Source organism: Benincasa hispida, chromosome 9, assembly GCF_027475165.1.
Source record: "Benincasa hispida cultivar pf3 chromosome 9, pf3_genome.v1.1, whole genome shotgun sequence".
Taxonomy (NCBI): Eukaryota; Viridiplantae; Streptophyta; class Magnoliopsida; order Cucurbitales; family Cucurbitaceae; genus Benincasa; species Benincasa hispida.
In genome coordinates, this window is record NC_143486.1 from 66,322,375 (window position 1) to 66,394,463 (window position 72,089).

General features: G+C 34.4%; 3 protein-coding genes and 1 pseudogene across 4 annotated transcripts in view; 1 reads left to right on the forward strand and 3 right to left on the reverse strand.

The window, feature by feature from the left end:
* Positions 1 to 20,459: 20,459 nt before the first annotated feature.
* Positions 20,460 to 22,447, reverse strand: LOC120084832 (uncharacterized). Its single transcript, XM_090317184.1, has 5 exons — positions 22,395 to 22,447; positions 21,944 to 22,248; positions 21,617 to 21,783; positions 21,237 to 21,528; positions 20,460 to 21,010 (listed from the first exon to the last, which is right to left on the reverse strand). Exons 1-5 carry the CDS (start codon positions 22,445 to 22,447, stop codon positions 20,460 to 20,462), a joined length of 1,368 nt encoding a protein of 455 aa, XP_090173310.1.
* A 3,229-nt stretch (positions 22,448 to 25,676) lies between these two features.
* On the reverse strand, positions 25,677 to 29,865 carry LOC120086196 (jacalin-related lectin 3-like; annotated as a pseudogene). Its single transcript, XR_005484160.2, has 8 exons — positions 29,728 to 29,865; positions 28,498 to 28,604; positions 28,210 to 28,425; positions 27,877 to 28,133; positions 27,559 to 27,755; positions 27,215 to 27,468; positions 26,188 to 26,427; positions 25,677 to 26,047 (listed from the first exon to the last, which is right to left on the reverse strand). The product of XR_005484160.2 is annotated as a jacalin-related lectin 3-like (transcript).
* A 9,862-nt stretch (positions 29,866 to 39,727) lies between these two features.
* Positions 39,728 to 41,241, forward strand: LOC150034014 (uncharacterized). Its single transcript, XM_090317185.1, has 3 exons — positions 39,728 to 40,652; positions 40,694 to 40,792; positions 40,856 to 41,241. The coding sequence occupies exons 1-3, from the start codon at positions 39,728 to 39,730 to the stop codon at positions 41,239 to 41,241; spliced, it is 1,410 nt and encodes a 469-aa protein (XP_090173311.1).
* A 30,559-nt stretch (positions 41,242 to 71,800) lies between these two features.
* The window catches only part of LOC120086191 (mannose/glucose-specific lectin-like), a 3,319-nt gene continuing 3,030 nt past the window's right edge, over positions 71,801 to 72,089 (reverse strand). The window contains exon 9 of the mRNA XM_039042718.2: positions 71,801 to 72,089. This exon is cut by the window's right edge and continues 94 nt beyond it. Within this exon, the coding sequence (XP_038898646.1) occupies positions 71,926 to 72,089 (164 nt within the window). The 3' untranslated portion in view covers positions 71,801 to 71,925.

A 72,089-nucleotide genomic window follows, 5' to 3' on the forward strand; every position in this document is an offset into this window, starting at 1 on the left:
ATGCGATGCAGGTTGACAAACAGAGCTTATCTCTAAGTCTCTATCTCTTGTTTATGCAGTTCTAATCTTGCTCTCTCGAGTCCAGATTCTAACCTAGCTCTCTCGAGTCATTAGGTTCTTTCTTTAGACTCTCTCTTGAGTATCTCTAAAGGGTATTTTGCACATCATAAAACAAGACAATCACAAGCAATGAACTTCCTAGGTCATGTTAGCTTAGTTCTTCTCAACCCATTCGACTAGTTTAGCTACTCATGCGTGCTAAGAGAGTGAACAGATGTAGAAATAGAACTTCCATTGTATAAATATAAAGATGAAGTACAAAATAACAATGCAAGTATAGAATAAAGGCCTGGTAGCAATCTCTTGCTGCACAGGATTTTACACTGATTTTCTACTCATGTTCAAAAGATAATCTCGCTCTCTGCTTCTACGCCTCAAGGTTCTCTCTCGAGTTGCCCTGAGAGATGTCCGGCATCACCACTATTCTCTTGCTCCGCCTTAAAATAAAAAGGAAAACTATGGACAAAAGCGTGCGATCCGAACGTATAAATTTTTCAAACCCCTTTTCTGAAGGTTGCACTTGGTATTTATAGAGCATTCAGGGTGAACGACGGCTTCTCTCTCATGATTGCACAGATGGGACGACTTTAATTCCCGACTGATGCGCCGAATTATTGTCACCGAAAAGCTGAATGTATTTGTGATCGTTATCGGCTGTCAACTTAATTCGGATGTGACTGTCATTAGCTTTCTGTCCCATCACGATTAATTAGCCTTTCACCCAGATGCACCCACCATGTTGCACTGACCAAGTTGCAACAATCCTTCTCGAGCAAATGTTTTTTAGCACAATCATCACAAAGCCTTGCGGTGAAGTTGAGCTCGACTGATGATTTCCTATGATCGCAATTTCCGCCTTGCGTTCACGCATAATTTGCATAAAAAAACAAAAATCAATTGTTCCTATGCGATGAACGCATGCGACCGCAATATTATGAAGTTGATGCTTAATGGACGCAATTTAACTTATTTTATCAACGCAAGGCAACATTGTTTAAGAACTTTGCACTATGATAACGTGCATTTCTACCCGTTATCATATAACATCCTCCGGCGCTAGACGATTACACTATACGATAAAAGGCGAACACTATACGATCGTGTAGCTTTGTTAAACGACAGGCATTGGTTGCTAAATGATAAAGCAAACACTAAACAATCAAGCTAATTGCATGACGATGGTCGCCAATGCTAAACGATTTGATTTAGCGAGATTTTGAGCGATCGCAAGAGAAACCGGTTCGACCGGTTCTCTTGAGGTTTGGTCTGGTTTAGCTTCAAATGGTTTGTGGTTGGTTTGGTTCAGTCTCTACTAGTCTAGTTTCGATGGTTCGGGTCCAGTTCAAGCTGTTTTGGAGCAATTCGAGCGGTGTTGAAGCTGTTTTTGTAATAGTTAGGCTTTTGTTTGCTTGTTTTTGCCAAAACTAAAACCATATCAATGTGTTTAATTATTTATGCATTGGATGTATGTTATAATTAAATAAATCTTGTATGTGCATATAGTATGCCATTTAGATTTAAAATCCCACCATAGGAAGCATGCAACATGCATTAAAAGTATGTTATAATTTATTATAATATATAGTATGCATCTTAGAGTTTCTTATATTTAATATAAGTGTTATATTAGATATTGAATGCCTGTATGTTGTGGATGTTTAGCATGTCTAAAGTTTTATAAGCTATTATAAAATTGGGTTAGACATTTAAAATCCATAACGAAGAACAGCTGTATGCTCATATAGGTTAACCACTTGATTTAATTAGTTAAAATAGGCCATTAAACTTGTAAAACTAGGGTTACAAACTCAACCAGTATATAATCTTGTCGAAGGTTGGGGGTATTTAAGTTGATGGTCTACGGAACACCTCCTACCTGGGGATTATGGCCAAAGAATTGAGCGTTGGTAATTAGTTTTATGAGTATTCGTGACCGATATGATGTAATAAAAGCATTTATCACCTAGACATCGTAGGTTTAAGTCCATTTATAAGAGTTATACATGGATAAACCACATAGACTTAGGGTTACTTTAATTTAGCCGAAAAGAGCCTAAGTACAAGGTTATCCAAACATTAGAACACTTCAGTGGCAGTGAATAACTTCTATATGATAAAGTTATTAGAAAACTTCAACGGGAGATTAATAACATACGGGGTATGTTATTCTTAGCTCTCGCGTCCTTAAGAGTTCACAGTCTTGATTTAAATGGTACTTCGTGTCACCCTGGGAGTGACCTCCCTTCGTAAAGTATTTTTTAGCTTAAATTTAGATTCGGGTAAATAAGGGGAAGTTGTTTGATCAGAGATCAAGTGTATGATTTCAACTGCCACATCTCCATATAGTTCACACCGTGAGATTCATATGATGCTTCGTGTCACCCTGGGAGTGACCTCCCTTCGAGCGGATGTATGCGTCAATACCAAGGTGGACGGAGGAAGTAGTTCATATTAAGTGGGTGAAGGAAATGTGTCAACATATCCTGCAGTCTCTTCCATTAGTCTGAACCGTGAGATTCTTATGTTTCGCCTGCTGGTTAGCTTTAAGTGGCCCTTTGCTAGTCGTTTAACGATGGCTATCGCCTCGGAGGGTTGTAACATAGGATTCAGAATAACCCAGGCTTCAGTAAAATGAATAGGGTTTTATAGTTCCGTCTTGGGTATTGTTTTCTATTTTCAGAGTAATACTCATCCGTTCTATAAGATCCGAAAATGGCGGGTCTACACTTATAGAATTATTAAGTGTTAATAATGTCTGACCAAAAGCGGTACCTAAATGACTATCGAAATATGAGTTATTCTGGAGGTAGTATTTAGTCAAGAATGTGTTGATGTAATATTGTTGCAAAAGAATAATCTTGGGTAAATTATTAAAATTGCTAAAACTTGATTGGATATTTAATTTCAGAATGAAAAGTTCATTAATATAAGTGTTGGCAACAGATAAATTCATTGGGGATAATTATATGAATTGGAAATCAAATTTGAACACGATACTTGTGATGGACAATTTGCAGTTTGTCTTAACTGAGGACTGTCCTCCCATTCCTTGCTCTAACACAAACTGAAATGTTCTGGATGTATATGATAGATGGGTCAAGGCTAATGATATAGCCTGTGCTTATATCCTCGCCAGCTTATCTGATGTGTTGACAAGAGAAGCATGAAGATATGAGTACTGCCAAAGAGATTATGGAATCTCTATAAGGGATGCCATTAAGTATATTTACAATAGTTGCATCAAAGTGGGGATCAATATTTGTGAACATGTCCTAGACATGATGGTCCACTTTAATATGGCAGAAGTAAACAGTACTGTCATGAACGAGAGAAGTCAAGTTGGTTTTATTCTAGAATCTCGTCTGAAGAGTTTTCTACAATTCTGAATGCATTAATGAATAAAATTTGACTATTCTGTTGAATGAGCTACAGGCTTACAAGATAATGTTGAGAACAAAAGGGTCTGGTGCCAGAAGTAAAAGTTACTACTGCCGAGAAGTGAGGAATATCCTCCAAGCCTGAAGTTGCTTCCTCTTTAAAGAGTAAGAGTATTCTTGTGAAGAAAGGCAAAGGGAAAGGGAAGAAAAAACCCGACTGGATTGAAATGCAAGGATAGCGTTGCAAAGGGAAATGTTTCCATTGCAACGATGAAGGGCACTAGAGGAGACACTGCCCTCAATTTCTTGTCGAGAAGAGAGCAGAGAAAAGGTAACCAGGAAAACTTAACCGTGGGACCATTTGCTCAGCTCAATCAGTGGGAGAAGTTGCTACTTGGTTTTAATTGTTAAAACTTGTGAAGAAAAAATTGTATATATTTTTGTGATAAATGAAATGTTCATTTTCAAAAATTATATTTGTTCTAGCAACCTTTGTTGAGAATAAAATTGTTAAAATCCACTTGTAGATATTCAGATATCTAAATGGCTAGATCAAAGTATAGAAAGTTTAAAGATTTCTAGATTTGACTGTTAACAAAGAGTTGTTGAGACAGGTCAGATGCATTTTGCTCAAAGAGTTGAGAGGATCTCAATGTAGTGGGAGGAAAGTGTGCTTTCTAGCCATTATTGAGATTAAGATGCAATTCCCTTATAGTTTTATCTAAAGCCTATTGTATACTAAAATGTTTACAATAATTCTCTTGGTTAAAGTGTTTGAGAATTACCTAGTAGGACTAGGAATACCAGATAACCTAGAGCAAGTGGGAGAAATATCAGGTATAGAGATACTGAATGATAAAAGATGGGTATGAGATGACCTAATTTAATGTATTTCTCTATAAAACTCAGAAACCCAGTCTTATATATCGGATGTATAAGTTACCACTGGAGTTTTAGTCCAAGTGGGAGTTTGTTGGGTTTTATGTCCTAAAACTCGTGGTATGTAAACAATGGAACTTATTCTAAAAATTCAATAAAGGTGTTATTGAATAGATTTATTGCTTGAATAGAAATCCAATAAACCTAAAAGTCCCTTGACTATTGGATGAGTACTTGAACTTTATGTGGAGACATAAAGGTAGATCACGTTCGAGTAAATAGTCAAAATGATCTATAGTACATGGATAAGGTTGGGTACCTTATTCTGGTAACACTATTGGATACGGCCTACTCTATAGTTGTTAAAAGGAGTTGTAAAGTGCTACAAACGAAGTGATCCTAATTCGTTCATGTTGGACATGAGGAGTGGGGGTGTCCTTGTGCAAAAGAGTTCGGACCACGAAATGAGTCACTCTTACTTTATAACACTATTTACTATTTAAGACTGACTATTTCAAAGCGATGACCTAGGTAACTTGACCTTAATCCTGAGCTAACTATGAACTCCTATTTATCTGGGATTGCTCTTAGATTTGCATAGGTGAGGGTTGGCTCAACAGCGCCGGCCCAATATGACTGCCATTTCAAGGGTAAGACTGGATAGATAGTTGGGGACATAGGGTTAGCTCTTCAGACCAGTCTCTCTCTTAGATCAGTATATACACGTTTCTATGTATTCCAATATTCAAGTATCAATCTCCCATATCAAGTATATCTTTCGATGGAACTGCAGAAGCTATTTATAGGTGAAGCTTTGACTCTTTGTAGTGTGGACCCCACTTTATTGTTAAGGCAGTTCCTGAAATGGTGGAGTGAATATTCCTTTTATTACACAATCAATCCCGTCAGAAATGCACAACTGACAGCTGTACACGCGTCTGAATCCTCCGCAATTGTGTTGCTCTTTACATCTTCGATCGTTTGCTCGCATGCGGTGTTGTTTTTTATTACTGCATATGGTTGAAGTTAAGCTCTTGATCGATTGTCGCATGCGCCGTCATTGCGTTGATCGTCTCTTCATTCTTGATTGACGGGCGTAATGCGACGGAGATGCGTTGTTCATTTTATCTTTGAGCCATGAATGCATGCGTTGACTTGATTTCCTGCAAAACAAAACTGAAACATTCTTTTCTACCATCGTAATGGTGTTAGTGGGTGTATTGACGACAATTTATAATTCTCGCATTTCTTAGCCAATTTTCATACTATCGACGCAACTTTTCTTCCTTTTAGCCGCAATATCTAAATAAAACTGTATAAATAACTTGTATTTCTATAAGTTATCAAGTTACCCATTAGTTAGGGGTTAGATCGGTCTAATGAGTTTAGTTGATTAATCTTAGATCGTAGGAGCCCATGATCTGTAGGTCCATGAGGTCCCCCTACTAGCTCAGAAATGGATAGCTCTAGAGTAGCGTGATAAGTTAATTTGAACATTCAAATTAGAATCAAACGGAATTGGAGAAAATATAATTAAATGTGATTTAAATATATGAAGATGAATTTGTGTAAAAATTAATTTAATATTAGATATTAAATTAATTATAATTATTTAAATTATTTAAATAATTATTTATTAATTTTTTTAGAAAATTAAAATTTGAAATTAATTTGTAAAATTAATAAATGTTGATTTTAGAAATAAAATATTATTTTAAAATCAATTTTGGATTTTTGAAAAATGGAAAAATTACACAAATTTGAAAAAATGGGTTTTTCATCTTCAACTAGCTTACTTGGAACCCACCTTTTCCTTTGGTTTACTCCAAGCATGAGCTGCATCCCATACAACACATCTCTTTGTATGATAGTCTGCAATATATTGAAGATATTGGAGTGAAGAAAGGCATGGGAATCGACTGAATTTTTGCTGAAAAATTCGAATGAAGAAGGTGTTCTTCAATGGGATCTTTTCAGTGAGTTTTCTTCATATTCCCTTTGATTCTAGCTTATTTTGAGTCCAAAAACTCAATCTAGAGAACCAAGAGGATAGTAGATAAGATCTTGTGGTGGTCTACACAAGGATTCAAAGGATTTTTGCAGCTCGAAATGGAGATTTCATTGGTTCGCCCAAGGTATGTTCATAAAACCCATTATACTCTGTTTTTAGCATGTTTCTTTTCAACCAAATTAATGAATTAGAATGCTTATGGATCCTAATTTCTTCCAGATGGTGTCAATCCAACATATTGTATATTGTATATTGTACAAGTTTTTATTGTATTGTACATTATTCTCTCGAGTCATTAGGACAAATGGAGATTGTTGGGATTGGTGTCCTAATTCTCCTGGAGTCTTACTGTTTGTAATGATACACATTGTTTTATGAATAAAATAATTGTTATTTTATTCTGGCATTTACTCATATCTAATAAACAAAGCTCCATGGTTGTCTTATGTGAACTTAAGCATGTATATATGATATACAAGTGGATCATGCCTTAAGTGATAACCTAAATAGGTCTGTAATATAAGGATTAAGGTGGAATACCTGATGCTGGTGACACTACGAATACGGCCCGCTTTGAAGAGGTTTTCAAGTGTCATAAATTACTACAGATGGTAGATCACGACCATTCATGTGGAGACGTGCGAGAGGGGTGTCCTATACAAAGAGTTTATATAAGACTAGACCACGAGATGACTAGACTTTGTATATAATGTTGTTGACACTAGAGACTTACCTAAACGACCATAGGTGACACGACCTCAATCTTGAGTGTTTTGGAAATTATTATGGGTGAGAATGGTTAGATTTCCAACTCAACATGCCTACCTTTTTGGAGACTTGTCTGATCTGGGAGCTGGGAACTCAATCCACAAGATGGAATTCACTCCTTTCCCGAAGCAGGGATAAGTAGAGAGATTGCTTCCTTAAGGGCTGATTCTAAGGCTTAAACATAGTGGACAACTTTTCTTTGGAAGAGAGGACTCAATTATAGTAGAACTATGACTTATGTTCATTAGAGAGATCTGTGGTACTTAAGAAATTAGATGTAACTACAAGGGCATAATGGTTAATGGTCGAGCTGTTCATACGAGTGATCTGTGAAGGGTTGTTGCACTGCTGATTGGAACATAATATATCTGTGGTAAGGAAAGTTTATCTGTTGATCTTTTGTGGAGTTGCTGGCAGTTAACGGATGGTGGATCTCGTGACTAAAGAGTTTAGTTAGTTTTCACATACCTTGGAGCTTCGAGCTATAGGTTCATAAGGTCCCCTTGGTAGTTCAATGGATTCAGTTGAGGATCAGTTCTTTTTGTTGATTTGAAATGTTCAAATTGACAAGAGGTAATTTGATCATATATGATATGATCGGTATGATGTATGAGATACATCTAGTGGAGGATTAATGTAAATGAGATTTACATTAAGTACTATGGAATAGAAAAAGAAATATGGTTTGTATGTTTCATGAGATGAAATATTAAAACTATAGGTTATAAATATAGTATGATAAGTTGGTTATCTTTTATATTTATAATAATATTAATTATTGGATAATTAAATATTTTCCTCTAATAACCAACTGAGTGGGAGGTTATTGGTGGTTTCATGGTAATCGTGAGATAAAAGAAAAATTGTTTCCTAATTTTAGTAAGTTTTTGAAAAGGAAAAGATTTTGTGAAATTTAGATGCCCTCTCAGGAAAATAATCTTATGGAATGGAAGTTGTCAAGTAAATGGGATTTACTAAGCGACAACTTAGACCAAGGTAAACGATGTGTAGTGTTTGTAGGCAACAGACATGCAGCTAAATGATGAGATAAACGATCGCTTAGCTTTCACTAAACGATTAGGCATCGACCTATATGATAGGTTCAACCTTCTCCCACTTGCTCAATCGTTTACACGATTGTTGTTTCCTCCGTCTTCTGCCTCAAACGAAGTCCACATAGAGCCCTCCCTTTGGATTCTCACACTGAGAATACCAAGGTAGCCTTCTTGGTGGTGTCATACTCAACTCGACACCGTCGAGGTTTTGTGGAGGTTGTTCGTGCTCTTGGGGTGTTCGTAACCGAGGTGATCACTATGTTCGAGTGCTCGGTGTTCGTTCTGTGTAGTGGTCGTATTGGATGAACATTCAAGGTATTGTGTTCAAGTGTCCGTGATCCAGAAGAGTGGAGATGAGTCTACAAATGTGTATAGATTTCTCCTTGTTATTTGTATTATCAGGCTACAAGTTCTCTAATGAATGCATAACCGTATGTATGTGTTTATAATTTTAATTGTATTGTTCATACATGATTGTAATTTGGAATGATCTTTCCGTTGCTCATGGAAATTCTAATGCTCAGTTTCCTTCATGTTGATTTGAAATATAATGAAGAGTTTGGAGTGAAATTCGGGCATCTAATCAAGAGAAAATTTTAGAGAAAATTTGGGTTGAAGAAAGAGTTCTTCACCAAGATTGCTGCAGTGAGCATTTCTCCTTCATCCCTTGATTCAAGCTTGTTTTGAGTCCCACAACTCAATCTAGAGCACCAAGAGAATAGTGGGGAAGATCTTGGAGAAGATTGCAGGTGGAGATCGAGCTTTGAAGAAGTTCTACAAAAGGTATGTCTTGAAACTCACTTGTTTTCTACAAGAGCATGCTTTATATTTTGCCAAAATTAGTGAATTAGAGTACTTAGATGATCCTCTTGCTTCCGCTGTTACTGATACAATCCTACAATTGGTATGAGAGCATCATATAAGCATTCAATTCAGTTTTTGGTTTGGTGGGTGTTTTATATGAGAAATATGAAACTGATGCACTGATATGGTTTTCTAAGTTTTTGCATTTTAATTCTCTTTAATTTCTCATTTAAATTTGTAATTGGCTCTTGTTTGATGAGATTTTATGTGTTAGTAAGAGTCTTAATTTATTTTGAGTCATTAGAGTTCAAATTAAGATGTAATTGAAGAAACAAGTGAAGGAGTTCGAGCCTCTGTTCCAGTTTTCAGCTTCTGCTCAAAATCGTTATTGAGGTTCAGTTGCTAAGCGATCATCAAGTTCCAGGCATTACACGATGTGAAGAAAGCCTAGACGATCGTATAGCAATGGACGTTGGTCGTTGTGATGTTGAACACTAGACGATCGTGTACCTGCGGGAGCTAAACGATGCGTTCAATTTGTTAGCTGATAGAACTAAGCGATTATTTAGCTTTGGTCTGGGAACTAAACGCGTTGAATTTGCTATACGATGCCACTACATAATTGTGTAGCTGTTACGCGCGCTAAGCAATGCGATGAAGTGTTACGCGATAGCTTTGAGCAATCGTGTAGATGAAGAGGTAAGCAACGCGATGATGTTCTATACGATAGAGCTAAGCGGTCGTTTAGCTACAGGCGGATACTAAACGATGACATGAAGCGCTAGGCGATGGTGTTAAGCGATCGTGTAGTTCTATACAATAAAGCTAAGTGATAGCTAAGTGACGGAGTTAAGTGATCATGTAGTTCTATACGATAGAGCTAAGCGATCATGTACCTTCGGCAGACACTAAGCGATCGTGTAGTTTCTTATAGTAAAACGAAGCGATCGTTTCGTTGTGGAAAACACTAAGCGATCGTGTACCCCTTTACAACACAAGGCGGTGGAGCTAGACGATTGCCTTCAGTGCTACACGATCGACCTTAGCAAGGCTTTGAGGTTAGATCGAGAGCAGCCGGTTCGACCGATTTTCTCAAGGTCGAATTCGGATCATCCTCAAATTGTTTTTGGCCGGTCCGATTCAGACTTTGTTGGTCCGGTTTAGACTCATCCAGTCCGGTTCAAGATGCTTGGGTTCGGTTTGGAGCAGTTCGAGTGGTTCAAAGACGGTTTTGAAACTGTTTGTAATAGTTAAGCTTCTGTTTGCTTGTTTTTACCAAAATAAAACCATATCAGTCTGTTTTTAATTATTTATGCATTTGATGTATGTTATAATTAAATAAATCTTGGATGTGCATATAGTATGCCATTTAATTTAAAATCTCACCATAAGAAGCATGTTACATGCATTGAAAGTATGTTATAATCTATTATAATATATAGTACGCATGTTAGGGTTTCTTGTATTTAATATTAGTGTTATATTAAATATTGAATGCCTTTATGTATGTTATGGATGTTTAGCATGTCTAAAGTTTTATAAGTTGTTATAAAATTGGGTTAGACATTTAAAATCCATAAACAACAGTTGCATGCTCACGTAGGTTGACCACCAGTTTTAATAGTTAAAACTTATAAAACCTAGGTTACAAACTCAATCAGTATATAATCCTGTCTAAGGCTGGGGGTACTTAAGTTAACGGTTTACGGAACACCTCCTACCTAGGGATTATAGCCGAATTATTGAGTGGGAGATTAATAACATATACGATACGTTAGTTTTAGCTCTCACGTCTCTAAGAGTTCACAATCTAGATTTAAGCGGTACTTTGTGTCATCTTGGGAGTGACCTCCCTAAGGAAAGTATTTTTTAGCTTAAATCTAGATTTCGGTGAGTAAGAGGAAGTTGTTCAAACATAAGTCTATTATACGATAAATAGATTTCAACTGCCACGTCTCCACATAGTTTACACCGTGAGATTCATATGACGCTTCGTATCACCCTGGGAGTGACCTCCCTACGGAAAGTGTTTTGTATGAGTCAATATCAAGGTAAATGGAGGAAGTAGTTCATAGTAAGTGGGTGAAGGATATGTGTTAGTATATCCTACGATCTCCTCCATTAGTCTAAACCGTGAGATTCCTATGTTGTGCCTGCTAGTTAGCTTTAAGCGGCCATTTGCTAGTCGTTTAGTGACGGCTATCCCTACGGAGGGTTGTAACATAGGATTCGAAACAACCCAGGCTTCAGTAAAACGAATAGGGTTTTATAGTTCCGTCGTGGATATTGTCTTCTATTTCAGAGGTAAGTTCATACCATCCTATAAGATCTGAAAATGGTGGGTCACACTTACAAGAATTACTAACTTGATAGTAAAGATCTTGAATGAAAATGATAATTAAACGACTATAGAAGTAAGATTTATTCTGAAGACAATGGGAATAAGAGTTATTCCGGGGATAGTGTTTGGTCAAAATTGTTTGCTTTAGTGAAGGGGTATGTGACTGCCCCACAATAGCACATATTCTGACTCACTAAAGTATCGTTGCAAATAAATAATGATTATGGGTACATTATTATTTTTTGCTAAAACTTGATTTTGGATTTAGTTACAATTTGCTAATTAGAATTTGTTTGAATTTTATCAGCATGTCGAATTCTTCTAGAATACCCACTTCCGATATTATTAACAGTAAAATCAAATCAACAACAAATTACTAGCGGTTGATTACACCAAAAATGTTTTAACAGAGGATTGTCCTCTATCTCCCAACTCATCTGAAATTATGAATTATGTAGATGAGAATGCAGAATTCGAACAACAAGATAAATATGATTTACTTGTTATCGAAGCATGTTTAGTGGAAAACATTAAAATCTAGATAATTGGTTCAGGTGCCGCAAATCATGTTTGTACTATCTCACAGGAAACAAGTTCCTGGAGACAGTTGACAGAAGGTGAAACAATCTTTAAGGTAGGGACCGGGGAGATTGTTTCAGCCAAAGTAGTGGGAGATATAAAATTATTTATAGGAGATAAGTACATTTATTTGAAAAATGTATATTATATTCCTTCTATGAAAAGGAATCTAATATCTGTTTCTTTCGAAAATGATTAAGTGTTCATCAATATAGGAAATAAACAGATTTGCGCTGCAAAATTAGAAAATAACTTGTACATGTTAAAACCAACTAAGGTCAAAGTCGTATTGAACATAGAGATGTTTAAAACTGTTGGGACTCATAAGAAAAGGAAGATTTCTCCAAATTCCTATCTTTGGCACTTGAGACTGGGTCACATAAATCTCAATAGGATTGAGAGATTGGTTAAGAATGGTCATCAAAATAAGTTGGAAGACAGTTCATTACCACAATGTGAGTCCTATCTCGAGGGTAAAATGACAAAATATTTTTCTAGAAAAGGTCTTAGAGCCAAAGAACCCCTAGAACTGATTCACTCAGACCTGTGTGGGCCTCTAAATGTTAGAGCGAGAGGAGGGTATGAATATTTCAACATTTTTATAGATGATTAGTCCAAGTATGGGCATGTTTACCTAATGCACTAAAACTCTAAAACTTTTGAAAAGTTCAAAGAGTATAAGGTCAAGGTTGAAAACCAATTAGGTAAAAAATTAAAACACTTTGATTGGATCGAGGTGGTGAGTGTATGGACTTGGAATTCCATAACTATTTGATATAACATGGAGTTCTGTCTCAACTCACAGCCCCTGGCACACAACAGCAGAACGGTGTGGCAGAAAGAAGAAACAGAACCTTGTTGGACATGGTTCGTTCCATGATGAGTTAGGCTCAGTTACCAAATTCTTTTTGGGGACACACATTTGAGACTGCGATTTATATTTTGAACATAGTTCCCTCGAAAAGTGTTTCTAAAATGCCTTATGAGCTCTAGATAGAACGTAAAAGAAATTTATGTCATTTCAGGATTTGGGGTTGTCTAGCACATGTGCTGGTACAAAATCCTAAAAAGTTGGAACATCGTTCAAAAGTATGCCTATTTGTAGGCTACCCAAAAGAAACAAAAGGTGGTTTCTTTTATGATCCTCACGAAGATAAGGTTTTTTGTTTGACAAATGCAATTTTCCTAGAGGAAGACTATGTAATGTATCATCAATCTCGTAGTAAGCTAGTAATAGAATAAATGTTTAGAGAAACGACAAATATATCAATAAGAGTTATTGATAGACCAGGTCTGTCAACAAGAGTTATTGATGAAACTGAGACTTCACATCCTTCTCAAAAGTTGAGAATGCCTCGTCGTAGGGGGAGGGTTGTGGAACAGCCTGACTGATGCATGGGTTTGACTAAAACTCAAGTCATCATACCAGATGACGGTTTAGAGGATCCATTATCTTTTAACCAAGCAATGAATGATGTGGACAAAGACCAATGGATTAAAGCCATGGACCTTGAAATGGAATCTATGTATTTCAATTCTGTCTGGGATCTTGTAGATCTACCTAAAGGGTTTTACCCATCAGTTGCAAATGAATCTACAAAAGGAAACGAGACCAAGTTGGTAAGGTACAGACCTACAAAGCTAGACTTGTGGTAAAAGGGTTTACCCAAAGAGAGGGGGTAGATTTTGAAGAAACCTTCTCTCCAGTTGCCATGATAAAGTCTATTAGAATACTCTTGTTCATAGCCACAATTTATGATTATGAAATATGGCAAATGGATCAAGAAAAATTTTCTGAATGGCTATCTTGAAAAGAGTATCTATATGTCTCAACCAAAGGGTTTATACAGCAGGGTTAAGAGCAAAAGGTTTACAAGCTTAATTAATCCCTTTATGGATTAAAACAAGCTTCTAGATCCTAGAATATGAGATTTGATGTTGCGATCAAATCTTATGGCTTTGAATAAAATGTTGACGAACCCTGTGTATACAAGAAAATCGTCGACAAAACTGTCGCTTTTCTGGTGTTGTATGTTGATGATATTCGACTCATTGGGAATGAGGTAGAATATCTAGCTGACGTTAAAAGATGTCTGGCTTTGCAATTCCAAATGAAATATTTGGGAGAAGCACAGTATGTTCTTGGAATCCAAATAGTTCGAAATCATAAGAAAAGTACATTAGCACTATCTCAAGCATCTTATATAGACAATATGTTGTCTAAGTATAAAATGCAAAATTCCGAGAAAGGATTTTTACCTTTCAGGCATGGAATTCACCTGTCTAAGGAACAGAGTCCTAAGACACCTTAAGAGGTTGAAGAGATGAATTGAATTCCATATGCATCTGCAGTTTGGAGTTTAATGTATGCAATGTTGTGTACTCATCCCGATATAGGCTATGCCGTAGGAATTGTCAGCAGATTTCAGTCCAATCCTTGTCATGATCATTAGAATGTTGTTAAAAACATTCTCAAGTATCTTCGGAGATACTTGTCAACAGAGATTATATGCTCGTGTATGGTGTTAAGGATCTAATCCTTACTGGATACACTGATTCTGACTTTTAGACGAATATTGATTCGAGGAAATCAACTTCGAGGTCAGTATTCACTCTAAACAGAGGAGCAGTTGTATGGAGAAGCATCAAGCAAAGTTATATTGCTAACTCTACAATGAAAGCTAAGTATGTAGTTGCAAGTGAAGCAGCAAAAGAAGCAGTATGACTCGGAAAGTTCCTGAAAGATCTGGAAGTAGTTCCTAATATGCATCTGTCTATCACTCTCTATTGTGACAACAGTGGAGTAGTTGCAAATTCAAAGGAACCACGAAGCCATAAAAGGGGAAAGCATATCGAGCGGAAGTACCATCTCATCAGGGAGATTGTACACAGAGGAGACGTAGTTGTCACCCAGATTGCTTCCCAAGACAACTTAGCCGATCCATTTACGAAGGCCCTTTTGGCTAAAGTGTTTGAGGGTCACCTAAGGACTAGGTCTACGAGTTTTGTATCATTAGGACAAGTGAGAGAATTTATGGGTATTGTAATGCCCTAGTTTATTGTATTTGTACATTTTATTTCTCTGTGTGTAAACTCAACATTGTATATATTTGTATATGTTGATCCACTAGAGTTTTATTCCAAGTGGGAGTGTTGTTGGGTTTTATGTCCTTAAACTCGCAGTTTGTAAAATGATAAACATTTTCTAATATCAATATACTTATTATTGATTTCATAAATTGTATGAAAGTCTAAATCCAATATATTAAGACCCATGACTATTGTATGAGTACTTGAACTTTATGTGGAGACATAAGAGTGGATCAGGTTGAAGGAAGAGTTCTTCACCAAGATTGCTGTAGTGAGCATTTCTCCTTCATCCCTTGACTCAAGCTTGTTTTGAGCCCCACAACTCAATCTAGAGCACCAAGAGAATAGTGGGGAAGATCTTGAGGTGGTCTGCAATAAGCTTTGGAGAAGATTGCAGGTGGAGATCGAGCTTTGAAGAAGTTCTACAAGAGGTATGTCTCTAAACTCACTTGTTTTCTGCAAGAGCATGCTTTATATTTTGCCAAAATTAGTAAATTAGAGTGCTTAGATGATCCTTGTGCTTCCGCTGTTACTGATAGAATCCTACAGATAGACACCGATAGACTTCTATCAGTATCTAAATGTCTATCAATACCACTGATAGACACTGATAGAAGTCTATCAGTGTCTATCATTGATATGTCTAAAATGCTATATTTTGTAAATATTTTAATTAATTTTTCTATATTTAAAAATAACCCCAAAGCACCTTAATTGGTTCTAATAACAAGTTTTATTAAATGTAAGACATATCAATCAAAATAAATACGAGAAATTAATTTCAAGCAATAAAATATAGTAATAAATTAACTGCAATCTTAAATTGGAGAGAGATACAAAAATTGACAACAAACGGTTATGCACAAACGACCTACTCCATTTGTACAACTCCTCTGGAGTATTTTACTATACGCTTTGAGTCTTTCCATGACTTAAAGTCAAATTGCTAGAATGTTCTTTTTTTTTATCCTAAGAAAAAAAAAATCTGATCATTTGTACTGATGAGGATCAAACTGAAGAATACATGAGGTCTGTAAGCAGAAATGGATCATCCCAATTTTGTTTTCACAAAATTAAAATTACAGAATATAGAAATTATGCATCAACACAAAAATTATAACATGCTTAAACAGAGGAAATTAAGGAAGAAAAGCAACTTACCCTTGAAGAATCCAAAGTCTTCACGTATTCCCTCGATTCGATCATAAGCTTTCCTCAAAACTCGATCTTCTAAAATTATAGCAAAAAAACAAAAGGACACTACCAAAAGGTGAACCTCTGTATTCTCTATAGGGGATGAGAATCACGGGAGGTGTGGGCTCTGTGTTCTTTTGGGAAGAGGGAGATAGTTTTTTTAGAGGGAGATTTCCTTCTATGTGTTCTTTTTTAAATCTAGAGAGAATAATCGTAAAGCTTTTAGAAGACGGGGGAAGAAGATGAATGATATGTAACCTCCTCTACCACGACTTATTGAGAGATAACTAACGGGAATGAGTTATAACTCTCTCCCTTTAATTTTAAAATTTTAGACTAAGATTAAAATAAATTTGATTTTAATAATTATTCGTTACAACTGGGTCAAAATTACCATTTTGCCCGTGTAGTTACATCTAATTTCTTATGTACCATCAATCCCTCTAATGAATAATAAGTCATAGTCCAGTTATGACCAAACCCCTCTCGAGCCACGAGAGGGTGTGGCGCCACATTGTTCAAACCTCAGAATCAGCCCTTAAGGGAGTAGTTTATCTACTTACCACGATGTTAGAGAAGAAGTGAATGTCGTCTTGTGTAGCTATGTTCCCAACTCCCAAATCAGACAAATCCCCAAAATGGTAGGTTTATTGAGTCAGGGATCTGGCCACTCTCACCCCTACCAATCAAATGACTGCCTTCATAGGCAGGAGTTCACAACTTGCTCAGGATTTAGGTCATGTCACCTATGGTCATTCTGGTGAAATGTAAGTCTCTATTATGAATGGTGTCATATGATGAGACTAGTCATTTCGTGGTGCGGTCTTATACAAACCCCTTTGTATAGAACAATCATGCACATGCCTCCACTTGAATGATCACAATCAGACCATTTGTAGCACTTTACAACAATTGTAACATCTACAAAGCGGACTGTGTTTGTAGTTTCACTAGGATAAGGTATCCAACTTTATCAATCTACTACAGACCATTTAGGTTATCACTTAAACATGATCCACCTGTATGTCTTTACATACATGTTTATTGGTTTTGTGGGTTAATGCTACTAAATGATTAAACAAAAATATCTCATACCATGATTTGAGGTGCAGTGACTATGCTCTCAAACCTTTTGGCTAAAGCATCAAGTATGCTTGCCAAGATGTAAAGTCGGGCATTTTCATTAGCCTTCGTCCACATTTCATATGCATCAAGAACATTTCGTTTTGCATCAAAAGTTAGGACTTGAGGACAATCCTCAATCAAGGTGATGTTAAGGTCGTTAACCACAATAAATGTTTGAACTGAATTTTTTCAAGTTGTATAATTAAAACCAGTCAAATTAGTAGAGGCAAATAATGGAAAATTATAGTTTGACATTTTTTGCTAAAAAGAAACAAATTGATCTACATTAAATTTTAGCATAACTTTAAAACATCCAATCAATTTTAGCAAAAACTACATAAACCCCATTTAACATCTAATTTTTGTAATGATGCTTCAGTGATTTAGGACAAAAGCCACCAAAGGGCAGTCAATTGTCCTTTCACTGAATTAAGACACTCTCAACCAATTATTATATCAAAATAACTCTTATTCCTATAACAATCAGTCATCGTTGATTTGATCAAGAAATCATTAACTAGTTTAACAATTTCTCATAAGTGTTACCCTTCATTTTAGATCCTAGGGTTCTGCCCCAATGAGCCAACCGAAGGGAAAAACCGATTGGGGCAAAAACTAAAACGTTCCTATCTATTTCTGGAGTTTGTCTTGATATTGACCTAATGTACAAACCAGCAAAAGAGAGACGCTCCTAGGGCGCCTCGAGGCCGTGCAAGAAGATCTCACGGTGCAAATCAATGAAGGAGACCAAAGATATGTTGACACACATCCGTCTCCCATTTACTATAAATACTCTCTTCACTCACCTTGCTATTGACCCATGCAAACACCATCTGAAGGGGGGCGATCCAGGGTGCCTCAAGGCCAAACATGAGTATCACGGTGTGAACATTAAGGGAGAAAAGTGAGTGAAAATTGACATATGATATACATCTTTTTTCTCCCACTGAGTCTTTTTTTTTAAAAAAAAAAAACTAGCGTTTATTTAACTGAGAAAAATATAGCTAATTATTTTTACTAAGTGGTTGTTCAAGTGTGCCCAAAAGTAATACTTACTTTGGATAGTTAAACAATTTTGATTAATGATCGTTAAACACTTTAACAAACTTTAATCAACAATTGCATGCTTGTAGCAAATCTATCTAATTCACCTTTGCAAGTCAGTTTCCAGGTAGGGGTGTTTCATTTTCGTCAGCTTAAATATCCCAGTCTAGACAGAACTAGCCTTAGACACAAGATCCCTTATAATTACGTTTATTACAAATTTAATCTTTTATTAAAATCAATTTAATCCCATTAAACTAATTAAAAAGATTAAACTAGTTTCTAATATCATTAGAAATTTGTGTTCTTAGGTATATTTGAATCATATTATAAAATTATTTTAAAAATGATTTTACCTAAGTTTGCATGCAATTCTGAATTATTGATTTTAATTTCTAATTTCATTTAATGACAACTATTACAAAATAAATAAAATCAATTAAAATCATATATTGCATCAAATTACATACTTAATAAAATTATAACATTTATAAAATTATCTAAAGTAGTGTCATGCCTCATGCAATTTCCATTTCATAACTAAACATACATAACACTTATATATTCAAGTAATGAAATAATTAATAACATACATTGCATCCATACATCCAAACTATATATTATAACTCTTATAATATAAATGATACATTGCTATGTTATTAGTGCAAGCATATAGTATGTCTTATATTATATGATGCATGAGCATGCTATAAAATAAAATCATGTAACTATATATTATAACATTTATAATATAAATAATGCATGAATAAAATGCATAATCTATAGTGAGATTTTTACTATATGGCATACATTATGACATATAATAATAAACATCAATCATAAATCAAATGCATAATTAAAAACAATTATTAGACCGAGATTGGACACCTAAAAAATTAATTAAATTAATATAACACTTATGTTAATTTAGGTCATAAAAAAACTAACTATTACAAATCAAAGAGTCAACCGGTTCGAAACAAATGAACTTGGCCTTGAACCGCTTGAATCGAACTGAACCGCAAGTGAACCAATCGACCAACAATCCGATCTTCCATCTCTCCTAGCAACAATTGCCCAACAATGATCGCTCGCTGCTATCGCATAGCAATGATCGTCCAGTTTCAATGACAGTGCCATCGCCTAACAACGATCACCAACTGCTATCGCATAGCAACGATCGCCCATTACTATCGCATAGCCATGATCGCCTACTGCTATCGCATAGCAACGGTCGTCCACCACCATCGTCTAGAACCTAGTCACATCGCCTAGCAAGCACCCAACGATCACCCAGTAAATGCTGAGTGATCGCCCAAAAACTGTACAGCGATGAAAACTTTCATTTTTCCTCCGATTTGGGCCTCATTTTCTTCAGAAGCTCAACGGAAACAGCACGAACGACTCAAAACTTTAAAATACAAACTCGATCATGAACAATATGCCCAAAACAAGAGCCCTTACAAACCAATTTTGTAAATTGAAAGCGATAAATCTAAATAGCCAATCTAAAAAAATTAAAAAATTGCAAACATTCACCAAAACATTCATCACATGAACATATACAGAATGCTACCCACCAATTTTGTAGAATTAATTCTGGAAAATAAGAAAAATTGGGATCAAAACTTGACTCTGATACCAATTAAAGGAATCGGTGAAGGTTCGCAGCAGAAAGGGACCGTTCCCAATTTTTCATTTCACAGAATCCCAATCTACCGAATAAAAATTATGCATTTAAAACAAAATTATCCAATCCATCGAATATAGCATATTTCATCTTCATATATTTGTTTCCTCAATATGATAAGACAAAATACAAGATACTATAATAGCAAAATAGAGGATTTATTGACTTATAATAGTTTTTTCAACCGTATATCTTGTCTGGAAATAGACATGAGAGTTTAAGAATAATGTCGTCATGACTTTATATTATTTATATTCACCCACCTCATCTTATGATCTATTATTTTACTTAACAAATATCATATGATCTATTGTGACACTTCATTTTTGTTCCTTTATATTTATAATCATTAAACTAATAAATTTTTTATATTGGACTTCAAAATTTTATAAATATAATTTAAGTATAACTTGAATACATCTGAAAGTTCCACATTTAACCTTCAAAAACTGTGCATCATGGGTATTTTTACTTTTGAATTGTGTGTTGGGGGAGTCCAACTCCACGAGAGTAAAAGCAACGGTTGGTGAAAGCCAATGGCGTGCACCTTGAACTTGTAATTGGAAATGTATTCATAGGCCAAATCCTCGGCACATGATTTACCACAAGCCACACAGTGCTCTTCCTTATCTTTCACTCCCAATTTCATCCTGTTCTTATGAGCTTCGTGCTTCTTTAACTTCACGTAAGGAAACATCCCAACAGCACAGTCCAAATGTGCGGCAAAACTGCACTTTTGGCAGCACGGGCCCGGCTCTCTTTCTTCCTCACAGATATCGCAACAATACTCTTCTTTTTCGTCCTCTATAAATGTCAAGTCTAGAGGATGTGGGTCAAATATGTATCTTACTCTAAGTGGCAGTGTCGCATATGGTGCGTCCAAATAGAAGTTGCAGTCGACACATCGAAACGCTATCTTATGCTTCACCCCCTCCACACAACCCTCACATATATGGTCTTCATTTGTGCAGTCGAGATAAAGGGTGTTGGTGAGCAGGGTGTTTAAATAGGATTTTGATTAAGGTGCATTGGGTGTCAAATGTGGAGAGACATGTTTTGCAATGGTAGGCAAAGCCATTGAAATAATTGAGACATGTTTTGCATTGGAAGACGAAATTCGAGATTGATATGAGATTAAGCCTATATTGATGAAGGAAGTTCCTTTTCTTTCTAGGCAATTCAAGAAATTCTTTGTGGACAAAGAAATCGCACTCCTCACAGCCGTAAGATGGACCTGAAAGGCGCTTCATACAGCCATCACAAACTTTGTCCGGTCTAAACTCCTCCTCAAAGGAAAATAAATTCAAGCTATGGTGATGAATGAAATGTTGAATCTTAGAGCCGGAAATCTCAATCTTGATGTCTTCATCATTGGCAGAATCAAGAGCATTCATTGACAAGTTAAAGTCGAGGCGTTGGTTTCGACCACAACCCAAATGGACAAAGTAGTCGCATTTGTACTTGTACTTGTAGTTGTAGCAACCATATGCAGCATATTTGGTCCTTATATCCTCAAAGTTAACGGCAATTCAGCACATTCTTTATGAATCGAAGGATGACAAATGATGCAATACCAAGAGAATCCATAGCCTTGCTCACCACATGCTCGACAAACAAACTGTGTCCTATTCCTATATTTGGCGAATGTGTATTTGTGTTTGAAGGATTGTAAGCAAGCGATATGAAGGTTGAATTCACACAAGGAACAGTTATAGAGAAACTCTCCACGGTCATTTTTGCAACTATTACATATGGTTTGGGGAGAGCTATAAGGAAGAAGAAATAATGGGTGCTCATGAAATTCAGTGTTTAACATCTCGCGTGGTAGCTCAGCACATTGTTGATGAAAATGGGAATCACAACAAGAATAGAATGATAAGAAGAATCTGATTTTATAAGCATTCCACAGACAACACAAACAATTTCATTGGTTCCTCTGCTTTGCTCTAGTTGAAGGGTTATGAGGATGGCTGAAATGTCGAAACTCGTTACCGGTCGTCCACCGTAGACCACTGGCTTTTGTGTTGGCGATGGCGCATTTGATGTCAATTTGAAAATCGCATCGATGACACCGATAAACTTCACCTGACGGCATTTGCCAATAGGGAATACATAAGTAGTTGTTAGTGGTCCAAGAGAGAGGATTTTGGGGGTGGAAGCGGTTGTGGATTTGAAGAGGAAGGTCGATACAAGATTGATGGATATGGAAGTTGCAGCCGGAGTCGGAGCAGCTGAACGCCGGTGGACACAACAGTTAACGACATCTACTGCAGAAAACCACTTCATGATTCTTCCCTTCTACAATGAAGAACAATGGGTGTTGATGGGGGTTCTTTAGAAGGTCAAAATCCATCATCATCTATCTCTTACCACACACAAATTCAACAAAAGCAAGATCAAAGCTACAAAGAAACTATGTCTTCTTGCCATTAAAGGTATTAATTGAAGAAATTAATAGATTGAGTTACCACAAAAGTCTATGGAACATTGGGGGATTGAGGATGAAGATTTTTTAACATTGAATTATGTTCAATTTTCTTTATCATATTAAATGTCTATAACTTGTGTTTGACTTTTGAACATTTTATTTTCGAGCTTGAGTACTCTTTTAAATTTATAGTTGGATTATGGTATGTGATTTATTATTATTATTATTATTATTGGTTTTTATGTTTATAATTCATTGATTATATTGTGGGTTTTTTTCTAGATTTTTTTTTTTTTTTTTTTGGATATTTTCTAGATTTTTTTTTTTTGAAGCATTCTAGTTCTTTTAATGATGTAATTGTTATTTGAAAACTAATAAAAGATACTTTTTTAGCTTCGACCGACACTATTTATTACATTGAGGACATAGATAGATAATTCAGGTAGGCCACTTAACATAGCATCTAATACCATTAAATATATGACCTACTTTTTCTATGTTTATAAATCCGACCAATGACAAAAACTACACTAAACAATCATGGTTGTAACATTTGCGTCTATTGAACCCCTGAACTTTGAAATATAAAAATTAGATTAAAAAAAATGTAGGTATTGCCGGCACTTATCTTAGTGCAATCCAATAGTTGTCCAATAAAAAACTACCAAGTGACTATTATTTTTTAAAAAATAATTATTTTTGGTGTAAAAGAAAGTGGTTGCCGCTAAGCATTGGTCTAAAAATTAAAACTTCAAATTATGAGAAAGCTAAAAATCAAACCCTCAAACCCTCTAACATGAACATGCAACTAAGTAAAGATTGAGGAGTTGGGTGCTTTCCAAGAACTAAGTTACTTGGTAGTGATGGTTTGATGTGTTTTGAGGAACTAGTTCCTCATATGAGGATTATCAAGATTTAGAGCATGAATCTTTGGGGACGTCTGGATTAAAGAAATTGCGATAGAAATAAGGATGAAAATGAGTAAGGAATACACGTTCTCTTGTTTGGTGTAAGTTTTAAAGCTTTAGGCATGAGAATAAACTCCTTATTTCCAAGTATGATACCATCTAAAAGTGTGTCTGGATGTCCACTTTCTCCCTTTTTAATATATGAATTTATTCTTTTATTTTATATTATTGAATTAATTAATATAGATTTTTTTAAAATAATATTTTTTTAATAAATAATAACAAAAATAGGATTGGAGGGAAAGTATTCCCAAAAGTAGATTTTTAAATCGTATATCGGGTATACAATTACACCTTAATCGTGTACCGGGTACACGATTAGCTCTAAATCGTGTATTGGGTGCACGAGTCCCTGTCCATCTGGCACGCGCAGTCTATCGTGACAGTCATGCAGGGTTGACTGAGGAAATCGTGTACCCGGTACACGACTTCCTCACCATTAAATCGCCGCCCGCCCCTTCTTCTAATATTTGAATTTAACTCCTCAAGATTCATAAGTTAATTAATTAATTATATAATAAACGGTAAAGAATTGAAGCATTATTACTATTAATTCATTAATAAATTATATGCATAGTTAATTAATTCTCATTATGATCCATATTTTATAAGATTATTTTTTAATAATTATAATTATTTTATCATTGATTAATTATAATTCATTATTATTAATCACAAAATGTTATATTTATTTTTTAAACTGATTTTAATTATTTTATTAATTAATACATCATATTTATATAACTTTATCAAATTGATACATCAAATTATGGAATCAAGATGTTTTAATTATTAATTGCTCATTTTACAAATATTTGTAGATAATAATTTAATTAATATTATTATTTGATAATTAAATAATTAATTTTGTTCCAAATTTTGAATTGAACTTATTGTTTATCCATTAATCTATCAAAATTTTATAGAGGTATATATGATTAATTTTATAAATAAAGTATAAAGCTAATTTGTTATCACAAAATTCTGATAATCTTCCCACATACAACCTCATCCTTGATTCCCACCAATCTTATTTCCAGATATACTTAAGGCCTAAAAAATGATTATGAATAATCTTTAGGTTAATTTAGCAATTAATTGTCAAATGAAAAAATGACATGATATGTTGGTGTGGCAAAATTTAAAAGAGGTGTAGAATTTTATTGATTTTATATTATGTTTTTAGAATACACGAATTTTCCATTTTCCTTTTTATTTTACCTATTCCATTCTAAGAATATAATTTAAAATTAATAAAATTTTCACCCAAAAATAATAGATGGCCTACCTTCATGTTGATTGTTTTTTTTACATATAAAAAGTAGGTCATTAAATATTTAGTTTTGGTCGAAGTCATAAACTACCTTTTATTGCAAATAATTTTCAAATAACAAATACATGCTTAGATGAGATGGTCTCCCCTCCTATGTACTACCTAAGCACAGGTGTAGCTTTCTCTATGGGATACTCTCCCACCTTAAACTTTCTTTGTTTTGTTAATCTTACATTTAAGAAAAATGCTTCGATATTAACCTTAAAACTAGGGGGAAAATTCACCCTAAAAGTTTTATGTTAGGTTGTAACATATCCTTTTCCTTGTTATTTAAAAAATTGATTAGTTGAAAATAATTGATATTTTGTAACTGAGAAAAATAAATAAATAAAAAATTAAGTTGAAAATAATTGATATTTTGTAGCTGAGAAAATTTAAATAATTTTTTTAAACACTCTTTTCTCTAGTCAATCCAAAAGGGTCATTAACACAATATCAGATCCATGGTGTTATTCAAACTGTGTGAAGGAGATCCTTAATGATTTTGAATAAAAATTAGTCAATCTTATAGATGTACCTCTAGATCAAACAAAAACTCCTTGAGATGCTGCAAGAAAATATAACTCTATCAAATCGGATGGATTTGGATGGAGTGTAAACCTATCAAGTTTGGTAAAGTGGCAGAAGGAGCACATAGTTTGATGAAAGAAGATTCAAGGTGCGATAAGTAGTTGACATCAAGCACATTCTACGATATGATTTGTAATTGTGCACTATCTAGCCTTGATAGAAAAAGCTTTTGCAGATGTTTGAGAGTAGATGAAATCAAGGGAGATTCAAGGTGGTACTTTATTCGAAGAGACAATTGTTAGGTATAAACAAAGTCCAATATTGATTAGAAAAGAGAATGGATATATAAGGGATGTAAAGTATCTCGATTGACATGAAATATTTTGGATGGTTCCAAAAACAAAGTCATGACAATTTATATTTAAGGTAGACAATAACATACGATCGTATAGATAGGTGAAGATTTCATCGTCCTCATCAATTAGTGATATATTTAAGGCTCATTTCATACAATGTGGCTAACAATTTATGACATACTCTTAAATTAACACTACGTGAAGTCCAATGGCATCAAGAAACAAACCAGATCTACCGTGGATGCCACTGACTTTCAAACCATTTTTTGGAAATGAAAATTTGGAACCATCTTCAACTCCTAATGGCCCATAAGTCTTCTTATTGGTTTCCAGAGTTAAAGAGTGGATCACATTGGTTGCAAGTCCCCAACTACGAATATCATTGTAGTAGCCATGAATCGTTACAAGATACTCATCTGGAAATTCTAAAACAACCTGCAATTATATTTGAACAACATGACTTCTTCATTCAATTTTTTTTTTTTAATTAACCCAATAAGAAAAAAAAAATTGAAAGTTTCAGTACGAGTAAGCAAATTATGGGGATAGGAATACAAAGGAAGAATTGGGTTAACCTTTGATCGGGATCCTCCATCTCCACATACTTATTAGACCACACTAAGTTTCCATTATCATCTTCATATTGAACTTGAATAGAGTCGACCCATAATCCATGACGAATCACAAACTGTCTCATTGTTTGAAACATAACTTCCCAAGCATCTCCGCCTTCACCTCCATATTATCTCAGTTTATAGTGCTCCACTTGATTTTGGGGTGTTGGTGCAACTACAGGCTCTGGCTCAACTTTCATTCTGCATAAAGCAATAACTTCTTACTATTACATAGTTAAAAAATTTATTGGTTGACTACCATATATTTATTATTAAGAAAATATTCAATGTGCAACTTCTTTAAACAAAGATTTTTAACCATAAGATTTTTTTTCTTAGAAAAAAGGTCATTGAAAATATAACAAAATTTTAAGACAGATAAATCATTAATTAACTTCAATAAATCATATAAGTGAAGTAACTTATGATTTTCCTTTCAATATATATGTTGAAATGCCTTAAACTAATATAGTCAGTTAATACATTATTAATGAATCATATAAATCTGTGTCAATTTCTTCTCATTCGTATTTTTTGCTGGTTGACCTAAACTAATTTGCTTATATATTGATTAAATGTTAAGATTGAGGCAAATTAAATGTAGAGAGTATAGATCAAAAGAAACTAATCCTCATATCTAGACAAGTTTTTTTTGTTTCCGTTTTCAATAAAAAATTCAGGGATGTTTGAAAAACCACATCATGAATTATTTTAAATTTTACTAACTAAACGCTTCCACATGACCACGTCTAATAATTTAATTCATTAAATATATCAACATGTTGGGGACTATACACAATATAAAAAATGTTTTTTTGTTCAGAACCGAATTGAAACACAAAAAAGACGAGAAAATTGAAAAACGACACACAGGGCAGAATAAAACTAAATAAGGAAAAAAAAAAAAGCAAGCATATCATATATGTTTATATCATATAAATAGAACATGATATCCAGAAAATTAAAAGAATAAAGATGGGGTACATACTTTTGAGTTGTTCCTAAGTAGAGTCCAATCGCATCAAGGCACAAACCAGATCTGCCATAAACACCGACAATATCTGTTCCCATAATTGGTAATGGAAATCTGGTTCCATCTTCAACTCCAAATGGCCCATAAGTTCTTCTATTAGTTTTGAATGTCAGTGATCGAATCACAGTGGCAGAATCTTCCAAAACACGTATATGACTGTAGTAGCCATGAATAGAAACAAAATAGTCATCTGGGAATTCTAGCACAACCTACCATACAAAACAAAATGCCCAAGTTAGGCATTTCAACAAACAAGTTATGGGCGGAGAGTAGTTCATTAGAGAAATTTGAGGTACAACCTCTGATTTGGAACTTCCATTTATGTCACCATGCTTCTCGGACCATACTAACTTTCCGTTCTTATTCTCATATTCCAATTGAATGGAGTGAATCCATTGTTCATGATGAACTACGTCTGATCGATCGAAAAACATACTCCCATGGGTGCCCACCTTTGCCTCCATAAGGACCCAAGTTGAAGTTCTTGAGTTGGATTCTGCATCACAGAATATCAATAGAATTCATTCATTTCTGTTTTTATTTTTATTTTTATTTATTTATTTATTTATTTTTTTTTGCAGCATACAAGCTGTAGAAGATCATATGTACATACGTACTTTGGAATTGGTTGTACGTAGAGCCCAATTGCATCGAGGAACCAACCACATCTTCCATGGAAGCCAACAATCTTGGCTCCCATAATTGGGAATGAAAATTTGGCTCCCTCTTCCATCCCATATGGGCCATAAGTTTTCCTATTGGTTTGGAAAGTTAAGGAACGAATCACATCGGCTGCAAATTTTCCCCACTCAGATATGTGGCCGTAGTAACCATAAATTGAAATCAGGTACTCGTTTGGGTAATCTAAAACAACCTGCAATTATCAAACCGGTTCGAGAAATATCAAACAGAGGAAATTGCGATTGAAATTAGGTTTTGGTGGTAGGTACCTTAGATGAGGAACCTTCGTTTCCACTATGCTTGGAACGCCAAATTGAATTACCATTCTTATCATACTCAACATGAAGCGAACAGACACACTGTTTGTGATAAATTACAAGTTGTCTGATGGTGGAATGAGGTCCGTCATCCCACGGTTGACCACCGACTTTGCTTCCAAGAATCTCGATCTTCACCGTCGTCTGTGGGGAATCCTCTTCGTCTTCCTGCAGTACCAAAATGGCGAATCACAGATTATCTTTAATCTTTTCATGAGCGAAGGTATTAGTTACACTTACCATTCTCTGGAGAGTAGCCATTCCTTTTTTGTTTCTTCTTGGCCAAGGAATGAAATTTTGTTCGTCAATGAATAATATTTTTTAATTTGGGGAAAGATTTGTGCCACCTGAGACAAGATAGTTAACTAATAAGAAACTTATCATGTGAGAAATAGTTAACTAACAAATTCCCTCTCTCTCTCTCTCTTTTTAGTTAAAAGTTGTGCGTGTGCTCTATTTCGTCTGTGAGTTTTCGAGAGATGAGAGAGAGCTGCGATTTCTTTGTGAAACCTAATATTATTATTATTACTATATGTAATTTTAATTTTAATTTTAATTCTTTAGGATTTTCATTATTTATTTTACAAAAAAAAAAAAAATATCTTTTTGGTCTCTAGGTTTTTTATTTAGTTTCTATTTAATCCTAAATTTCAAAATGTTACACATTTAGTCTTAATTTTGAGTTTGGTTCAATTTAGTCATTAAGTTTTAAAATGCAACAATTTTATCCTTAATACTTAAGTTTTACTTCAATTTGATCTTTACGTATCAAGATTTACATTCTTAATCTCGATTTTTTACTACATCTCTACTTTTCGTCTTTAGAATTAATTTATATTAATAAATTTAAAAATCGTTAAAAGAATTATAATTAATTAAGTTTCACTATTTTTATTACTTTTAAAATTAAATTTAAAATTTCATTTCATAACTACTTTAATGAATCAATAGAAATTAATATCAATGATTGAAAGTGAGTATTTAATGAAACATTGAGATTAAGAATGTAAAATATTGAAATCTTGACATCAAATTAAAATAAAATTCAAATCTCAAGGGTAAAATTGTAACATTTTAAAATTTAGGGATTAAATTTAAACAAAACTCAAATCTTAAAAACTAAACATTTTAAAATCTAGAGACCAAATAGAAAACCGTATTAGTCCCTTTATTTTATTTTATTATTATTACTACTATTTATTTATCCTTATTTATCTACTATATCTATTTATTTATTATTAAAAAAAAAAAAAAAAACAACCTCCCCCTATTCTTCGTTCTTCGTATTCTGTAACGTTCCTCCACAAATTTCTCATTCCCCTCATTTTGATTTCCTTAAAAGAAGGAAATGGGGTATTGGGAGAGTAGAGATGGAGTGATTAAGAAGTAAAAGTGTAAGAAAAAGAGGATAAAAAGGAAAACGAAGTGTTCCGGCGTGACCTCCGGTGAGCTTCACATGATAGGACTTACGCGCAGTTGCAACTTTCTGGCGACCCTCGGATTCGAGACCCCCGGTTAACGGCGACCTCCAGTGAGTTTTCCACGACGACGAGCGATCTCTGACGAGCCTCACGAGCACCAGCCCGGCGAACCCTGCAACTTCTGACGATTTTCTGCAACCCACCTGCAAAATTAGAATAAAAAGAAGAAAGAAGGTGGAGAAGGAGAAGGTGGAATCGAGGAAGAAGAAGAGGAAGAGTTTACTCGTTAAAGTGGTAGGTCCTATTTTATTTAGTAATTGCAGTGGGCTCCACTTTTTGTTTTCCATTTATTGACAGTGGTAGGCCCCACTTTTATATATATATATATATATATTTTATTTTTTCTACCCACTTTTCAAACTTCAATTTAATATTATTAAATTTAAATTCTATTTTAGTCTCGTAACATGAAATCTTGTTTTCTTTTGATTCCTAAATTTTAAAATAACTTTTGTTTCAATCTTTGAACTTTTAAAAAGTATTTATTTTGATCCTTACTTTTAAGACTATTATTAACGACCAATATTCAAAAAAATGAATATCTTCACATATTTTATTAAAGGAACTATGGACATGTATATATAGATAGAGATGTGCTTTAACAAACTAATTAGGCCTAATACATCAGTTACATTTTATAACTATCTAACAGTCCAAGTATTTAAATAACTTCTAATACTCCCCCTCAAGATGGGCAACACCTTTTCGAGCAACGAGTACCATCTTTTCGAGCAACGAGTATGAAGAAAACTTTTAATACTGCTCCTTAAGATGGACAAAAAACAAAAAATTTGTAGCCCCATTTGGACAAGTAATGAGAAAAACGAAGTAGCAAGTAAAGGCTTTGTGAAGAAATCAACAAGCTGATCATGAGAACGTACTGATAGTTACTTGATGGTCCTATTGGTTACTCGATCTCGAACAAAATGGCAGTCTAATTCTATATGTTTTGTTCTTTCATGGAACATTGGATTTGTTGCAATATAAACAATTGCCTTATTATCACAAAAAAAGAGAGCTGGCACTGGGGAATTGATATTCATTTCAATAAGAAGGCTTTGGAGCCAAATAATATAACAACTTACAATTGCTAATGCTCGATATTCAGCTTCAGCTGATGAACGAGATACTTTCTATTGCTTCTTAGACTTTCAGGACACGACGGAGTTTCCCAAGAAGACACAAAAACTGATTATAGACTGCCTTGTGTCAATACACGCTCCCCAGTCTGTATCAACAAAAGCTCGAATAGAAAAGTCTGAAGTTTTAGACAGAAAAATACCTCTGCCAGGGGAGACTTTGAGATATTTAACGAGATGGTGAGTTGCACTGAGATGAGCTCGAGTTGGTCTACTCATGAACTGACTCAACTTGTGGACTACATAAGTAATATTAGGCCTTGAAACTGTCAAATACAAGAGTTTTTCAACTAATGTTCTGTAAATAGAAGAATCTTTGAGGAGATCATTACCATCATGTTTTAGCTTTATATGTGGATCCATTGGTAGACTGGTTGGCTTAGCTCCAAGTAAACCAGAATCTTCAATAAGTTGTAAGACATAATGTCTTTGAGATAAGAAAATGCCTAATTGAGAACGAGCTAGTTCAAGACCAAGGAAAAACTTCAAGGAACCTAAGTCTTTCAATTTGAAAGCTTCATTTAGAGCAACCTTGAGATGTTCAACATGAATGGAGCTGGCCTCGGTTATTACTATGTCATCCACATAGACAAGGAGAGTAAGAAAAGTTTCATTTTTGCCTCGAATGAAGAAAGAATAATCAGCTTTGGACTGATTGAAACCTAAAGACAAAAGGAAAGCAAAAAATTTAGCAAACCACTACCTTGACGCTTGTTTTAATCCATATATGGACTTGTGAAGCTTGAGACCATTTTCTCCCTCTGAATTGGAACAAGAAGCTTGTATCCGAAAGATAAATCCATGTATACTTCCTCAAACAAATTACCATGTAAGAAGGCATCGTTGACATCAAGTTGAAGAAGAAGCCATTGTTTTGAAACTGCAATAATGAAAATAGTCTTGATAGTAACCATTTTAGCAATTGGAGAAAAGGTCTCAAAATAATCAAGGCCCTCTTGTTGAGTGTAACCTTTAGCTACAAGTCTTGCCTTATATCTTTCAATGGATCCATCTACCTTGTGTTTGATCTTATAAACCCCACAACATCCAATAGAATTTTTGCCTTTTGGTAAAGGTACGATACTCCAAGTGTGATTAGTTTCCATAGCATGTAACTCTGTTTCCATTGCTTTTCTCCAATGACCACACTTGATAGCCTCATGATAAAAATTCGGTTCTTGAGCAATAGAAATTTGTAGAGTAAAATTTCTATGTTGTGGTGAAAGCTTTTGATAAGAAAGATATTGATCAATGGGATGTTTGTAGAGGCTTTTGGGCATGGTGATATGGTAAGTAAATTGCAATGGTAAGCTTGTAAGTATGAGGATGACTTAGAGACTCTGTTGGATTTTCTTGGTAAGGGTTGTATAGGTGGATTTGATGGATTTTCAGGGATGATTTGGGAAGATGTATGTTGTTGGAATTGATATCCTAATTCTCCCGAATTCTCGTAGGTTGTTGGGATTGATGTCCTAATTCTCCTAGAGTCTCGTAGTTTGTAAACTTTGTACACATTGTTTTTAATAAAATAAGAGTTATTTTATTTACATTTACTCATATAAATAAACAAAGATCCATGGTTAATGTATGTAAACTTAAGCATGTATATGAGATATACAAGTGGATCATGCCTTAAGTAATAACCTAAAAGGTTTGTAGTATACGTATTAAGGAGGGATACCTTATCCTGATGACATTACGGATACGGCTCGCTTTGTAGAGGTTTACACGTATTGTGAACTGCTACAGATGGTCTGATACTGACCATTGATGTGGAGACATGCGAGTAGAGGTGTCCTATACAAAGAGTTTATATAGGACCGGACCACGAGATGATTAGTCTCTTTATATAACGTCGTTGATACTTGAGACTTACATCTCACTTAAACTACCATAGGTGACATGACCTTAATCTTGAGGGTTTTGGGAACTCTTACCTTTGAGAGCAGTCCTTTGATTAGTATAGGTGAGAGTGGTCAGATTGCCAACTAAACAAGCCTACCTTTTTGGGGATTTTTCTGATTGCGAAGCTGGAAACTCAGTTACACAAGACAGTATTCACTCCTTTCTCGAAGCAGGGGAAAGTAGATAGATTACTCCTTTAAGGGCTGATTCCGGGTCTTGAACATAGTGGCCACATCCTCTCTTTAGAAGAGATGACCCAGTCATAGTAGGACTATGACTTATTATTTATTAAAGGAATCAGTGGTACTGAAGGAGTTAGATGTAACTACAGGGGAAAAACGGTAAATTGGCCAGCTATACTTACGAGCAATCTGTGAAGGGTTATCGCACTGTTGATTGGTTGATATGGACACAGAAATATATCTGTAGTGAGAAAAGTGCGGTTGTCGGTCTTTAGTGGAGTGCCTAGCAGTTAATGGATGGTGAATCTCATGACTAAAGAATTTAGTCAGTTCTTGGAGTTAGTTTGAAGTATTCAAATTAACAAGAGAAAATTCAATAATATATGATACAATTGGTGTGATGTATGAGATACATCAAGTGGAGGATTAATGTAAATATGATTTACATTAAGTACCATAAAATAGAAAAAGAACTACGGTTTGTATGTTTCACGAGATGAAATATTAAAACTATAGGTTATAAATATAATATGGTAAGTTGGTTATCATATTTATTTATAATATATTAATTATTTGATAATTAAATCTTTTTCTCGAATAACCGATTGAATAGAAGGTTATTGGTGGTTTTATAGTAACCGTGAGATAAAAGAAAAAATGTTTTCCTACATTTAGGGAGTTGTCTCATTCAAAAAGGAACTCACGATTAAGCCATCAAGTGAAAGTGTTTCACTAAGCGATAGTTGTGCAGAGACTAAACGATCGTGGGGCATTGACTATATGATAGTTCATCAGCTGATCGTAGCTAACGATCGCGTGGCTAAGTCTATATGATAAGTTGCCATGTACTATACGATCGGGTACATCGTCTATATGATTGACACTTCTTATCTCTCACTTGCTCAATCGACTACATGATCGTTGTCCTCTAGTCTCTTCCTCAAGCCAAGTTCATACAGAGCCCACAACTTCTGGATTCTCACACTGAGAATACTAAGGTAACCATTGTGGTGGTGTCCTCACTCACTTCGTGAATCGAGTGTGACTCGATGGGTTTCGTGGAGGCCGTTCGTTGTGTTCGTGCTGTTGATCGTATTGTTCTGGTCGTTGTGTTTGAGCGTTGCTATTCTTGGATGCTTGGAGACTGATCAAGGGATTATTGAAGAATTTTTCTTCGAAGGTATGCATACTTTATCCCTTGATACTCTTCTTAGCATGTTGTAATTTTGTGTTGTGCATGGCCTGTTAGTTTCCGTTCTTATACTGTAATTGTTTACATTCAACCCGAATGGAATTTGGAACGATCCTTTCGCTGCTCATGGAAATTCTCATGTTTGATTTCCTTCATATGTAAGGTTTGTGAGTGAGAAGACTGAGACTGGAAATGAGGTGACACTGTGTTGGAAGATTCAATGGCTTGAGATGTAGTGGCTTGTGGTGAAATTTTATGGGTCAGAAGCTGGTATGGTGTGATGAGTTGAAGAATTTTCATCACTGTTGGTAATATAGTTTGATGTGGTTGGGTTATTTCTATCCTGTTCTATTAAGGCAATTTTGCAGTGTCAACAAAAGGTTTAGGAAAAACAATCTCAGGAAAGGAATCAACTATACATCTATTGCCTGAGATCTTATGAAAGGGAAATATTTCTTCATGAAAAATGACATCCCTGGAGTAAAAGAACCTTTTGTGTTCGATGTCATATAGCTTGTATGCTTTCATACCAGGAGGATAGCCAATAAAAACAGCTTGTATGGCCCTTGGTTGAAATTTATGTCTTCCTTGAGCCAATATAGATGCAAAACATAGAGATCCAAAGACCCTCATCATTTAGTAATCTGATATGGAACCAGTGAGTACCTAAAAGGGAGACGTCCAATTGTGTAGCTTAGATGGTGTCCTATTGATGAGAAACACTGCAGTCAAGTCACATTCTATCCAAAAGGACAGTGGAACACGAGACTGAAAAAACAGAGCTTGAGCAACGTTGAGAATATGTTGATGCTTTCTTTCTACTACAGAGTTTTGTTAAGGATAAACTACACAAGAAAATTGGTGTATAACTCCATTTTCCATAAAAAAATTCAGTGAACATCAACTCAGGAGCGTTGTCCAATCTGAATTGTTTTATTTTCTTATCATATTGTGTTTCAACAAGTTTAAAAAGCTTGGGAACAATGATAGAGACATCTGACTTTTGTTTGAGTTAGAAAACCCAAGTGAATCTAGTTGCATCATTAACAATAGTCAGAAAGAAAGAATGTCCAGCATGAGTAACAATTGAAAAAAGACCCCAAATGTTGGCATGAATTAAATCAAATGCATTAGGAGACAAATGATTATTGGAAACAAATGGTAAGTGTTTTTGTTTAGCAAAAGGACACACATTATATGAAGAATGTTTGTGAAGTAAGCTAGGATGCAAACTCAAAACTTTGTGTGTTCAAGAGATATAATCCTCGAACAAAACTAGCACTGTCAATCTTTCTCAAAGTATACTTGTCTTGAATTATGCAACCATTAGTATCAAATTCAATAGTCACTGATGGTAAATCCTTTATTAGAACACTTATTGATAAAACGTTGAACGAAAAATCAGGTAAGTAGAATACATTTCTGAGGATTAAAGTGGATGAAAGAGGAACAATGGCAACATTTTTAACTAGGATAGTTTTCTTGTCAAACAATGTGACAAAAGTTGAGCAAGTAGTCATGGTAGTGAAAAGACTTTTTGAACAACATACATGGGCAGATGCTCCCGAATAAACTATCCAGTGAGACGTAGAGTGAATACCTATAACATGAGAATCTATTGAGGATGTGGGTGGAGGATTTGATGAAGATCTGAATAAGGTTGTCGTTGACAGGTGAGACTGCAGTTGATAAAGAATATTTTGGCATTGCAAAATTGCATCACCAATGTTTGTATTTAGAGTATTAATTAGTTGAGCAGTGACTGAGTTGGTAGAGTTGGTACTGACAACATTGTTTGGATTATGTTGTTGCTGCTTAGTTTTATATCTAGGTGGATAGCCATGAACCTTGTAGCACTTATCAATGGTATGGCCAACAATCTTGCAATGAGAGTAGATAGGTCGATATTTACATTGCTTTGATGAATTATTCTTCAAGTTATTGGCAAAGACAACAAGGGTAACAGCAGGAGGAATAGTTGGAATGATCCAATGGCTCTCTGTTGTTCTTCATGAAGATGTAAAGAAAAGGCACGAGTAACTGAGGGAGGAGGATCCATCAGGAGGATTTGAGCTCGGGCACGAGAAAAAGATTCGTTAAGCCACATTAAGAAATCCATCAGGTACTCGGTTTCAAGGTAGTTGACCATATCATGGATACTTCCATAGTGACACATTCCACAATTGCAAGAAGGATGATATTTATTGAGTTCATCAATGAGAGTTTTAAACTTGGTGAAGTATATACTCACCGAATCTTGATTCTGAGACAGAGTTGTAAGAGTCCTCTTGAGTTGCAAATTTCGTGGAGCATGTTTCTTCTAAAAACATTCTTATAGAGCAAGCAAGATAGTTCGTGCAGAATCAGCGAAAAGGATACTAACAGATATGGGCTTCGAGACTGAGTTCAAGATCCATGAAATAACGATGTTGTTATTTCAAATCCATGCTGGAAGAAGTTTATTGGTTAGACGAGGAAGAGAACCGTCAATAAAACCAAGCATAGTTATCTTCAGTTAGAGGCTCCGATACTAGAACTAGATTGGTGTTGTCATTATGATAAAGATAAGACGGATTGAGGTAAGTTTCAGACTAATGTTGAGAAATTGAAGATGTGAAAAAGTTATTTGGATGAATAGTTGCAGGGTCGGCTGGTTCTTCAATGTTGAACAGGAGACTTTCGTTGGTGATGGTGAGAGGTTGAAGACGAATAAGAGAATGGAAGGGTGGGAAAAAAATTTAGAGGGAGAATTTCTCTGATACCATATTAACAACCATATTAAAAAAAATGAATATCTTCACATATTTTATAAACGGAACTATCTTCACATATTTTATAAAAGGAACTATGGACATGTATATATACACAAAGATGGGCTTTAACAAACTATTAGGCCCAATACATCGTTACATTTTATAACTATCTAATAGCCCAAGTATTTAAATAACTTCTAATAATTATGTTAGATGAAATATATTTAAGGATGAAATTACATCTAGTATGGATTGAGCAAGATGAATGTGAAATAAAATATCAACAATTAATGTATCAAAATAAGAAACGGCCAAAATCTTAGATGCAAGATGACATTTGAGGGCTCTTATAGAAAATTGTTTTACCACCTAATTCAAAATTGAAATCCTATATTTTTTTAGCATGACTAACTTATTTATCAGCCTAGCCATCCAAATACAAATAATTTCACCATTATGTTTAAGAGTTAAAAGAATCATAATAGGAAGGACCAAAAGTAAGCACTTTTAAAAGTTCAGGAACTAGAATGAACTTTTTTTAAGTTTGAGGACTAAAATAAAATAAGATTCAAACTTTAGGGACCAAAATAGGATTTAAACCATATTTTAATTATTTTTTTTATCTCGATTATTTCAAAGATTTCAATGGTTTTCTCTTATTTATTTATTTACTAGTTAAGAAACACGTGCAATGCACGTGAAATCTTGTAGTTTTAATTAAAAATTTTGAAATATACAAAAATTTTTAGTATTTTATAAATATTACATAGTATTGTTCTAATAACTAATTATTTTAAAAGTTAGTAATTGAACAAATTTTATTTTAATGTTTTCATATTATCGTTTTTTAATTTCAATAAAAGAATTATATCTAATACAAAGTAAAAAATTGGGCTAGTATTAAATTCTAAAATAAATACACGCTAATATTTTGGTATTGTATTATAGAGTTATACTTAAAATCATATAGTTTTAGGCTCCATTTGGGATTGTTTTAGCTTTTAAAATAATTGGTTGCCAGTTGTGCTTTTAGAAAAATCAGCCATGAAAAGGAGTAAAATAGTGTATGATAAATTTAAACTTAAACTTGAAAAAATAGGTTAAAATGTTCGGTAAATAAATACAAAAACTAGTTATTTTAGATATAATAAATAAAATATGCTTATAATCCATTAGACTTATAATCAATTTTTTTTTAAAATTTTTTTTGTAATTAAAATTTTGAATAAATGTTTAGTATGATAAATTTTGTTTGTTATAGATTAATTTTTAAATATTAAGGAAAAAAACTTTATTTAAAAAAATGAATATATATACTTCTAAAGAAAATGATCATTTAAGTCATGAAAAATAGAAAATAGATTTGATTAGGTGAGAAATAGATAAATATATAAAATAAATATTCTTTCTAAAATATAAAATTGAACACCGAATATTAATTAAAAATTCTACCTAATTTTATGAGAATCTAAACGCTAATAGGATATTGCTTTAAAGAAAATGTGAAACTAACGTGTTTTTAAAAGTGATTTTAACATATTGAATTTAAATCTCTTTTACCAAAAGCAAAAGAAAGAAATCTTTTACAAATGCAAAAGACCGTTAACATTTTTTTCAAATGGCTTTTTGACACATCTAAAAGAATAACAAACGTAGCCTTAACTCATAGAAACCAAAGAGTGTTTAGTTTTTAAATTTTATTTATATGATAAATAGATATTATTTTAACCTTATTTTCATAAAAAAGATATTATGTTTTATGTTTAAAATAATAAAATTCATTTTTCATTTCAATTATTCAACCGAGAAATATGATGAACCTTTTCTCACCAAAAATTATATGAAATAATCATCACCTTAGAATTTAGGAAATTTTTATCGAATAATACAAATGAGAAGAAAAACTGATCATATATACCACATTTCAAATATTTGCTAAAATAGCAAACATTGACCGGTCAAGTTATTATTTTTTTCGAAATTCCAAATTTACCCTCTCTTTCCCTTTATTAACTTTTCTTTTTCACATTGCCGTTCGTGAATACTTTCCTTTTTCTTTCACGGTGAAACATCAATCGATGAATCAGTCTCCATGAAATCCCATTCATGAAGTTCCGTGATACTTCGATCAATTCCAATTCGTGAGTTCATTTTTCTTTTTACGATTTCATCTTTGATTGGGATTTTTTTTTCTTTTAGTGTTCTTATTTTTCGATTCTGTTTTTCAATTTTTCCCTCGAGTTCTTCAGGTCATTTAGTTTTTTCTTTCTCTTTTTCTCAAGAACCTAATGATTTCTTCAGCTCACTATGAACATAATGGATTGTGAGTGGAGTTTGTGTGCTTTCATGAAATTTTTCTTTGTTCATTGTGTTGTTTACTTTTTCTTTGATATTTTGAGTTTTGAATGATTAATTAAGTTAGGGCTTGCATTCTTCACTGTTTCATTTGATACTGTATATTCTTTCTATAAACGTATCAGTGTATTTTGATGTTTGCTATTACAGCTACCTTGACTTTTTGTTTGTCATTTATTATTTTCTGCTACAATGTATTATCTTAGGGTTTAGAAGCTACTGGCATCAATTGGAAGATATCAATGGCTATCATTGATAATGTCTATCACTGATAGAATATATGTGATTGCTATCATTTTTTTATTTGTTCATTATGTTTTATTGATATCCATTGAAAGACATGCCTAGTTTTAGACTGGTATCAATGATATTGATAGATTTATCTTTACTTTTGATAGATATTAGAACCTATTGATATTGTTATTCAAGAATTTTTGTTTTACTTTTGCAGGAATTTTAAAACATGGTTATTCCAATAGCTGTTTTTCATAGTGGAATATGGAATGAAAAACACTGTTATGTGAATTACAAATCTATTGGAGTTTTAGTAGATGATATAATGATTTTTGAAGATTTTATGGGTTTAATAGTTAAGGAGATTTTTTTGGATGTGTCTACTTCTTCTATAGAACTTTCAGGTTTATTAGATTTTGTTATGAATGAGGTTCAAAATGTAGTTCAAATTCGTGAAGATAAGGATATAGCTTGGTTTTTGGCTTTAGTTAAGGAACACAATACACGACATCTTTTGGTTGCTCATACCAGTAGTTCATGTTTGGAAGTGTCTTCTAATGTTGTTTCTAATGGAGCTAAGAATTATTTGTCTACTGTTCCTTCTTCTAAACCTATGATTGATGATGGTGATTTCCAAGTGATTATGGATATATATATTGCTCGAGATTTGAAAGAAAAAGATGTATTTGCTAGTAAAGAGATTTTATCAAATTGTTTTTACTTGATAGAGGTTACGAAGAATTTTGAATTTAAGACTATAATGTCAAATTCAAGAGCAATTGTGTTTCAATGTGTTCAAGATGGTTGTCAGTGGTATGTGAGGGCATCCTGTTACAAGCGGAGTGTTTTGTGGATGCTTAGGAAGTTTATTGATATTCATGATTGTTCTATAAAAAGTATTCAAACTTGTCATTGGCAAGCTTCTTCGTCCTTAATAGCTGAATGTTTGAAAAATGATTTTAGATTTAGTTCTTCTCATACCTCTACTCTTAGTGATATTGTGAATAAAGTCCGTAAAGAATTTGGCGTAACTATTAGCTATTATAAAGCATGGAGGGTAAAAGAACAAATAATGAAGTCTTTGAAAGGCGATGCACGTGAATCATATGCTTTGATTCCAAAGTTTTTTATGAAGTTAGAAGAAAAGAATCCAGGTTTCTTGTTTCTGACTTATTATATGATCTATCAATGATAGCTCCTATCACTGATTGGAGTCTATCATTGATATCTTCCATCACCAATAACATGGAAGCTATTGGTGATGGACTGCAACCAGTGATAGAAGCTATTAGTGGTAGGCATCACTCAATTATATACCTTTTGTAATCTGGCTTAGTTGTTTATTTTCTTCTTTTAGGTACATTCACTACCTATGAAGCTGACATAAATGGGTATTTTAAGTATTGTTATATGGCTATTGGAGTATCAATTGAGGGTTGGAAGCATTGTAGGCCTAATATATCAGTTGATGAGACGTTCTTGAAATGTAAATATGTTAGGACTTTTTTGACGACTTCAACAATTGATGGTAACAATCAGATTTTTCCTCTTGCTTTCAGTATTTTTTACTCTAAAAATGATGCATCCTGGAGATGGTTTTTTGAGAATTTAAAGAAAAATTTTGGTGAACGAGAAGGATTAGTCATTATTTCTGATCGACATTTTAGCATTCTGAAAGGTGTTATGAATATTTTTCCAAATGTTGAGTATTGTGTTTGTCTTGACACCTTTTGCAAAATATGAAGTTGATTTATAAGGATTCTTTAATTGATGACATATATTATATTTGTGCAAAAGCTTATACAATTGATAAGTTCGAGTTTTATATGAAATGGATGGAATCAGTAAAGTTGGTTTTGAGAAATGGGTACGTGCGCATTCTAGGAGAATAAGGTATAATATGATGACTACTAATATTTCAGAGTGATTAAATAATATTTTGAAAGAGCCTAGGAGTTCCCTGTTGCATCATTACTTGATTATATTAGAGAAATACTTCAAAATTGGTTTTATAAAAAAGGTTAATCAGTATTATCTATGAAGACTGTTTTGACTAGTTGGTTAGAGTCTGAGTTGCAAGAGCAACACAGTCAGTCAAGAAGTTTCAAGGTACAAATACCTTAACTATTAGAAAATATCATTAATAACATGTTATCAGTGATAGCTTTTGTCATTGATAACATGGTATCAGTGATAGTTTTTGTTTTCATTGATAGCTTGAAAATATTTAATCAGGTAGTGATAGTATCACATACATTTTCGTTTACATTTTAGTTTTCATTGACATTCCATTAGTTCATCTAGTTGATTACATTTCATTGACTATTTTATTTTTCAGGTTGATCCTATTACAATTAAGAATATAAAGTAGTCGAGGGAGATAATCACTTTTTGGTAAATTTGGCCTATAAATCGTGTAGTTGTCGTGTTTGGGATTTGGTGGAGATTCCATGTGTTTATGCTTGTGCTATTATTCGTGAGCTAAATTTAGATATATATGCTTTTGTGTCGGACTACTATTTTTCCAATACATCGTTATCAACCTATAAAGGACCAGTTTATCCTATTGGAAATCATTCTGATTGAAGATTTGTTGATGTTGGTGTAAATGTATTACCTCCAATAGTTAAATGTCCAGCTGGACGACCACACAAACAAAGAATATTATCAATTGGTGAAAAGAAAATGAGCTCGAAGTGTAGTCGATGTCATCGTCATGGCCATAATTGTTGGACATGCAAATTGCCACCAGTTGTTTAATGAAGAAGCTTGATTTGTAATTGATGTTTGTAATGAAGAAGCTTATTTTGTAATTGATGTTTGTCATCAATTTATCAATGATAGTGAGATAGCCGATGTTTTTTCACCAATTTATTAATTAGATTGTAGTTGTTGCTTGTTGTCATCAATTTAACCATTAGATAGTGAGACAATTTGTTATTGATGTTTGTCATAAATATATTAGAGACCTAGTTACTAATGTTTTGTCAGTGGAACAGATTTTGTTGTTGATATATCCATTCTTTAGTCAATATGATTACTCACAATATGATGCTTTTATTTATGAAGCTTTCGTTTTCCTTTAGCCACGATAATAGAAAGAAATGATATCAAGCTATCTATAATAGCTTCTGTCAGCAATTAATACAATGAATTCAAAAGCATCAAACTTCTTTTGTTAAATAAATATACTAAAAGATAAGAATTTTTGCATAAAATCTATCAATGATAGATTCTATCACTGATAGCATGTCTATTACTGATACCATATTATCAGTGATAGAAGCTGTGCAGCTTGTGTTTAAAGTTTGATCAACCCAACAACCTGTTGTTAAATAGCTCTAAAATAGCTTATGTCAGCAATTAATACAATGAATTCAAAAGCATCAAAACTTCTTTTGTTAAATAACTATACTAAAAAATAAGCATTTTTTGTAGAAAATCCATCAATGATAGATTTTGTCACTGAAAGCATATCTATTACTGATACCATACTATCAATGATAGAAGCTGTGCAGCTTGTGTTTAAAGTTTGGTCAACCCAACAATCTATTGAAGAACACTGAACAACCTGTTGAAGAACACTAAAATAAATTGAAAGTTGCAACTATATCAATCACATTTATGAAGGATTCATATTGATTCAATCTAACTATCATCGATCTTGTAAAATAACAATGTAATTTCCAAAAGCATAACAATCACTGTCTATTGTCCAAAATAATTTTCAATCTAATTTTGAATCTAACTATCACTAATCTTGTAAAATAACAATCTAATTTCCAAAAGCATAACAATCACTGTCTAACTATCACAGAAGCCTATCTATTGTAAAAAAAAAAAAAAAAAAGTCATCATTGTTAAACAGAAGTCTATCTATTGTCAATAAACAAGTCTATCTATTGTCAATCAAAGTTGTGATATTTTGAGTTCAAAGCTTGGAGCGTCGTCATTCCATTTTGGAGAATGCCTTGTAGCTTTGCTTGGAGACACCTTGGTAGACACATTTGGAGAGACCTTCTTTTTATCTTTCTTTTGTTGTTTTGCATTCTCTAAAATTTTCTTGGTTGGTTTTGCTTGTCTTTTTGGTCTCTTGTTGTCCTCCATATTTTTTACGACAACCTTTGGTCTATATTTTTTTGGACTCTTTTTAAGAGTCTTTTCAATAACCTAAAATCATGGAATCAAATATAACATGACATCTATCAGTGTGTTATCAGTATCGGTCAAGTAAATAAAGCTTTCTATTATTTATACTATCACTGATAACAAACTATCAACGATAGCGTGTTATCACTAATAGTTGGTTATCAGTGATTTCAGATATCACTGATAACATGTTAATCTTATAATTAAAATCATCAATCAATCAATCAATATTTACCTTCTTTTTCGTCATATCTTCTTTATCTACATTCTTTTCCTCTTCTCTATCTTTATCCTCTTTTTCTTCTTAATCTTCCTCTTCATCTTTAGGATCATCTTGCAATTACTCTTGTTGGTCATTCTCTTAAACACCCTTTTCTTGAGTCTCCTTGTCCTTAGCAGTTTCAACTTCAGCCTGCATGTATATATCATTTATGTTATTGTACTTCTTTACAGAAAAAGAAAATCACAAGTTTTATCTCTAGAACTTCTAAACTTGCATCTAAAAGTTCCAAACTAGATGATGGCGCTTTGTTCTTCTCAAGAGATTTTTGAGATTGCTTTTCACCACCTTCTTCTTTTTGTGGAAGTTTATCACTGATAGCTTCTTTTATGTTTCCTATATCAAGAATCTCCTTGTGCTTTTCATGGATGTCTTTCTTAATATCTTCTTGTCCTCTTTTTAATTCTTTAATCCCTTCTTGTAATGATGCAATTCTTTTACTAGTTGACATTTGTTTTCCTTCTTTTTCTTTTTCAATATCCATCTCCCTTGTTTCCAGTTCCGCAAAATAGCCATAATAGTTTGATTGTAATTCTTGTTCAGTTGGAACCAATGAAGCAACGGTAAGCTAAAAGTTTAATAAAGATGTTAGTGCTACAGCATGTTTATAGAAACAATCACTGATTTCAAGCTATCATTGATTGCTTCTATCTATAATAACATGCTATCAATGATAGAAGATATCACAATAGTTCCAAATGACTGATAGAAGCTATCACTGATAGTGGTATCTTCTATGTCATAAAAGCTGAAACATCAGTTATAGTTTCTATCATTTGATAGCATGCTAATAATATATATAAATAAAGGAAATAACAGTAATAAAAGACTTACACTAGTGGCTTTGAAAATATTGTTGTTGATGTGTTGCCAATCATTAGGTTCTTGAGATTCCCATTGAGTAAGTCTAGGTCCATCACTTTTTATTCTTCGTACAAATCAAATAGTGGGGTTGGATAATTTTGGTATAATTTCAAAAGCCCAATACACCAAAGCATGTGGAAATCCTTGGAGGAAAATGGAAGATGGCTTATTGATGACAGCCTTCTTAAAAAACACTATAGTTAGTTCAAAGGAAACCCTGCCCCATGGATAAGATCTAAACTTTTCTTCATCATCCAACATTTTTAGATGCTTCCAATTTACTTTGTTATGTCCTTATGTAGGAATTAGGAAGCTTTCTAGAAAATACAAGTGTGCAAGTTTGACATTTATATCAATGGGTAGATTGGCATCAGAACCTAACAAATTAAAAGTAGGTTAGAGCTCTCTTATAATTTTCGTATTTGTCTTGAAAAAGAAGTTCCTAATTGTATTGTCCATTGATTCCTGTTCACTATAGATACCATCTATAGGGTAATCATCATAATTTAAACGTTAATAAACAAAAATCCTTGAGGCCGAATTATGAAATATGTCCTTCTAAATTAAAGGCCAAGATATTTTGTTTGGTAGTTGTGCATTGCCTTCTAATTAGGTGTGATATGAGTTAGTTGGGCACCCTTTTCATTTTCATATCTAAGAAGTGCCCAAAATGACCTTCTTTAAATAGTTGGAGTGATGGCTCATCTAATTTTCCTATGTTAGACAAGACTTCTAAACTTATGAAGGAGCTGAATTTTAATGGGTTTGTCCATTCACTTTCTGGAACAATTAATACATTTTCCTATATATATGAAAATAACCTAAATGTAAGAAAAAAGCAACCACAAATCTATATAAATTTATAAAAATATCATTAGATTGTGGACCTTGATCTTCTTGTGTTTTTTTCCAGATGTTGATCCTTCCAATGATTTTCTATTTTCTTTCTCCATTTATCCTAAAAACAAACATGTGGAACCATTACATTCATATCATTGATAGTACCCTATTAGAGATATCACTTAAAGATGCTATCAATTACATTCTCCTAATGTTATACTCTAGTGATACTATCAGTGATAGATACTATTAGTGATAGCAGTAAAAGAGTATCACTGATAGCAATAATAGTGATAGATACTTTTTCTATAAATAAACAATCATCAAATCACAGTACAGGAAACTAAATTAGCATCAATGATAGCATCAGTGATAGTTTGTTTATAGATAAATCCATCAATAAACTATCAATGAACTATCAACACATTCCCTGAAGCATCATTGATAACTTCTATCACTAATAAATAACTAAATTAGCATAATATTCATTGAACATCAACAAATCACAATCAAACACAATACAATAAACTTCACATAATTAGCAATCAAACACAACAAACAATAAACTATCAATATATTCACCGAAAAATTAGCAAATCCCAATGAGCATATCAAGAAATATCAAGAAATAAACTTCACATCATATCAACAAACTATCAACGAATTATCAACATATTCCTTGAAGCATTAGTGATAAATCCTATCACTAATAAATAACTAAATTAGCATAATATTCACTGAAACATTAGAAAATCACAACGAAACACAGTATAATAATCTTCACATAATTAGCAATCAAATACAGTCAACAATAAACTATCAACATATTCCTCAAAAAATCAGCAAATCACAATCAACATATAAACAACTATCAACAAATATCAACAAATAATCTTCACATAATCAACATTTTGAAGACTAATAGTCTATGATGACTACACTGTGATGACTACATTGTGACCAAAATGCATAATAAAATACTGAATGGAACACCTAAAGAAGATGGAGAATCCATGTAGCCCTAATTTGAAATAACTATTTATCTTCTTTTATAAACTGTCAATGGAGGATGAACGAAGCCCTACGTTTTCGAATTTTTGCTATCAGTGATGAAGAGATGAAGAAAGGAAAAAGAAGAAACGAAGAAACGAAGAAGAACAACGTACCTTTTGAAGTTTGGAGCGAAATCGATGGGGAAGAAGACGGCACTGTCAGAGCGGAAGAAGACGACACTGTCAAAATCGAAAGGTTGGAAGTGTTTTCCGCGATTATAGAGCTTGAAATAAGGGTTGGAAGTGTTTTCCGGAAAGAAGTGTTTTCTACGGTTTTTTCACGGAAGAAGATGAAGGGTCGAAATAAGGTGGGCCAAAAGGTTTTATATGGGCCATGTCCATTTTAGTCTTTTCCTTTTTCTGGGCCTAAATCTTTAATATAAAAAATCTATATTTGCAAATACTTTTATCTTCTTACTTAAACTCTAATATCTTGTTGAAATGCCTTAAATTTGTTTGTTGGCACTTCGAACAACCAAGTATGGGGGCGGGTTTTGATTTATTTACGATTATTTGTAGTTATTTACGATTTTGACCCTAGGGTTTAGAGTATTGCGCTATATAAACTAATTATCCTGGGAGGAACAGTTAATTATTTGTAGTTATTTACGATTTGACCCTAGGGTTTAGAGTAGTGCGCTATATAAACTCTCTAACCCTAGAGGTGTCGTTTTGATGTAATTTCTGAAAACATTCTCTCAAATAATATTGTTCTCCCTCTGCCTGTGGACGTAGCTAGCACACTGTTAGTGAACCACATATATCTGTGTGTCGATCTTCTCTATCTCTACGTTCCTTTTTTGTGTTCTTTAATTATCGATTTTGCAACAAACTGGTATCAGAGCCTTGTTAGGTTTTTTTAAAATTCCGCATTTGTTCGACAATTGAAGATGTCTGGCGTGAACGTAAAGATCAACAAATTTATCGGGAGGAACAGTTTGGTTTATGGCAGATCAAGATGTGATCCCTGTTAAAGCAGCAGGGGCTATGGGCGCAGCTAACGGGTAAGTCAAAGAAGGCTACCGTGGATGGTGAAGAGTGGCAGACTCTTGAGGAGAAGGCTCATTCGACGATCATGCTATGTTTGGCTGATGACATCATCATCGAGGTCACAGATGAAGAAACTGCTGCTGGCCTTTGGTTGAAGTTGGAAAGCCTTTACATGACAAAATCTTTAACCAAGAAGTTGTTTATGAAGAAACGTCTGTATCATCTACGTATGTAGGAAGGTACGTCTTTACGAGACCATCTTGATCAATTAAATAAAATTTTATTAGATCTGCATAACGTAGAGTTTAAGGTTGATGATGAGGATGCTGACCTAAATCTGTTGACATCTTTGCCCCCATCGTATGAGACTTTCGTTTACTCGTATATTGGAGGGAAAGAAACTCTGACGTTAGAAGATACAAAGTCCACGTTGCTTATGAGAGAGGACCACCAGAATGCAGGAAGTGTAGTTACAGAAAGTCAGGCATCTGGGTTAGCTGCTATAGGGAGCAATAGACATAGGAATTATGGTAAGCAAAAGTCGAACCAGAATAAAAGGTCTTTGAAGTCAAAGGGTTCTAGGTCAGATGATATTTGTAACTATTGTAAGAAAAGGGCATTGGAAAACCGAATGTCTTAAGATAAAAAGGAATCAGGAAAAGAAGGAAAATAGTGACAAAAGGGAAACATCTGCCTCTGTTGCACAAGTTGAGATTGATTCTGAAGAAGTCAAGATCGATTCTAAAGGAGATCTAGTTTTAGTTGTGAATGAACATTCACATTTTGATGATGTGTGGGTTTTTTATTATGGGGCATCTTATCATATGTGCCCAAATAGAGAGTGATTCTCAACCTATCAGCAAATAGATGGAGGGAATATTAGCATGCTAATGGTGTTGTGTGCAAGATAGTTGGAATCGGCTCAGTAAAGATATGAACACATAATGCTGCCTTCTACACTTTAAAAGAGGTTAGGCATGTTCCACTAATGAAGAAGAGTTTAATATCCTTTAGTGTACTCGATAGCAAGGGTTACAGTTTTGAAGGTAAAGGTGGAGTAATGTATGTCTATAAGGGCTCTGAGGTAGTTCTGAAAGCCATAAAGTGTGGAACACTGTATTTTCTATTAGGTTCCACGATAACAGGTTATGTTGTTGTTGCATTGTCGGTCGTTCACAAGGATGATATGACTAAGTTATGGCATATGAGACTTGGTCATATGAGTGAAAAAGGGATGCAAATTCTGTCAAAAAGAGATCTTTGTAGGCACAAGGTACAGGATTTTGAATTTTGTTAACATTATGTATTTGGGAAGCTTCATCACAGCAAGTTTTCAAAAGGTGTTCATCGTACAAAAGGGACACTTGATTATATTCATTCAAACTGTTGGGACCTTCCAAAGTTGAATCTATTGAAGGCAGTAGGTATTTTTTGTCTATAATTGATGATTACTCAAGAATAACTTGGGTTTTTATGATGAAACATAAAAGTGAAGCCTTCAAGAATTTCAAGCAGTAGAAGATATTAATTGAAAACCAAACTGGGAAGAAGATCAAAAGGCTACGAACTGATAATGGTCTGGAATTCTATGGATCTGAATTTAATGAGTTCTGTAAAGTTGAGGGCATTGTTCACCATCACACTGTTAGGAATACTCCACAGTAAAATGGGGTTGTAGAATGTATGAATTAGACGTTGTTGGAGAAAGCAAGATGCATACTCTCTAATGCAGGGTTGGCTAGAAGGTTTTGGGCAAAAGCAGTAAATACATCATGTTATCTGATCCATCGTGGACCTCACACAGCTATTGATTGTAAAACACCTTACGAGGTGTGGTCTGGAAAGCCTGCAGATTATTCTTTATTAAAAGTTTTTTGTTGTACTGTCTACTATCATGTTAATGAGGGTAAATTAGAACCGAGAGCTAAAAATGGTATATTTGTGGGTTTTGGGGATGGAGTTAAGGGATATAGAGTCTGGTCACCTTCTGAGAATAGAGTCATATTTAGTAGAACTGTGATATTTGATGAAAATTCCATGCTTAACTCAACTGTAAAGCCTTTTGTGACGTCTGCTGATGTGGGAGGAAGTAGTAGTGTTGATAAACAGGTGGAGATGCAATTCACTTCAGCTGTGAATGAATTACAACATCAAGATGGAGAAGATCAACACGTTACTATAGAAACTGATGTTCAACCAGAAATTAATGTGCCTAGAACGTCAGAAGTTTCTTTGCTTGAGAATTCTAGATCACGAGTAGATCAACCGAGTATAGCTCGTGATAGAGCTAGAAGAGTTGGTGTTGGACCTCCTGTGAGGTATGGTTTTGAAGATAGAGTTACTTTTGCGTTGCAGGTTACTAAAGAGGTGGATCCTCATGAGCCATCCACCTATAGAGAAGCTGTATCATATGGTGAGTCTACTCAATGACTTGCTGCTATGGGGGATGAGATGGAATCTCTTGACAAAAATCAAACTTGGAAATTAGTTAAACGATCTAAAGAGAGAAAAATTGTCACTTGTAAATGGGTCTTCAAGAAAAAGGAAGGAATATCACCTTCAGAGGGCATTAAATATAAAGCTCGAGTTGTTGCTAGAGGGTTCACACAAAGGGAAGGAGTTGATTATAATGAGATCTTCTCACCAGTAGTCAGACATACTTCTATCAGAGTGTTACTAGCTATAGTAGCACATCAGAATTTAGAACTTGAACAACTAGATATGAAGACAGCTTTGTTACATGGAGAGTTGGAGGAAGAAGATTATGTTTGTAAGTTGAAGAAATCTTTGTATGGGTTAAAGCAGTCTCCAAGGCAATGGTACAAATGATTTGATAGCTATATGATTGGACTTGGCTATAACAGGAGTCCGTATGATTGTTGTGTATATGAAAACAAAGCTGATGATGGTTCGATGATTTATCTACTTTTATATGTAGATGATATGCACATAGCTGCAAAGTCCAAGTCTGATATTCTGAAATTGAATAATCTTCTCAGTGCTGAGTTTGATATGAAGAATTTGGGTGCTGCTCAGAAAATTCTGGGTATGGAGATTCATAGGGACGGAGATAGAATAAGCTTTTCTTGTCGCAGAAAGGATATATTCATAAAATATTGTCCAGGTTTGGTATGTCATCAACTAATCCTATAGATACTCCTAGTGCTGTAAATGCTCGTTTGTCATCTGTGTTTTCACCACAGTCTGAATCTGAGAAGGAGTACATGTCTCGAGTTCCTTATGCTAGTGCCATGGGAAGTTTGATGTATGCTATGGTCTGTACTAGGTCTGATCTTGCCCATGCTGTTAGTGTTGTCAGCAGGTTCATGGGTCAACCTGAGAATGAGCATTGGCAAGCTGTTAAAAGGATTTTTCGTTACCTTAGAGGTACATCTGATGTTGGTCTTGTTTATAGGAATTGCACAGAGTGTTTGGTGACTGGTCATTCTGATTTTGACTATGCTGGAGATGTTGATAGTAGGAGGTCTATGATTGGCTATGTGTTCACTCTGGGTGGTTCTGTTGTTAGTTAAAAGGCAACCTTACAGCCTACAGTTACTTTGTCTACTACTGAAGCATAGTACATGGCCTTGACAGAAGCTGCTAAAGAGGGAATATGGTTGAGGGGGTTAGTTAGTGATCTTGGTTTGCATCATGACCAAGCTATTGTATATTGTGATAGTTTAAGTGCAATATGCGTAACTAAGGATCAAGTTCATCATGAGAGAACTAAGCACATAGATGTAAGAAATCACTTCTTAAGAGGTGAGTAGAGAGTTAAAGTGATGAAAATTGGTACTGCTGATAACCCTACTGATATATTCACCAAACCGGTTCCACAAGGCAATTTCCAACATTGTTTGGACTTGCTGAATGTTTTGAATTGTTAGTAGTCGCCTTTGTGGGATACTTTGAGGCATGAGGGAGAAGTCTGGGTACGTCTGGCAATATTGATTTATGTTGCTTTTTTGGTACATCTGTTATCTGGGAAAGAATTCAAGTCAAAGTGGAAAAGAATTCAAATCAAAGTGGAAATTTGTTGAAATACCTTGAATCTGTTTGTTGGCGCTTCAAACAACCAAGTACAGGGGCCGTTTTGATTTATTTACAATTATTTGTAGTTATTTACGATTTTGACACTGGGGTTTAGAGTAGTGCGCTATATAAACTAATTATCTCGGGAGGAACAATTAATTATTTGTAGTTATTTACGATTTTGATCCTAGGGCTTAAAGTAGTGCGCTATCTAAACTCTCTAACCCTAGAGGCGCCGTTTTGATATAATTTCTAAAAGCATTCTCTCAAATAATGTTATTCTCCCTCTGCCCGTGGACGTAGCTAACACACTATTAGTGAACCACGTATATCTGTGTGCCAATCTTTTCTATCTCTACGTTCCTTTTTTGTGTTCTTTAATTGTCGATTTCGCAACATATTTATTATAAAATAACTATTCATGCAACTCCCCTATAATTTATATTGTAACTTTTGGGGAAAAAAAATCTTATCCTTATTCGAATTATTTTTTTAATGAATATTTTTGTTATTTTCTAAAAACCAATTTTAGTTATACTTTAAAACTTTTCAAAAATATTTCATTTGAAAACTTTTTCTTAAAATAAAGTGTTACCGATATTTGATAATAACAATAAATTCTAACAATTGCTAAAGGTTTTCTTTAAAAAATTGAATAATTTGTTTTTTAAGATTATATTTTTACTATGAAATGAAGAAAGATTGTCATTTATGCAATGGGGGCCTTTCTCCTATTAACTTTGATATAAACATATAACCAAAACAAAATAGGTAAGAAATTATGGCTCAAATTATATAGCAAACTAATAAATATATGAATATACACTTTTTTTATAAACGACAAAAATAAATACCCGCTTTCTAAAATTTTCAAAACTAAATCATGGATTTATTATGTATTGATATATATATAATGAGACTAGTAATTTCATAGTCTGATCTTATACTAACTCCTTTGTATAGAATACCTCCGCTCACATGTCTCCACATAAATGATCAGAATCATATCATCTGTAGCACTTTACAATAATTGTAATATCTATAAAGTGGGTCGTACTCTTAGTGTCACCAGGATAAGGTATCCAGCCTTATCCATCTACTATAGACTATTTAGGTTATCACTTAAACATGATCCAGCTGTATGTCTCTATATATATGTTTAAACTACAGATGATAACCTTAGATGTTAGTTTATTGGTTTGTGGGTTCAATGCTACTAAATGTCAAATAAAATATATCATATTTTATTAAATAAATATAATATTTGTATAATATAATTACAAACTACAGGACTCTATGAGATTTAGGGCATCAACCCCAACAAATTGTGCAAAGGGGAGTCGTAATCGTCACAAAGATTGCATCATAGCACAACATTGTTGATCCATTTACGAAGACTCTCTCTGCAAAAGTGTTTGAGGATCATCTAGAGAATCTAGGTCTACGAAACATGTACATTATATAATCTAGGACAAGTGGGAGATTTGTAATGGGTATATGGATGCCCTGGTTTATTGTATTTAGCATTATCCTGCCTTTTGGAGTGTGTACAACCCAATTACTGAAGTTTTAGTTCAAATGAGAGTTTGTTGAATTTTATGCCCTAAGACTCGTAGAAAGTAAATGTTATTAATTGACCGTCATCAATAAAGAGTATAGATGTTAATTCAATAAATGTTATTGTTTGTATTGTTATCTATTTTATCCTAATAACCCTAAATCCAATAAATTAACATCTAAGGCTATCTTATGAATCTTGAACTATATGTGAAGATATATAGGGACCAATGTTCAAGATACAACCTAAACGGTCTATAGTATAGGGATAAGATTGGGTACCTTATCTTGGAAAGACTATCCAACCCACTTTGTATTTGATACAAATGCAATGATCCAAAGCGTACGTGTAGGTGACACACGAATGGGGTATCCTATGCAATGAGTTTTCATAAGACTGAACCGTGAAATAGTAACCACTAGATGTAACACCGTTAACTAGTTGGGTCCCTATTTCAATAGGAAGACCTAGGCGACTTAATCTTAATCTGAGTATATTATGAACTCCTGTTCACAAGAGATCGTCCTTTGATTTGTATGGGTAAAGGTGGCCAATTCGCCGACTCAATATGCCTACCATTTTGAGGACAAGACTGAGTGGGAAGCTGGGAACATAGTCATACAAGATGGAATTCACTTTTTTCCCCCTTATGTGGTGTCTCCAGGACTTGAACAAAGGGCCCTACCCTCTCATCGTCTGAGAGAAATTTTATTTTATTAGTTGAACCATAAATAGATTGTTCATTAAAGAAATACTGGAACTGAAGGAGTCAGAGGTAACCCAAAGGTAAAACGATAATTTGACCTAGTTGGAGTTACGAACGCTCGTGAATGACTAACTTGCTGATTATGGTTAAATAAAGTAGACAGAAATATATCTACGATGAGGGAAATGCAACTACTGGGCTTTAGTGGAGTGACCTAGTGGAGTGACCCGATAGTTAATGAATGTTGATTAATTCGATTTAAAGAGTTTAGCTAATTAATCTCATATCGTTGGAGTCCATGATCTGTAAGTATATTAGGTCCCCCTACTAGCTTACACATAGATTAAACCTTAGAATAACGTATGAGTAAATTTGAATCGTTCAAATTCAAATTAAGGGAATCATTATTTATATACGATATAATTACACGTTTAATTATCAAATTAAATGAAATTAGAGAATTGGATAATATTTAAATTTTATTTAAATATTAATTACATGAATGAACATTCATGATTGTGGAATTGGTGGTGTAAATAATTTAATATTGGATATTAAATTATTTTGATTAATTAAATTATTTAATTAATTATTTAAATTAAATTAAATTAATTTCATTTAAAATTAATTATTTGAACTAATTTTATTTAAAATTAGAAATTCTAATTTTATAAAAATTCAAATATCAAATTAATTTTGTTTTAATTTAATTTTCTAAAAAATATAAATTAAATAAAATTGAATTTTAATTTAAAAAATAAGAAAATACTTTTTAGTGGGTTTATCCCACTTTGACCACTAATTCCCACTTGAATATTAAACTACTTGATGTCATTTCCATGTGAATTCAGGATGCATGAACGAATTGAACAAAATTTTTAATTTGCTGAGTTAAGTGACATGCAAATCTGAATTCTGGTTAGAAAAATGAGTTGAAGAAAGGTTCTTCACTCTTCATGAAAAAACCAACTTTTCTCCACAAAATTTCTTAAAATTCGTACTCCTTTTGGAATCCACCTCCCAATCTAAGGTCCTAGAGAATAGTATGGAAGATCAAGTGGTGGTCTACATCCTGTTGGAGTGGAGATTCAAGCTGGAATTGAAGAATTTGAAGCCTTCAAAGGCTAGTTTTCAGAAACCCTATTTTCGTTTATGAACATGCTTACTTAATTGCTAAAATTGATTGAATTAGAGTGTTTAATGATTTTGTTTGCTTCTGTTAATTGCATGCTAACTCCATCACCAGTTTCTTGTTTGTTGTACTTTTGTATTAGTATGACTTTTGTGATGTACACTCCACTAATTTTAGGGCAATTAGGAGATTGTTAGGAGTTGATATCCTAAATCTCGTAGGTTCTGTAGTTTGTAATTGTATTGTACAAACAGTTTATTTATTTAATAAAATATGAGGTGTTTTATTCGACATTTAGTAGCATTAACCCACAAAACCAATAAACAAATATCAAAGGTTTATCTTTTGTAGCCTAAACATGTATGTAGAGACATACAAGTGGATCGTGTTTAAGAGATAACCTAAATAGTCTATAGTATATAGATAAGGTTGGGTACCTTATCCTAGTGACACTGAAAATATAACTCGCTTTGTAGATGTTACAATTAAAGGAAATCGATCACGAGGATTTCCATGAGTAGCGGAAAGATCATTCTAAATTACAATTATATATGAATTTTACAATTAAAGTCATAAACACAAACATACGGCTATGCATTCATTACAGAAATTACAGCATGATACAACAAACAATCACGAAGAAATCTACACACATTTGTAGACTCATTGCCAAGGTCCTTGATCAAGAACGCTCGAACACAGTAACCTCGAACACTCGAACAACACAACCGCTATACTACACGAACACCGCGCACTCAAACTCAACGATCGTCTCAGTCACGAACACCCCAACAACACGAACGGCCTCTACAGAACCTCGATGGTGTCGAGTTGAGTATGACACCACCAAGAAGGGTACCTTGGTATTCTCGGTATGAGAATCCGGAGGGTGGGCTTTGTGTGGACTTAGTTTAAGGCAGAAGACGGAGGATACAACAATCGTGTAAAGGACTGGGCAAGTGGGAAATGGCTAAAACCTATCGTATTGGTCGATGCCCAATCGTTTAGCAAAAGCTAAGCGATCGTCTACCAAACACTAAGCGATCGTTTAGCTCATCGCTTAGCTGCGTGTCTGTCGCCTACAAAACACTACACGATCATTTACCTTTGTCAAGTTGTTGCTTAGTAAATCTTATTTACTTGACAAATTTCGTGATATTCTTTTTTCTGAGAGATAATTCAAAAATTCAACACTTTCAACATTTCTAAAATTAGGAAACCAATTTTCCTTTTATCTCACGGTTACCATGAAAACCACCAATAACCTTCCATTCAATTGGTTATTAGAGAAAAAGATTTAATCATCCAATAATTAGTAGTATTATAAATATAAATGATAACCAACTTATCATACTATATTTTTAACCTATAGTTTTAATATTTCATCTCATGAAACATATAAACCATAGTTCTTTTTCTATTCCATGGAACTTAATATAAATCTCATTTACATTAATCCTCCACTAGATGTATCTCATACATCATACCAATCATATCACATATAATTAAATTACCTCTTGTCAATTTGAACACTTCAAATCAACACCAAGAACTGATCCTCAACTGAATCCATTGAGCTACCAAGGGGACCTTATGGACCTGTAGCTCGAAGCTCCAATGGTACGTGAATAACTGACTAAACTTTTTAGTCACGGGATCCACCATCCGTTAATTGGCAGGCACTCCACTAAAGACTGACAGATGAACTCTCCTTACCACAGATATATTCTGTGTCCATCTTAACCAATTAGAAGTGCGACAACCCTTCACAGATCGCTCGTAAGTACAGCTCGGCCAATAACTGTTATGCCCTTGTAGTTACATTTAACTCCTTAAGTACCACTGATTCCTCTAATGAACATAAGTCATAGTTCTACTATGACTGAGTCTTCTCTTCCAAAGAGAAGCTGTGGCCACTATGTTCAAGCCTCGGAATCAGCCCTTAAGGAAGCAATCTCTCTACTTATCTCTGCTTCGGGAAAAAAGTGAATTCCATCTTGTGGATTGAGTTTCAAGCTCCCAAATCAGAAAAGTCCCCAAAAAGGTAGGCATATTGAGTTGGTACTCTGGTCACTCTCACCCATACTAATCAAAGGACCGCCCTCAAAGGTAGTAGTTCCCAAAACACTCAGGATTGAGGTCGTGTCACCTATGGTCGTTTAGGTGAGATGTAAGTCTCTAGTATCAACGACGTTATATACATAGTCTAGTCATCTCGTGGTCCGGTCTTATATAAACTCTTTGTATAGGACACCCCTGCTCGCATGTCTCCATATGAATGGTCAGGATCTACCATCTGTAGTAGTTTACAACACTTCAAACCTCTACAAAGAGGGCCGTATCCGTAGTGTCACCAGGATCAGGTATCCGACCTTAATCCTTATACTACATCCCTATTTAGGTTATCACTTAAGGCATGATCCACTTGTATATCACATATACATGCTTAAGTTTACATAAGATAACCATGGAGCTTTGTTTATTGGATATGAATATATGCCAGAATGAAATTACAATTATTTTATTCTGCAAACAATCAATACAAACAACGAGACTCCGGGAGAATTAGGACACCAATCCCAACAATCTCCCACTTGTCCTAATGACTCGGGAGACTAATGTACAATACAATATAAAAATGTAAATACACAATAAACTAGGGCATACCCCAGTATCATCCCCCACTTGCCCTAGACAAGATGCCGCATGTCCCGCAGACCCAGACTCTCCAGGTGACCCTCGAACACTTTAGTCGTGAGGGCCTTTGTAAAGGGATCAACAACGTTGTGCTTCGATGTGATCTTCGTGACTATCACATCACCGCGATGCAAAATCTCCCTGATCAGGTGATATTTCCATTCTATGTGCTTACCCCGACAATGACTCTGAGGCTCCTTTGAATTTGCCACAGCCCTGCTGTTATCACAATAAATAGTGATAGGCAAATTCATATTTGGAACAACTTCCAAATTTGACAGGAATTTCCTTAGCCAAATAGCCTCCTTAGTTGCTTCATAAGCAACTACGTATTCGGCTTCCATAGTGGTGTCCGCGATGCATCCTTGCTTGATGCTTTTCCAGACTACAGCCCCTCTATTCAGAGTAAACACTGACCTCAATGTCGATTTATGAGAATCTCTATCGATTTGAAAGTCAGAGTTCGTTCATCCTATAAGGATCAGATCCTTATCTCCATACATGAGCATGTAGTCCCTCATTCTTAGAAGATACTTGAGGATCGTCTTGATCGCCGTCTAGTGATTAAATTTTGGATTGGACTGATACCGACTGACAATCCCTACTGCATAGCAAATGTCGAGTCTGGTACACAACATTGCATACATAAGGCCTTCTATAGCAGAAGCATAGGGAATCCATCTCATCTCCTCAAACTCTTGAGGTGTCTTAGGACATTGATCCTTAGACAAAACGATTCCATGCCTGAAGGGTAATAAACCCATCTTGGAATCCTGCATCCTGTACTTGATCAACATTTGATCAATGTGTGATGCTTGAGACAGGGCTAACCGCTTGTTCGTACGATCCCGAATGATTTGGATCCCTAGAACATACTGTGTCTCACCCAAATCTTTCATTTAGAACTGGACAGCTAGCCATTTCTTAATGTCAGTCAGATACCCTACATCATTCCCAATGAGTAGGATATCATCCACATACTGTACCAGGAAAGCTACTGAGCTTTTAATGATCTTCTTGTATACACAAGGCTCATCAACGTTCTGATCAAATCCAAACGACTTGACAGCAGTGTCAAATCTGATGTTCCAAGATCTAGATGCTTATTTTAGCCCATAAATGGACCTATTAAGCTTGCAAACTCTTTGCTCTTGATCTGAAATTATGAACCCCTCTGGTTGAGCCATATAGATGGTCTTCTCAAGATTACCATTAAGAAAGGTAGTCTTGACGTCCATTTTTCATATTTCATAATCATAAAATGGGGCAATGGATAGAAGAATCCAGATAGACTTTAGCATGACAACAGGTGAGAAAGTTTCCTCATAGTCAACTCCCTCAACCTAGGTATAACCCTTTGCCACGAGTCTAGCCTTAAAGTTTTGTACCTTTCCATCTACACCTCTCTTTCGCTTATAGATCCACTTACACCCAATAGGTCTTACCACATCAGGTGGATCAACAAGCTCCCAGATGTTATTGAAGTACATAGACTCCATTTCCTAGTTCATGGTTTTAATCCATTCATCTTTGTCAACATCCTCCATTGCTTTCTTAAAAGATAATGGATCCTCAAACCCCATCCTTCGTAATGACATTTTAAGCTTCAGTCAAACCCATGTAGTAATCCGATGGGTTCATAACCCTCCCACTACGTCGAGGCAGTCTCAACTCTTGAACTGGTTGACTAGATGTTCCGATCTCAACAACTCTTGGTGATTTGTCGACCTGTTCAACAACTCTTGTTGAACCCTCAGCAGTCTCAGTCTCATTAGAGATCTCACGCAAAACTAGCTTACTCCGTGGATTATGATCCCTCATGTGGTCTTCTTCCAGGAAGATAGCATTTGTAAAAATAAATACTTTGTTCTCACTCGGATCATAGGAGTATCCACCTCTTGTTTCCTTGGGGTAGCCTACAAAGAGGCAAACCTTTGAACGCGGTTCCAACTTCTTTGGGTTAGTCACTAGCACATGTGCCGGACAACCCCAAATCCTGAAGTGGCGTAAACTACCATTACGGCCTCTCCACAACTCAAAAGGTATTTTAGAAACACTTTTCGAAGGAACATTGTTTAGGATATAACATGCAGTCACCACTACAAAATCCCAAAATGAGTCTAGACGATGAACATAACTCATCATAGATCGAACTATGTCCAACAAGGTTCTGTTTCTCCTTTCAGATAGAACATTCTACTGAGGTGTACTAGGGGTCGAGAGTTGGGACGCAATTCCATGTTCTATCATATATTTCTAGAATTGGAGGTCCATATACTCTCTATCACGATCAAATCGTAGTGTTTTTATCTTCTTACCTAACAAGTTTTCAATTACAGTCTGATATTCTTTGAACTTGTCAAGAGCTTCAGACTTATGTTGCATTAGGTAGAGATACCCAAACCTTAAATAATCATCCATGAAAGAGATGAAATATTCATACCCACCTCGATCTCTAACATTCATTGGACCACAGAGGTCTGAATGTATAAGCTCCAAGACTTCCTTGGCTCTGTAATCCTTTTCAGTAAAAGGTCATTTAGTCATGTTGCCTTCAAGGCATGATTCACATACTGGCAAAGAGTTTCTTCTAAACTCTTTAGAAGTCCACTTTTTACCAACTTCTCAATCCTATTGAGGTTGATGTGACCTAACCTAAGATGCCAAAGATGGACATTTTCCTTAGGAGAAACCTTTGGTCTTTTAGATGTTGTTGTCGTACTGAACATTTCAGTGTTAAATAAGGCTTTTATGACTAACGACCTTAATATATATAAGTTACTTTCCATTGAACCATAACCAATCTCCATTCCATTCTTGAAAACAAACACTTTATTCTTAGAAAAAGAGACGATATAGCCTTGTTCAATGAAACAAGAAACCGAGATTAAGTTCCTCTTAATATGGGGAACTACAAAAACATTATTTAGTAACAGATAACGTTTCTTGTCAACAAATAACTTCAGCCTGCCTACAACAATAGCTGAAACACCTTACCAGTATCGACTCGTAGAATCATTTCTCCATGTGACAACGTTTGCCAGCAGCTGAATCCTTGTAAAGAGGAACTGGCATGATTGGTAGCACCCGAATCAAGGATCCAGGCAGAATCATCATTCTCTACCAGACATGTCTCCAAGACTAATAAATCAGATTTACTGTCTTTCCTCCTCTTTTGAAGAGTAGTGGGATCAGTGTCAGAACAACTGACATTACTAGTTTGGTCATCCGTCCCTTTATGCCCGAAAATTAAGAAGTGACGTTCAAACAAATCTTGCAACGAGTCCATGATCTCGCATGCAAGGATCATATGCTTAACCCTTTTGGCCAAAACATCAGGTATGTTAGCCAAAATGTGAAGTCTAACTAACAAATTAGCCTTCATCCACCTCATATGCATTGCGAACACTTCGCGGTGCATCAAGGGTCGGGACTTGAGAACACTCCTCAACCATGACAAAAAAAAGGTCGTTTGCCACGAAATACGTTTCACACGATTCATTCCACTGTAAGTACTCGATCATATTAATAGCACTAAACGAAAATATTAACGAGTTGCTGAAAAGAAAAACACATTGACCTATGTTAGGTTTTAAGAAAATACCCGTTGTAAAACAAAACAACATCCAATAAGGTTTTAGGAAAACTAATATGAACCCCGTGCGACATCTAGTTTCACAATGATGCTTCAAAGGTTTAGGACAAAAGCCGTCGAAGGGAGGTCATTTATCCCTCCTCTGAATTGAAAAATTCTCAACCAGTCATTAATACCAGAACAACTCTTGCTTCTATAACGACTAGCAATCATTGATTTGGCCAAGAGATCATTAACTTACTTAACAATATCCCGTAAGTGTGACCCGTCATTTTAGGCCCTAGAGGTCCGCCCCAAAAAGCCAATCTGAAGGAAAAAAATCCGATTGGGGAAAAACCTAAAGTGGCCCTATCCATTTCTGGAGTTCACCTTGATCTTGACCAACTGCACAAAACCCATATAAAGGGAGTCAAAGACGACACGAGGGAGTACAGAATAAACTCATGGTGTGAACCAATGACAGAGACCATAGGACGTATTGACACACACCCTTCATCCACTTACTATAAACACTCTCTTCGTTCACCTTGATATTGACTCATGCAAACACCATCCGAAGGGGGATACTCCCAGGGCACCACGAGGCCAAGCATGAATCTCACGGTGTGAACATACAAGGAGAAATATGAATGAAATCATAGACATATCAGATACATCTCTTCCTCCTACTGAGTATTTTATAATCTAGGGTTAGCTTACTTAGAAAAAACACAGCTAAGGATTTTAACTAAGTGACTTTTAGGTTTGCCCAAGAGTAACTTTTACCTTGGATAGTTAAACAACTTTTGATCATCATTCATTAAACTCTTTAACGGAGTCTTTGACCAAATCATCACATGCTTGTTGAAATCTATCTAATTCACCTTTCCAGGTAGGTTCCCAGGTAGGGGTGTTACGTTTCCGTCAACTTAAAAACCCCAGCCTAGCCAGAACCCACCTTAGATAAAAGGTCCCTTATAGATAGATTTAAAACAAATTTAATCTTTTATGTCAACCAATTTAATCCTATTAAACCAATTTTAAAAGATTAATATAGGTTACTAAACTCTTTAGAATCATATGAACTTAGGTTTATCTCAATCCAATTTTAAAACCCTTTTAAAAAACTTGAGTTCACCCTAAGTCCGCATGCAACTTTTTCTTATTGATTTTAGGTCTAATTTCCTTTATAACACTTATAAACGGAAACCAATACCACAATGCTAAGATAACACATACAAGGCATTCATAACATTTATAAATGGCCTAAGTGTCATGCTCAATGCATTGTCCATTCATTTCTACTTCTTTTATATAACACTTATACAAAACAGCAATGAAACAAGCAAAACATGCTTTCATTCACCCTTAGACTATAACATTTATAATAAAAGGATGATGCATGAAAATGCTCACTGCATGCAAAATATAACTCTTATATTTCATGATGCATGCGTATGCTTTCAAGTAATTTCTTCATGCTCGATTATAACATTTATAATACATAATGCATGAATAATTTCACAACCTATGGTGGGTTTTAAACTATATGTCAAACACTTTGGCATATAAGCACCATACATCACATGTATAAAAAATAAAGGTTGATGAACCGGGTAAAATTGCCTTAAAAAAATTAAAGCTAACAACTACAAAGACAAGAAGTCTCCGGTTAAAACAGGCAAGTCGAGTCTTGAACTCGGGCGAAGCATCGCATCTCCAATCATCGTGTACTAAAAACCCCACGATCATCTACATGATAAAACAAACGCTTCGTTTTATCGCTTACCGATGCTCCCACAGCTAAGCGATCGTTTAGCAAATACTACACGATCATGTACCTTTTACTAAGCAATGAAGTTTGAGGTACGCGATTGCTTAGCGTGCTCCACACAATGCCCACCTTTCGCGATCGTCTAAACGATTACAATGCGAAAAAGCACCATCACCTAAGCGATTACTTAGCTAGTGCCTTCGTATCGTATATGCACGATCGTGTAGGTAGTAACTAAGCGATGAGGCGTGCGCCTTTTACTAAACGATGAGCGTCACATGCTCCCACTACGATTGTCTACCTCCAGTGCCTACGCAATCGGGCTACCAACATAACGCGATAGAGTAAACGATTTACCCCATCGCTTAGCATTAGTTAAACGATCGTTTAGTGAATACTACACAATCACTTAAATATTTCCCAACGATCGTTTACCTTAGGCTACACGATACGACCAACGCTTGGTCTTCTTCCTCATTGAGAACTGCATCTCCATGCTTCGAAACTTCATCACGAACAACTCGACTAACTCAAACTCTTTGAATTACATACTAGATTGCAAGTTAATTAAGCTCAAATGCACAGAGGCCCTTACAAATTAACACTTTGTAATTGAAGAAAGCTTTAACTAAGGGCAATTAAACCCAAAACATTCATCAACTCCATCCACAAATGCACTTAACGATTAAATACAAATGTAGAAACCCACGAAGACTGTAAAATGAAGTTCAAAACAAACTTATAATTTGGAATATCAAAACAACCTAGCTCTGAAATCAATTGAAGGAAATCGATCACGAGGATTTCCATGAGTAGCGGAAAGATCATTCCAAATTACAATCATATATGAACTTTATAATTACAGTCATAAACACAAACATACGGTTATGCATTCATTACAGAAATTACAGCATGATACAACAAATAATCAAGGAGAAATCTACACACATTTGTAGACTCATAGCTAAGGTCCTTGATCACGAATGCTCGAACACAATAACCTCGAACGCTCGAACAACATGACCACTACACTGCATGAACACCGTGCAATCGAACTTAGCGATTGTCTCGGTCACCAAGACCCCAACAGCACGAATGGCCTCCACAGAACCTTGACGGTGTCGAGTTGATTATGACACCACCAAGAAGGCTACCTTGGTATTCTCAGTGTGAGAATCCAGAGGGTGGGCTCTATGTGGACTTGGTTTGTGGTAGAAGGTAGAGGATACAAAAATCATGTAAACAATTGAGCAAATGAGAGATAGCTGAAATTTATCATATAGGTCCATGCTTAATCGTTTAACAAAAGCTAAGCGATCGTCTAGCAAAAACTAAGCGATCATTTAGCTCATCGCTTAGTTGCGTGTCTGTCGCCTATAAAACACTACACGTTCGTTTACCTTTGTCAAGTTGTCGCTTAGTAAATCTTATTTACTTGACAACTTCTGTGAGATTTTTTTTTCCAAGAGAGAATTCACAAATTCAACATTTTCAACATTTCTAAAATTAGGAAAACAATTTTTCTTTTATCTCACGGTTACTAGAAAACCACCAATAACCTCCCACTCAATTGGTTATTAGAGAAAAATATTTAATATTCAATAATTAATATTATTATAAATATAAATGATAGCCAACTTACCATAATATATTTATAACCTATAGTTTTAATATTTCATCTCATGAAACATATAAACCATAGCTCTTTTTCTATTCCATGGTACTTAATGTAAATCTCATTTACATTAATCCTCCACTAGATGTATCTCATACATCATACCAATCATATCATATATGATCGAATTACCTCTTATTAATTTGAACATTTCAAATCAACACCAAGAACTAATCCTCAACTGAATCCATTGAGCTACCAAGAGGACCTTATAGACTTGTAGCTCGAAGCTCCAACGGTACATGAATAACTTATTAAACTCTTTAGTCATGGGATCTACCATCCGTTAACTGTCAGGCACTCCACTAAAGACTAATAGCTGAACTCTCCTTACAACAGATATATTATATGTCTATCTTAACCAATCAACAGTGTGACAACCCTTCACAAATCGCTCGTAAGTATAACTCGGTCAATAATCGTTATGCTTCTATAGTTACATCTAACTCCTTAAGTACCACTGATCTCTCTAATGAACATAAGTCATAGCCCTACTATGACTGAGTCCTCTCTTCCAAAAAGAAATTGTAGCCACTATGTTCAAACCTCGGAATCAGCCCTTAAGGGAGAAATCTCTACTTATCCCTGCTTCGGGAAAGGAATGAATTCCATCTTGTGGATTGAGTTCCTAGCTCCCAGATCAGACAAGTCCTAAAAAAGGTAGGCATGTTGAGTTGGCAATCTGGCCACTCTCACCCATACTAATCAAAGGACCGCCCACAAAGACAGGAGTTCCCAAAAGACTCATGATTGAAGTCGTGTCACCTATGGTCGTTTAGGTGAGATGTAAGTCTCTAGTATCAACGACGTTATATACAGAGTCTAGTCATCGAATAGTCCAGTCTTATACAAACTCTTTGTATAGGACACCCCCACTCACACGTCTCCACATGAATGGTCAGGATCTACCATCTGTAGTAGTTTACAACACTTACAAACCTCTACCAAGCGGGCCGTATCCATAGTGTCACTAGGATCAGGTATCCAACCTTAATCCTTATACTATAGACCTATTTAGGTTATCACATAAGGCATGATCCACTTGTATATCACATATACATACTTAAGTTTACATAAGATAACCATGGAGCTTTAATTATTGAATATGAGTAAATGCCAGAATGAAATAACAATTATTTTATTCTGCAAACAATGTGTATCAATACAAACAACGAGACTCCATAAGAATTAAGACACCAATCCCAACAACAATTGTGGTAAAGTTCTACAAACAATCTTATTCTGATATTCATATGAATACATGTGAGCGAGGGTATTTTATACAAAAGGGTTTGTGATCGAACCACGAAATGAATAGTCTCATTATATAACGTCATTAGTAGTAGAGACTTACGTTTCACTAGGATGACCATAGGTGAACTTGACCTGAATCCTGAATGAGTTGTGAACTCCTGCCTATGAAGAAGGTCCTTTGATTTGCATGGGTGAGAGTGGCCAGTTCGCCTACTCTATAGCCTACCTTTTGGGGATTCGTCTGATTGGGAAGCTGGGAACACAGCTACACAAGACAAAATTCATTCTTTCTCTAATGTCGGGGTAAGTAGATAAATTGCTCCCTTTAGGGTTGATTCTAAGGCTTGAACAATGTGGCGTCACACCTTTTCTTTTCCCGAGATGGGTTTGATCATAGTTGGACTATGACTTATTGTTCATTAGAGAGATCAATGGTACTTAAAGAGTTAGATGTAACTATAAGAGCAAAACAGTAATTTTGGCCCAGCTATACTTACGAGTAATTTATGAAGGGTCATCACACCATTGACTGGTTATATCCAATGGACACAAAAATTATATTTGTAATGCAAAAACTGCAGCTGTCGATCTTTCGTGGAATGACCTGTAGTTAATGGAAGTTGATTGATTTAATTAAAGGGGTTTAATTAATTGATCAAGTAATCAAGTACAATTGTCGCTTCAAACGGTAGGTTCTCAAGGTCTTCTCTGTAGCTCAACTGGGATAATTGAGAATCAATTTAATTTTAGATTAATTTGAATTGTTCAAATTAATTAAGGGATTAATTATATATGATATAATTAATTTAATTTAGTTATATATGATATAGTTAATATAATATATTTAATACATTATAATATAAAGTTTATTTTAAGAGGAAATAAACATTTGAATATGATTCAAATATTAATTATATGGATTAGGTTCATATAATTAAATTTAATATAAATTTGATTTATATTAAACACTGTAAATTATTGAGAGAATACAAACTATAGGTTATATTGTATTTGATACAATATAAGAACTATAAGTTAAGTGTTATATTCGATATAACATATAGTTTAATACATTCTATATGATAAGTTTTCCTGTAAATAAGATGGATCGAACGGACATTTTCTTCACTAAAGAAAAGAAGATAAAGATCCGAGGAATAATTTGAGAGTAATGAACCTTGATGAGCATGTAAAGGACATTCGAATGTGAAGTAGGCATAATCGAGACAGGTCAAAATCAACCGTCAAAGTCAAACAAAAAGTCAACATTTTGAAAAGTGGTGAAATTTTGATAATTTTTTAGTTTTAAAGATAAATTTGGGATGTTAAAGGCTTGTTAAGCTTAAATTGTGCTGGAATTGAAGGAAATTGGATGAAAATTTGGGTAGACCTGAGAGTTAGAAGGAAAAGGATAAATTGAAGAGTTTTTGGATTAAATTGAGCTATTTTCTTCAAAATTATTTCATAGGATGACTTTACGGTGAAGAATTGGTCATCTGGGCACGTGTTAAACCTCAAATTGATGCTAGAAATCGAAAAGGAAGCAATTTTGAGGTTGAAGCTTTTGTCGACTTTAAAAAGGGGAAGAAGAAAAGAATGAAATGTGGAGTTTTTTGTGGAGAAAAATTGGGTAAAATAGAGGTAAAACATCGAGGGAAATGAGAGGAAGGTAGATGAGTGTTTTGATTGAAGAAATTCATGGCCAAAATGAAAGGTAAAACATTGAGGGAAAAATTGGACAAAAATAAGGGCTCTCGGTTTTAACAAATTCGTGGACTATTTCGTCAGTTATGGGAGTTCTAGGGCGATTCAGATGTCCAAACTTTGAAGGTAAGCTAATTCTTGTATTGGGTAAGAGGCCTATATAAGTTAGCTTGAGCGGGTGTGGCCAAAATGAGAGAAATTGATCGCTGGCGGCTTACCGGAAAAGCTGGCCAAAATCTAGAAATTTTAAGGCTGGAGGTTGAAAATGACTCCTATTTATCATCTTTTATCCGTCGTTAAAAGTTGAAAATTTCAATTTTAGGTTAATTAAGATGCTTTTAAGCATGATTAGGGGTCCAATTGGTATTCTTATGATACTTTAAACCTAAAATTAGAAGAAATTGGGATCCTAAGCCAATTTTGAAGTAGATTAAGGGGTTAGTTTAAAGTAAACCCTAATTAGGGTTAATGAAAAATTAGGCAAAATTAAACAAAATTTTGATTAATTATGGTGTTCCTAATTTTAATTTAAGTTCTAACAGACATCAATAAGATGTTTGGACGTTGGGATTGAATTAATTTGGAATCTTAACTTGATTTTAAGGTAATTTAAGGATTAAAATGCAAGGTAAAATCCTAAAATTGGATGACATTAGGATTTGGGAAAAATTAAGTGTACTCAAGCTTGATTTAAGACCTAATTTATATCATTAAGATATTTTGAGCTTAAATTGGTTTAATTTGGGGGAAATTAATGCAATTTAAGTAATTAAAATGAATTAATTGTGATAAACTCTAAATTGATTAAAATTAGGGTTAAATTGAAAGGAAACCTTAATATGGTCAAGATTAAGTCTTAAGAAAAATTAAGGTGGAATTAGTTCTTATTGGAGATTAATTTTTGGGGTCTTAAGTTAATTTTAAAGTAATTAAAATACCAAATTGCAAAATAAACCCTACATTAGATCAAATTAGGATTTTAGGGAAAGTTTAAGTGAAATTGGTTATATTTGAAGGTTAATTTGAAATAATTGAATTATGGGTCATATAGAGGATAACTAGAAGATTATCAATATAATTTCAGGATAAATGGGAATTAGAGGAATTAGGAATATTAAAGTAATTAAAAGACCAAATTGCAAAATAAACCCTACATTGGATTAAATTAGGATTTTTGGGAAAGTTTAGGTGAAATTGGTTATATATATTTAAAGGTTAATTTTAAAATAAATTGAATTATGGTCACATAGATGATAATTAGAAGATTATCAATATAATTTCAAGATAAACGAGAATAAGAGGAATTAGGAATCCAAGTAGAAGCCGATTAACAAAGATCAGCTTTATTTTAAGTATTTTGATATGAAAAATATATAAGTATAATAGTATGCTATGATTTGTGAAATGTATTGGCATGATCTATTTTACTTGATTATTATTTAAAAAATGTTTTGAATCATGATTTCTAAATTTTCATTGATTTTATATGAATTGGTTATAAAAATGCAATTTGGAACCCGATTTTACTTTACTATATTTGTATGGTTTTGTAAGAAAACCTCTTGACAATGGAAAGAATGATGTTGAATGGTTGGTGAAAGTGGTTTCAAACTATTAATTCTTGTGCTCAGGAGATGGTTCTTTTCCATGCTACGTAAATTTGCTTCAGTAGCACCGCTCAGGCGATCAAGGAGCTATCGAGGTCAGGTGTGGCCAGAGTATACCGGAAAGTCTAGAGGAACCTGTGCATGTAGTGCCACCCAGGTAATCAGGGGGCTACCGAGATCAGATGTGACCAGAGTATACTGGGAAGTCCAGAGGAATCTGAAATTGTGGGTATACATATTTAGATTTGAGGTAGTTCTATGTGCACGTATGACCTTATTATTTAGTTTACCACCATGGGGGACATTCCTTATCCAGAGTAACCCACCATTGTAAACGAGTATTTGGTTGTAGAGTTTGTGTTATGTTCGTATTAAAGTACTAATCACCAGGCTTCAGCTCATGCTTTCAATGTTTTATAAAGCCTATCCCATAACCCCCAAACCCCCCCCCCCCCAAGTAGTGATAAAGTTCCTAGTGCTTGCTCAGCCGTCAAATGGCACTAGTATTGTTAAACATCTGCTATATTGTTTGTGCATATATATTACTGTGATTTAAACTGAGTTGAGTTCTTAAACTTTATTAATGAATGTAAACTGTTTTTTAAAATTGGTTTGGAAGTTTGGGTTTGATATTGAGCATAGGATATGTTAAAAGTTGGGGCGTTAGATGTCATAGAGAGAAGTGATATTTTACGCCTTCAACCTTCGTTCTAGGCTAGAAGAGAAATCTGGAATGGGTTATGGCATTATGTGACTAAAATAAAGGGTGAGGAGATGTTTTAGTTAGAACTCTAATTGATGAACATAATTGTGTCCGGTTCATCCAAAACCTTAGAGTAACTACAAAGTGGTTGGTCAACACATTAGTCAGCAGAGTTAAAGAGTAACCTAACCTAAAGGTGAGGACAATTCAAGAGAAGATCCAATGGAAGTATGTTGTGAAGATATCAAGAAGTTAGACCTATAGAGCGAAAAGAAAAGCTATAGAGCTAGTTGAGAGAATCACACCAAACAATTGTGGGATTATTGTGGTTAGCTACTAAGGGGTAATAAAGGTAGTGATGTTAAATTGAAAGTGTGTTCTTATGATTGTTTAGTGAATGATGAAGAACATCCAATGTCATCTCTTGTCTTTGAGAGATTATATATATGTTTTGATGCAATGAAGACGGGCTTTTCGGCCAGATGTACATTTATTGGGTTGGATGGGTGCCACCTGAAAAGACCCTATGGATAGCCAATTATTATGTGCCATAGGTAGGGATCTTAATGATCAAATGTATACCTTGGCTTATTCAATAGTTGAGGTGGAATGTAAGGCTTCATGGGCATGGTTTTTAAGTAATTTGTTGATTGACATTGGTATACATTGTGCTAAGAAGGCGATAGCATAATTTTGTATCTAATCTTTTAAGAAGGGTCACTACTTCAAGACGACGTAACTATTTACATTTAATGACAATTTGAAGTTTGATGATGACTATTTGATATTTGACTTATTTAAGTTTGATTACTATATTTAAGTTTGAAAGTATTTTAAGAAAGGCAACTACTTATAAATTGATGACAATTCATGATCATGTATTTATGTTATACATCATCCAAAACATGAAAGTTTATGTTAAATAGCATGTAATTTAAACTTAAAATTTGGAACCAATATTGTTTGCCAACTCATTCATAAATCATTCATTCAAACTCCATTCACGATATCGTTTACAACTTGATACCTTAAAAATTTGAAATAATATCTTTAAAATATGTAAATTGTCGCAACGTGATCACGACACGGAGCGGTCGACATTCGGTCTCCTCAAATAAAGAGTTATAGAGTCGCCATCAATCATATCAAAGGCGTAATTTGTCATCTAATTAAAAAAGTATTGCTCTACGTAAATGGAGATTTGACTTCAAGAGTCATTTATGTGTAGGGAAAGTGTTAGCATCCTACAACACCCATAAAAATGGTTACCAAATTTCATCTTTTATTATTCACTTAAAAAAAAGCTTATAAGGTCCACAAAATATAGACATTAGGATTGTGATTGTTTACTATATTGGTTCTCCCCTCTTGCCACTTTGATTAATAAAGAGGTGAGAAGTGAGAGATTTAGGAGAAACCGATGGTAAGATATGCAAATGTAGTGTAGTCTAGAAAGAGGAAGATTATTTTCTCATGAGTTTCTGGGAACCATCTATTTTTTAATTACATCTTCCAATTAGAATTTTTTGGCCAACAACATGAAAATAAAGAAAATAGGAAAGATAGAGTGGTGCCATCTAAACATTCTTAAATGAAAATTGAAAAGGCCAGAAAAGGAAAATAAAAAAAAAGAAAAAAACACAGTAATACATTTTCACATATTTCCCAGCACAAATACATACAAAAATGTCATTTTAAGATTTAACAATTTGGATAAAATGATTTTTATTCTTTTTTAAAAGAGTTATTAACTACATAAACTGATAAACATACTGACTTTAGAAGCATATAAATACAAAATGCTAATGGATGACAAGTAGAAAGAGGGTAGCACTACTCTTGAATTGAGAGTGCAAGAAGTCCAATGGCATCAAGATACACACCAGATCTGCCATGGATGCCAACGATCTTCACCCCAACAGTTGGAAATGAAAACTTGGTTCCATTTTCAACTCCAAATGGCCCATAGCTTCTTTTGTTGGTTTCCACAGTCAATG

Bases quoted from the DNA above. Each gene is read 5' to 3' on its own strand.
- LOC120084832 (XM_090317184.1), bottom strand. From the start codon at position 22,447: ATGGCAAGAAGACATAGTTTCTTTGTAGCTTTGATCTTGCTTTTGTTG. The intron at 21,529-21,616 runs GTGAGCAAGGCT...GTTAACTTTGAG, and splicing joins GTTTGTTTGTCGAGCATGTG to GATATAAGGACCAAATATGC. The intron at 21,011-21,236 runs GTGAGGAGTGCG...TAAACACCCTGC, and splicing joins TTCAGGTCCATCTTACGGCT to TCACCAACACCCTTTATCTC.
- LOC150034014 (XM_090317185.1), top strand. From the start codon at position 39,728: ATGGTTATTCCAATAGCTGTTTTTCATAGTGGAATATGGAATGAAAAA. The intron at 40,653-40,693 runs GTTTCTTGTTTC...TATCAATGATAG, and splicing joins GTTAGAAGAAAAGAATCCAG to CTCCTATCACTGATTGGAGT. The intron at 40,793-40,855 runs GTAGGCATCACT...TTCTTCTTTTAG, and splicing joins AGTGATAGAAGCTATTAGTG to GTACATTCACTACCTATGAA.